Source organism: Schistocerca gregaria, chromosome 4 (assembly GCF_023897955.1).
Source record: "Schistocerca gregaria isolate iqSchGreg1 chromosome 4, iqSchGreg1.2, whole genome shotgun sequence".
Lineage (NCBI taxonomy): Eukaryota > Metazoa > Arthropoda > Insecta > Orthoptera > Acrididae > Schistocerca > Schistocerca gregaria.
Genome location: NC_064923.1, coordinates 567,953,976 through 568,026,064, shown reverse-complemented (window position 1 = coordinate 568,026,064; position 72,089 = coordinate 567,953,976). Strand labels below are relative to the sequence as shown.

The 72,089-nt window shown below is 43.0% G+C and overlaps 1 protein-coding gene and 2 non-coding genes across 4 annotated transcripts; 1 reads left to right on the top strand and 2 right to left on the bottom strand.

Annotated features, from left to right (window-relative positions):
* Positions 1-13,967: 13,967 nt before the first annotated feature.
* Positions 13,968-42,388, bottom strand: LOC126266902 (synaptic vesicle membrane protein VAT-1 homolog-like). 2 transcript variants are annotated; one of them, XM_049971573.1, is made up of 8 exons: positions 42,307-42,388; positions 40,422-40,474; positions 37,368-37,442; positions 35,476-35,667; positions 35,188-35,398; positions 17,358-17,607; positions 14,386-14,630; positions 13,968-14,317 (listed from the first exon to the last, which is right to left on the bottom strand). In XM_049971573.1, the coding sequence occupies exons 1-6, from the start codon at positions 42,320-42,322 to the stop codon at positions 17,384-17,386; spliced, it is 771 nt and encodes a 256-aa protein (XP_049827530.1). In that variant the 5' UTR covers positions 42,323-42,388; the 3' UTR covers positions 13,968-14,317; positions 14,386-14,630; positions 17,358-17,383. The 2 variants fall into 2 exon arrangements, with proteins under 2 accessions (XP_049827530.1, XP_049827531.1); XM_049971574.1 differs by lacking the exon at positions 37,368-37,442.
* A 1,835-nt stretch (positions 42,389-44,223) lies between these two features.
* Trnat-ugu (transfer RNA threonine (anticodon UGU)) lies at positions 44,224-44,298 on the bottom strand. Its single transcript has one exon. It is a non-coding gene; the product is annotated as a tRNA-Thr (tRNA).
* Positions 44,299-44,437: 139 nt separating this feature from the next.
* On the top strand, positions 44,438-44,511 carry Trnat-ugu (transfer RNA threonine (anticodon UGU)). Its single transcript has one exon. It is a non-coding gene; the product is annotated as a tRNA-Thr (tRNA).
* The last annotated feature ends 27,578 nt before the right edge of the window (positions 44,512-72,089 follow it).

The window sequence follows — 72,089 nt, the reverse complement described above, 5'->3', positions numbered from 1 at the left end:
TTGTTTTTAATTACGACAGTAAGTGAGGATTGTAGAACAGTAGAGAAGGTCACTTATTTTAAAGTTGATTTAAGGAGTTTCGTATTAGATTTTGTGAAGGTGAAACTTTATTTTGAATACAATTTTCAGACTAAAACATTCGGACTTAGCATATCCCCTTATCAGTACCTTATCCTCTTCCATGTCGTGTTTATTTAAATCCAATGAATATTTTGCTGTAAGAAAACTTTTTGAATCAGAATCAGAAAAATATGAATGTGCTGGAATCATAAGAGTATGAATGTTTGTAACAGTTTCAATGCGGGCAGCTTCGACCAGTGATGAGCCAATTACCAGTATTTTATCAGCCAATCTACTGATATTATTTGTATGAAGGTATTTTATGGGTGGCATTGCGCTTCGCTGTGCCGAGATTGAATATTTGCTATGCGTACTGTGGAGATAACTGAATGCCAAGATTACATCCGTTGCGACTCAAGAGCAAGGAAAATTTATTACATTGTTTATTTAGACAGCAAATTTTGTCAGTTTATTGCACAGGGCCATAGAGCTGGATGCTCACGAGGCTGAGTCAATTTCAGAGGGACTGATTTCATTATGGGCACTGAATATTGGTTTCCCAGATTAAGTTGTTTAATTTTTTTGGATTACAGTAGAACTGATAAGCACACAACACATCGCCCAGTGAGTTTGTGCAACACAAACATTATACATTTCATTTCATATTCATTGACAAACATTTTAAAGAAGTTACAGACGATTATGGACGATACGGGCACTGGCAATTGACTCTGAACACGAATAAATGGCTGAAGACATGTGGTAAGTTATTGACCATAAATCATGGGAATAGTAACAACTATAGAATACCTGGATGTAATGTTCTGAAGTGCCCTGAAGTGGAATTGTAACTTAGCAAGTTATTACGAAACAACATTCATTGCAGTAAGGCATGCAGCCATGTAGCACGTTGGCTTTAGGACGGCTACGTTTTTTTTTTCTTCATTCTGACACACAGCGGAGCTGACGCTGCTAGCCGTGAGAACGGTCTCAAGTAACATCTAATCGGTAGCCAAATTCGTACCAACTACGAATCTAAGTAAACGATAGTAATTATCATCCGATTTTGTTCAAACGCGGTAAGCAAACTTTTGTTATTAAGGAAGGGCTCCTGTCAAAATTTCAGATTTTCATCTATTATAGTTACAGAGATTGACAAAATTACTCAAATATCCTAAAGCCGACACTTGTGTTTCAAAAATCTGTTAGGAACAATAACCAGATGTCTTATTATCGTCTGAAGTCATAAGGAAGCTCGCAGTATTTAAAATCACTTAATTTGAATGTCTTTTTCAAAAATTTATTACTCTACATTATGTAGTACAAAAAATCATACAAAATTATTATTTGCTTATTATTTTCTTGTGTGAATACATGGGAATGAATGAGAGAGTGTATGCGGGACATACGTTGAAACTTAATGTCATTTTATGTAAAATTTTATAAAATTGAACCACGGGAAAACTGTATTCCAACCACGATGCTTGCTTTTGTAAGACAGCAGCCAAATAAAAGTCTGAAGCGGAAAAAGTTTCCATAGTAATTTAAAGAATATTTTGCATTTTGTCCTTTTTTATTTAACAATGTATTAGAAATTGAAATTGTAAGGGGTAAATGATTATCTGATTAGTGGATGGCTAAGGCAAGTTTTGCCGCGAGAATGATCTCGAAGGATGATTCTAATTGGTTGCTCAGATCAATAACCAATCAGGATTAAGCGGTTCCCACGCCAAGATAGATAGATAGATAGATAGATAGATAGATAGATAGATAGATAGAGAGATAGATAGAGAGGCATGGAGAGAGGAGCACGCTAACCTGCTTCTGAGTTACACCATGATAGATGTCTCCGCGAAATTGGTATGTAAAGTGATGAGCTAGTCAGATCATTTCAGATAGAACGTGTTGTGACTAAGGTGGTTTAAGTTACGAACATTTTCAGGAAAGTCTGGTGTTTCAAAATGAATTAGTTGAAGTTTTATGGGCGTGTGACCTTTTAGTCGTAGAGACACTTCCGCGTGACGAGCACTTCTGACATAAAGACCACTGAAACGACCGAATGTTCATCTCGCAAATAGTGGCCGGTCAGTGGCTGTTGGATCGAAAATTTCACTGGAGTGTATTACCATAGTAAATACGGACTTGGTAGCCATTTCGTGCGCTTTCTTATGATTAAAAAGACGTTAATAGAATTTTCAAATGCTTACTGCAATTAAACTGCATTCTCCTACCACGCGAAATGTGTGAAAAATGAACTTACAGGAACTGATTTGCAACATGAGTTACGCGGCCTCTGTGTGGTAGGTATTAGGTAGTGGTTTCATCCATGCTGATTTACACTGCCTAGCGTGTAAGTACTGCTTCAGAGTGAAAGGACGTCGGAAGGAAGAAATATAGAGGTAGTACGATGGAAGTGACACAGTGAGTACGGAGACTAAACCAAGGACGACCGACCCCGCCCCGCCACAGGATGACCAAGTGAAATAAATTACAGGGAAAGCAAATGCCAGGCAGATTCATAGGAAGAATCTTGAGGTAATGTAATACATCCACAACAAGAGGTGAATTACAAAGTCTTGTAAGCTCGATTCTTCGCTATTGCGTGTCATTATGGAACACTTACCAGGTGCATCGTGTAAAGGTACAGTACCCTCACATACAGGGAGGTCCATTGATTGTGAATGAGCCAAATATCTCACGAAATAAGCGTCAAACGAAGAAACTACAAAGAACGAAACTTGTCTAGCTTTAAAGGGGAAACCAAATGGTGCTATGGTTGGCCCGCTAGATGGCGCTGCCATAGGTCAAACGCATATCAACTGCGTTTTTTTTAAAAATAGGAACCCCCCTTTTTTTATTACATATTCGTGTAGTACGTAAAGAAATGAATGTTTTAGTTGGACCACTTTTTCCGCTTTGTGACAGATGTTGCTGTAATAGTCACAAACATTTGGCTCAATTTTAGAAGAACAGTTGGTAACAGGTTTTTTAAATTAAAATACAGAACGTAGGTGCGTTAGAACATTTGATTTCGGTTGTTCCAATGTAATACATGTACCTTTGTGAACATATTTCTGAGAACGCATGCTGTTACAGCGTGATTACCTGTAAATACCACATTCATGCAATAAATGCTCACAATGATGTCCGACAATCTCAATGAATTTGGCAATACGTGTAACAGCATTCCTCTCAACAGCGAGTAGTTCGCCTTGTGTAATGTTCGCACATGCATTGACAATGCGCTGACGCATGTTGTCAGGCGTTGTCGGTGGATCACAATAGCAAATATCCTTCAACTTTCCCCACAGAAAGAAATTCGGGGGAGCGTCAGATCCGGTGAACGTGCGAGCCATGGTGTGGTGCTTCGACGACCAATCCACCTGTCATGAAATATGCTATTCAATACCGCTTCAACCCCACGCGAGCTATGTGCCGGACATCCATCATGCTGGAAGTACATCGCCATTCTGTCATGCAGTGAAACATCTTTTAGTAACATCGGTAGAACATTACGTAGGAAATCAGTACACATTGCACCATTTAGACTGCCCTCGATAAAATGGGGGCCAATTATCCTTCCTCCCATAATGCCGCACCATACATTAACCCGCCAAGTTCGCTGATGTTCCACTTGTCGCAGCTATCATCGATTTTCCGTAGCCCAATAGTGCATACTATGCCGGTTTACGTTACCGCTGTTGGAGAATGACGCTTCGTCGCTAAATAGAACGCGTGCAAAAAAAATCTGTCATCGTCCCGTAATTTCTCTCGTGCCCAGTGGAAGAACTGTACACGACGTTCAAAGTCGTTGCCATGCAATTCCTGGTGCATAGAAATATGGTATGGGTGCAATCTATATTTATGTGACTTTTCAACCCCGACGTTTTTTTTAGATTCCCGATCCTCGCGCTATTTGTCTGCTACTGATGTGAGGATTAGCCGCGACAGCAGCTGAAATACCTACTTCGGCATCATTTGTTGCAGGTCGTGGTTGACGTTTCACATGTGGCTGAATACTTCCTGTTTCCTTAAATACCGGAACTATCCGGCGAACGGTCCGGACACTTGGATGATGTCGTCCAGGATACCGAGCAGCATACATTGCAAACGCCCATTTGGTATTTTGATCACAATAGCCATACATCAACACGATGTCGACCTTTTCCGCAATTGGTAATCGGTCCATTTTAACACGGGTAATGTATGACGAAGCAAATACCGTCCGCACTGGATGAATGTTACGTGATACCACGTACTTAAACGTTTGTGACTATTACAGCGCCATCTATCACAAAGCGAGAAAAGTGGTCCAACTAAAACATTCGTGTTTCTTTACGTACTACACTACTATGTAGTAAAAAAATGGGGGTTCCTATTTTAAAAAAGCAGTTGATATCCGTTTGATTTATGGCAGCGCCATCTAGCGGGCCAACCATAGCACCATCTGGTTAACCCCTTCAAGCTAGACGAGTTTTGTTCTTTGTACTTTTATCGTTTGATGCTAATTTCGTGAGATATTTGGCCCGGTCACTATCAATGGACCACCCTGTATAATAACTGGTGTACAGGATATGAATGCAAGTCATCGTTTAGTATGAAGTTTGGCACTGATGCAAAGAATAGCTTTCAGAATAAAAGAAAAAACCAAATGCGCCACTTCGTGTGAGGCACGGCCTGATTACGATGTAAATGTGGATTCTCTTCACTTTCATAATTTCAGTGCAATTGTCAGGACGTTTTTTAGATACATAACAACGGAAGTTGCGTTCTCCATTAATGAATACTGTAAGTTAAAATCGTATTTTGTCAACTTTACCTAATCATTTTCCGATCCAAAAGGAGATCAACTCACAGAGTCACTGCAGGAAATCCAATTGTAATATTGAGTCTAGGTAGCCTGCACGTTTGTAACCTGCCTCTCATTTGTCCTCTGCAGAAAATGTTTCAAAGACTCTAGAAGTTATTCACGGTTTTTCAATATTCTCAAGATTCTAGCTCATCGTCCAGCTTGGTCGTTGGCCCTCTCACAGCTTATGCTTCTGAAAATTCCCATGCTTTTGTTGGATTCCCTTACGGTGCTTATTAAGTCCTTGGCTAAAGCTACTGTCCTTCATAGACGTAAGATAGCGGGGACTGTCTACTACTGCCAAGTGCTATCCATTGACAAATTAAGACGAGCAAGAACGTCTTTTGAAATACTAAACAGAGTTCGTGATTCAGTGTTGGAGTCTTATAAGCCAATAAAGCCTTTGTTGATTAAGGAATCGTCGACAGTACTAATACAAAATAACACTTGTTTGTGAATAGAAGAACCACTTGTTTTGTTCACCATAACAGAAAAATGTTCCGTCATCTTGATTGAAGCCGATACCTTTCTTAACACAGACTTTCCTAGTACATCAGTGACCTCGTTTTGAATATCGTGGTACGTCCACTTACACCCCGAACGCCCTAGCCAATCCTTAAACCCTGGTATGTCATTCTTTCGGAGTTCCAAAAACTAAAAAAATTGGAATTTATATGTCTGTGCCCTCTAAGTGCTAGACCTTGTCGGTATAGAAATTGTACGGCAGTAAAATTGTCTCAAGAGTTGAATGGCCTTTCTTCTTATCACAAACTGTTGATTCAATTAGGATGCCAAACTTCGGTTAGTGATAGAATTTAGTTTCAGAACACCTTTGTGCGTAAACCTATTTTCATGAAAACAATTTTTCCCAAGCCTTTTTCCAGATAAAAAACCGACAGAAGTAAATGCATTCTTTTGAAGAAAATTGTAATGGATATCTACTATCTGCCTCTTTGCAGGTTTTGAAATAAATTTGTTTTGGTAGATGCTTCATACTCTAGCTATGCATAGTTGATCAACCAATACTTCTGAAATGATCTTTCCTTACCGGATTGACCAGGTTTTTGCTGTAAATGATTCTCGCCTGAAGACGAAGAAATTTATATTTGTTGGTGGTTGACTTGCAGTATCAACTTCGAAGCGTGACATTTTGGTGACGAATTTATGTATTGCGAACTTAATTCACAATACACTAAGCGACTAAAATGAACGAGTAAACTGTAGTCATATAAAATGGTCCACTAGACACTGAAGTCGGAATACTAAACACGTCTGCACCATGCACTGAACGAAACTATCCACACTGAAAGACAGCAGTCGGGCTTTATATAGATGCACCGTTGTAATGTCTAAGCGTCAAGGCGACGGGAGGCAGAGGGTTCCAGGCGCTTTTGCTCCAATCCTTTTGATGCCCCCGCGACCGAAGCAGTGGCCCGCCGGTACCAGATTTTACCCAAAGGTTCGTGCACCGAGACAAATTCTAAATGTGCCAGTAGCACCGTAACATTGTCATTTACACCACTCTCTTCCAGTGAACTTACTACCGTAAAAATGATTTGTTTTAACTCACTACTGAATGCGTTTTAAAAGGTAACTATTCGAACAAGGAAAATAAAAAAATTCAATTCTGTAATTTTCCAAAGCATAATATAACTAATAATTTTCTTAAATTATTGGGGGATGGGCTCAGCCCCCCCCCCCCCCCAACGTAATTGTGAGGGGGCTGGGGCCCTCTAAGACCCCATGGACTTAGTGCCTTTGCTTATACATATGACTTGCGAACTGACCACGAGAAAATGAGAAACTGCAGTTTTTCCCTAGCACCATTTGCGAATGGAAGACAAGCAGCAGCGTGGAAGAAGGGACGGGAGGAGAGGGGGGGGGGGGGTTGTCTAGGGGATGTCACTGGTACCTGAAGTACCCTCCACCACACATGGCAATGTGGCTGCAGAGAATATACGTGGATATCTATTAACTAGAGGCTGTTACATATAGTTTTCTACAGATAGCTACACCAATGAAGCTGACACTTATTACCTCCCTAACATATGGTACAAACTTTCGTTTGGTCACTTGCTAGCCTCCTTCGTGGCACAAGACACATTGAGTACGTACTTAACATGTGGTAGAAAGTTCCGTTCGGTAGTTTGTAGCTTTCTTCATAGTATAAGTTGTATAATCATTAGTGCAGAAAGGCTTAATCGACTACCTACGAAGGACCGTAAAAACGTTGAACCTAAAAGAATGATCAGTTTCTCATTAAACTTGTTCCCACTAAGTAGAAAGCAGTCGTGAGCACATTGCTTTGTGTATCGTCTGTGTAATTAACGACTGCACAGAAAGTCACTGCACGTCGTTTATGAATACGCTTGCATATATCCTGTTAATTGACAAAGCGTAACTGCGAACGAATAACGTTTTCATTCGAATTAGCAGCGCGCCCGCGGCTGTATTCATTCGACCTCAACGTCACGTGTGGACAGAAACAAACGCAGTATGCCCGCCCGCCACGTTGCCACCCATATAGCTGGTGGCCGATTACAAAGCGAGCCCCGCCTCTGGCGCCCCGCAAATAAAACGTATCAGCTGGGAAGCTTTGTCTCGCTATTGTAATCACCCAGGTGATGCTTCCGCTATTGTTTTGTCCCCGTCTGTGTGGGCGGCGTGCAACTTACTGTCTTCATCAGATGGTTCAGCTGATGTCCAGCGTCGAGGAGCTGTACGGTGCAAGCAAACGTGCGGTATGCGGCTGAAGTGTAGGTTACATCGTGTACAACAGTTTCTCATTCCATTGACGGTATTTCAACGTCTTGGAATTTATGACAGACTGTCATCAAGGGCTCTCGAAATTTAGTGAATGAGGCTCTTCGCTCAATGTTATGTCACCCAATGCAGTCTATTGATAATCTCTGCGACAATAGGCAATCTAATGGCGGAACGTGTTGGTCTTCAAGATTTTCTATCTATTCCTCTAAACTAGCTCAGTAAGGATACCTAAACAACTAGAAACTCTTGCCAAACAAATGTTTGCAACATTTTCTTAGGATTTCCCTAACAAAAGTGAGTGAAACTTCCTGGCAGATTAAAACTGTGTGCTGGACCGAGACTCGAACGCGGGACCCTTGCCTTTGCCGGGCAAGTGCTCTACCAACTGAGCTACCTAAGCACGACTCACGCCCCGTCCTCAGATTTACTTCTGCCAGAACCTCGTGTCCTACCTCCCAAACTTTACAGAAGCTCTCCTGCGAACCAGGGCGGGGCGTGAGTCGTGCTAGGGTAGCTCAGTTTGTAGAGTACTTGCCCGCGAAAGGCAAAGGTCCCGAGTTCGAATCTCGGTCGAGCACAGTTTTAATCTGCCAGGAAGTTTCATATCAGCGCACACTCCGCTGCAGAGTGAAACTCTCATTCTGAAATGAGAGTGACCATCTCCCATCCACAACACTAGGTCTGTGAGATCTCACCTTAAATTACCCCGCAGAGAAATTTTGAGATGCTTGACGGTTGTGACTGATTCAAGTGGATGACGGCCTGCACGAAGTCCTATGTGCATTAAATTTCATTCATCTGCGTTTACAATTTTCTAAATCTTTATCAGATGCCGACCATCTGTATTTCGAATCTGATGTATAAAGCTGTTTCATCCCTGTATATAATAATTGCGTTGTCTGTAAGCAGGCTCAAAGTGATCAGTACATTATTCGCAGGATTGTATACACTGATGAGACGAATCATTATGACCGCCTGGTTAATAGCTTCTTGGTCTTTGGAGCGAAACACAGTAGCAACTCTGCGTGCCATGGATCCAAAAGTCCTAGGAACGCTTACTTGTCAAAAGTTGGTACATTGAGAAACATAGCTTGAGTACAATGATGTTTGTATCTTTAGACTATGCCAGCCACAAGTATGGTTTAAATATAGTTACTTAAACCATTACCAGTTTTTAAATCATTACAAATCCAGCTTCAGATGCCTCAAAGCTTTCTTTCCAGTTGGCGTCTCATACTGTGTTCATTACGCTGTGAAGCATTAACAAATGAAGGGTCATTCATGAAATTATTTTTAAGTCATTAAAACATGGAATGTGGCAGAAACTTGTGCGAGACGTTCTCGTGCAACGAAGTCTTTCTGCATCTGTGTTTTGCATTATAAAGTTAACGTTTTTGCACATGGACTATGTAAATGCTGTTTAATTCTCTGTAAACACCTACAGCCTAACAACATTCTGTATTCCATAGGAGCAAAACACAAGCAAAATGTGCCCAGCTTCCTACGAGCAACGAAAACAGTTTAAATGATGTTAATCTAGCGAAGATGTTAAGTTGGAGATTCTATGTACGTTTTATAGTGACGCGTTGCACCTCTACTTCACCCATATAACTTCACAGGACGACGACACGTCGTTGTGGGATGGTGGACCATCGAATTATTAAACAGGGGCCTACGTCTGACGTAGGCAAAAACCGACTGCATCATCTGTTCGGAAACGAATGCTTGAGTCATTCGCACGTCTCTTGCACGAAAAATGCCCTAAAATGACCGGTCTTTAATCCCAGAGTCTAAAATACAAATTAGTCACTGAACGCAATATGCCTTTGGTCAATGTGTGTCTTCACAATGTCTCCCTACTCCGGTGGATCCTGTCTGTAACAAATAATTTAACAGCAAAAAAAGTTAATTCGGACTGGGATTAGGTAGATTTACAGTAACTGCAATAGTTCTAAACAGATATCACATTACTCGAAGCCAGGAAAAGTGTAGAATTTCAACTTACACTACTAAACTGTTCGCCATGACAAACTATCAGAGAAAGACAAAGTAAAATTTTCGCTACTCTGTTCAATATCCCTGATCATTGATAAATTTTCGCAACGGTGTAACAGAATACAATAGTTATTTTTAGTACATTTCATGAAACACATGTGGCATTTTTCTTCTTCTTTATACAGAAACTATTAAAGAAAAAACTAATGCACAGGAGACTGGCTCTTTGCAAATATTAACGGAAATATATTTCTCTATGAAAAAGTAACAAAAATGTCAGTTTGGTAGAGTGATCACATTAATTTAAAGGACTGAATAAGAGTTAAAAATTGTGTACAGGAAATTATAATATGGCACGCTGTTGAGTGGCTGACATTACATAAACAATCGTATTTATTAAACAGACTGTAAATTTATATTTGATGTTCGAACTTACTGCTGTAGCGAAAAATATCTTTTTGTACTTTTGCACTATACAGTGTGGATCATCTAATACCTATGTCCAATGTTGATTCTGTTCAGTGTACTGAAGTTACAGCAATTCTGTTATTACATAACTGGCTAATCAGTAAAAAGAATCACAATATTATGTATATTATTGAATGGAACTATATATTTATGTTCTCAGTTTCGTAAGTGTAAAAACAAAAGGAAAAATATGTATCGCTTTGCTCTTTTCTTCTACGCAGTATTTATCATCGAATGCCCACGTACAATGCTGATTCTATATAATGCAAAAATACGGTATCTGATCGTAGCGCAATACACATCAGAGCTAATCAGGTAGTTCACGCTTATGAACCTGTCTATTTAAACGTAATATTGATTTATGTAATCACAACCATTAACAAGAATACCGTGTCAGAATTTATTGCATATAATTTTACTTCTCATTTCGAGTTTCAAATTAATTTCACCGTTCTACCGATGACGTATTTCACTGTACCCATACTGTCTATAAACCATCTGTAACTTAACATATCTACTTGTACAGTAAATATTGATACTGATATTTTTATTACTCATGGGATGCTGCCACTAGTTTAGTTTCGAATAGAAATTACCAGAAATGGCTGCCGATAACTTCCGGCATAAGAACTAACCCTCGTTCTGCCAAAGGACTTTGAAAAGAGAGCAGAAGAGCGCACAGAGGTTCAGGGCACTATCTAGCCCTTGGGCTGGGAAATTTCCACTGAAAGGTGGAAGAATCAGTAATGATCCACGGCATAGGGATGCAGAAGGCAACGGAAGCTACTGCTTTAAAGACAATGTGTGTCCATAGGACAAGTAGCCTGCAGCTGAAAAGTGTCACGATCATTTCTCCATTTGCAAGATTTTCGGACTAGTCCCCCATTCGGATCTCGGGGAAGGGATTGCTAAGGGGGGAGGTCACCATGAGAGAAAGATTGAATAACCAACGAAACAGCAACGTTCTACGTGTTGGAGGCATGGAGTGTCAGGAGTTGGAACATAGTAGGGAAGCTAGAAAACATCAAGGGAAAATGCACTGGTTCAGTCTAGGTACAGTGGGGGGTCAGTGATGTGAAACAAAAAGACAAGGATTTATGGTCGGACAGATATAGTGTAATTTGAACAGCAGAAGAAAATGGTATACGGGAGTAGGTTCGTTACGAACAGGAGGGCACGGCAGGGCAGAGAGTGAGGTACCGTAACCAGTTCAGGTACACATGCTGACGTAGCAGGATGAAGAGAGAGACTAAGTATAAGAGGATATTGAAGAGGTAATATAGTACGTGGAGGGAGATAAAAATCTGATACCGTGCGACTGCTACGGTCGCAGGTTCGAATCCTGCCTCGGGCATGGATGTGTGTGTTGTCCTTAGGTTAGTTAGGTTTAAGTAGTTCTAAGTTCTAGGGGACTAATGACCACAGCAATTGAGTCCCATAGTGCTCAGAGCCATTTTTTGAAAATCTGATAGTCGTTGCAGTGGAGGAAAGAAAGTTGAGGCGTACTGGTTTGCAAATGAGATTTTCCATTACGAGTAAGATGCGCGGATGGAATGCGGCTGTAGGGGAAGGAGTAGAAGAAAGGGTTACGGGAGAATATGGAATCAGTAATACGAACGACAGAAGAAAACTGATTTCAAGAATGAGTATCAGTTATAGCGAATAATCTGTTCAAGAATCACAAGGTTTTCGTAAATAAAACCTTGTGTGTATTCTGAGAAGTTAAGCGTTTATGGAATTATTTTGAAAGAAAGAATCCAGTTTATTCATTTACAGATGCGTGAAAATCACTAGCAGCATTGATTTTATGAATGAATTTTAAAACTTACAAACTGAATACTGAAGTGAAACTTCCTGGCAGATTAAGACTGTGTGCTGGACCGAGAATAACTCGCTTGGGTAGCTCAGTTGGTAGAGCACTTGCCCGCGGAAGGCAAAGGTCCCGAGTTAGACTCTCGGTCCAGCACACAGTCTTAATCTGCCAGGAAGTTTCATATCAGCGCACACTCCGCTGCAGAGTGAAAATCTCATTCTGAATACTGAACTATTTGGAAAGCCTAGAAACTCGGGATTTATTTATTGTTCATTTCTAAAGTGATCACGAATTACAAAAAATAAGTTACTAGACTTCAGAATTTTTCAGCAAGACATCCAGAGGTACCGTTGGTAGACGTGATAACCTAAATCTTAGATTAAATTCACGTAATTACATTTTTGAAGTATGAATATTATTCATTCTCACATTTGGACTGTTGGAGCAGAAACGAACCTATTTCAATAGAATCTTGACTATCTTCGGAGACGACCACGGCGGACAGAGCCATCTCTCCGACGTCATCTCAGACGCCGTCGCAATCTGTTCCACCGCGGGACCGTGGCGCGGGGCGCGGACAGCGGAGGGAGCGCGCCGCGGGCGGAGGGTGTTTAAATCAGCCACCGCCGCGACCGAACCCAGTTCCCTCTGAGCAGCCATAGCATACGGATGTCCGTGCCGGCACGTTCACAGGAGCTCAGTCAGTTCACCTGATGGCGACCTGTATAATCGCCGAAATATTGTGCCCGTTGGACACTGAAGACCGGCAGTACACCCGTGAATATTTTGAATATCTGCGAGTATGATGGCCAGATCTCCATCGAGACTGAGGGCTGCCCTGGAATCAGTCTGAAGGATACACGTTGCCAAGAAGGGCTTAACTGAAAGTCGCCCATCACAAAATGGCCACGAAAAGCCCCGTCTTAGAGGCAGCAAGACAAACTAGCTCCTGAGAACTGCAACGTCTGTGGGTTTAAACAGAGAGAGCACTGCTACAGCAGTCCCCACTCACGAAAGGACTGAGGATAGAGCCATGTGAATTAAAACACTGTTGTAATAGGAGTGGCAGTGTCGTTTAGCTTTCAGCTGAGCGCTGTTGCTACCAAAGCTTAAGTTGTTTAACGCAAAGTCCAGGAGCATCCTTACCACCGAGTAGAAGAAAAGGAGAGGTCTCATCTTTGTCAGCCAGAGGCAACCTGGAGATGCAGAGGCAACTAGTCAGACTGGTCGAAACCTATTAAATGCCAGTAGATTGGTGAGTCGACTATATGAAGGGAGAATAGTACGCCCCCACTATTCCTTAAAAACCCATATTTTGTATTCAGAGGGTACCGATTCCCTGTCATTCGTGGGCAGCTTTGGTAAGCGCCTAAATCTCTTCATTTCTCACTTCCAGCGTTGCGGGGGCAGCGTCCTGGCACAGCTGAGGACAGTTTCCTTAAAAATAGGTCATACAGCGAAGTATTATGCTGCAACGAACTCTTGAAAGTTAGACGCACAATTAGATGCTCTTTCTTTGAGGTTAAAATGGTTTCAATTGTATTTTTCACGTATTTCCAAGTTTCGTTCAGTGGCTGGAAAGTATCACTGGTACCGCTGGTGTGTATTTCTGCCCCCGCCTCCCCTGTTTTACTTGTCCATGCCTGCTTCTGGACACACTGTGTAACCACCCTAGCCACTTCGAGCGTGGCCATTTCGTTGCTCTGCCGTATCCAATCAATCCTGTAAATGGAGAATGTGATAAGCTAACATTTGTCATAATCAATAGTTCAAAGTGGAACTCAGATTCTTGAGCAGTTTCAATTAATTTCATTCTGATTGGAGCAGAAACGAACCTATTTCAATAGAATCTTGACTATCTTCGGAGACGACCACGGTGGACAGAGCCATCTCTCCGACGTCATCTCAGACGCCGTCGCAATCTGTTCCACCGCGGGACCGTTATCCGATTTAAGAATATTCCAAAAATAGTGTTCCTATTTTCAGACGAAGGAATAAGTAATAAACAAGACGAAGGATTGCGTAAAATTTATTGCATGCTTTAGAACATCGTTTCGTAAGCAATAAAATCCTTTGAATGGTATGTCACAGTGTACAATAAAATTTTAGCGAAGTCGCTATGAAGATTTTCAAACTCAACGACGTAATTAAAACAAACTTCAGTGTATCTGTAGAGCACAGTCAGTTTCGTTGTTTTCTGCGCTGCTTCCTCTTGTCTAGGATTTCCTAGTTGTGTCCCTCTAGGATCTGAAGAACTGATCTTGAGCCATTCCTCCGCTGCACGTAACTGATCACACTTAAATTTTATGTAAAATTACCTTCCCGAAGTTCTCTCTCTTGCACAGTAGTTTCAAGCCTTCTGCAGCCTGTAACGATAGAAGTTTATTGGAATATTCAGCACATATATTTTCACGGGTAAAAAACTGAAGCTCACCTTTTCCATAGGTAAAATGGTGTGAATAATGGGCTTTATTTCCTGACGGCCTACTAGATCAAATACGTGACTCAATATAGCTTGCACTTTGGGCCGATTATTTTCTAGGTGGTATCCAATATCCAGCCCACTCATTAGGCGATTCCTACCAACGATACTCGCAGACCTTATGTCTTTGCTATCCCATTTAGGTTTCTGCAGCGGCAATGGAATATTTATTGAACTTTTTACAGAGTTGTTTGAACCTGAAACAATTGCAATACTTCAATATTTTTAATAATTTTGAGATATGAACACATTCTGCTCAAATAATTTAACAAGTGTAGCTGTACTGGAGCTAAATTGTGCAGTATAGTGTGCAAAGCTTCATTAGATTTAACTTTACAATAGTTTATCTTATTTGTCTTTCTAAACAAGGTCATCCGTACAGTAGCAAGGGATGAGTAAGGAGTGAGAAGTAAGAATCCTTCAGATAACTATGACCAAACATTGTCATTCAGGGACATTCCACGACGGTAACTGCGTGGGAATATGTCAAAAAGGGTGTTCAGTACTTAGAAATATTCTTAGCATGTAGTTGTACAAGTGAATTATTGGTTTCTCCGGCCTAAGCTTTCTGCAATAATTTATTTTAACAGCCGCTGAGGAAAATAGCGCTGTAAACATATTGCGTAAGTGTTTCTCAGTTGGTTTTTGGCATGAACAAATACAACTCAATTTCTTGAGCCGATACAGTGCCGTTGCAGATCCTTCGACATGAAGCAGATACATTACTTCAAAGGCAACGTTAGACAAAGGATGATTGCTCCCTTTGCGCTCCCAACAGGAAAACACTCCTAAGTTGACTTAGCGAGTAAATGGGTACAAATTCAGTGTCTCTCCATCCGAAGAATGTCTAAGTGACTTTCTGTCCCTTATTGATTCTTCCACTCTTGATTTATCGTGAAAGATGAGTTGTACCGTCGTTCTTAGTCTATGCTGAACTGTCAATTGACAGGTCTGAGAAACGCAATACGACCATGTCTAGTGAATCAGAAGTGTTCAGTTTTTGAAGACAACAGTAGCAGTTGGAAACGTTGACATGACCACAATTAGCGTGGTTTTAACAACTTAATGAAAACAGAAGTTCCTGTTGATGTTTGGCACAACATAACAAAAGAGGTGGAAACATTTCCTTGATATTTAACAATTATCACCAATTGGAGAACATTAAGGACGTATTTTAGCTGATGCCAATAACTCAGCTTTTACTTCATTTTTCCTATTTAGGATTGTAGTACGACAGCTAGATTAGATAATAAAATTTGTATTAAAGGCTCACTGACATGACAGTTCTACTGAGGGGATTGTGTTCTAAACGTACTTCTGTTTTTGCAGAGTTTGATAAATATTCTGGAGGGGCTTGAGTAAGGTACAGGAACAATAAGCAGTACGCTATGACAAAAGTAGCTTTTTCTGAAGTATGGTGGCCTGTTTTGGAACATTTTTCAATCTATTACCACATTTAGAACATGACTTCCGCTACTGAAAAGAGGAAAATTAGGTTCTAACCGTTTTTACAGTGAGAAATAACTGTTTGGGTGGTTTGATGAGCGGTAAATTTCCATGAAGAAATGGAACATTTTTCTTGCGCTTTAATTATAGGTAGCTTGATTATTTGAAGTATGGTATTATACAGGATTTCAAGAATGTACTGAGTACGGTTCATCGACAGCTATCTGTATTGATCTGTGTGTCGACGGCGATTGAAAATGATGTTATATATTCTTATTTGAAGGGTTGCACTACCGCACAAATCAAAACAAATTTGGGTGGAGCTTACGCCGACTTGCATCATCATGGAAGAATATTTACTTTTGGATTAATGAATTGAAACGTGGTCGGACAAGCACCGAATATAATCCGTGCTTTGGCCCTTTAATTGAGGTCACCGTAAAGGTAACCACGGTCAGAATCCATGATATTGCAAGAGCGCCGAATGAAAATTCATGAGATTGCTGAGACTAAACATTTGAAATGAGCGAGTGCGTAAATCCTGCACGGAGGAATGGCTATGAAGAAGCTGTGGGCACCGCGATTGCTCACAGTCAACCAGAAACGCATCCGGTATAACATTTCAACAAAATGTCTGGCGATGTCCGAGATGGTTGCTGTAAGTGGACATCCATAGCGAAGTTCAGAGACGAAAGGCGGAAAATCATCCACGCCACCCTGGGATGCAGTGTCAGTGTAAGAGGAGGTAGTCTGGCGTTTAGCAGCAATCTACAAGACTTTTAGCGCCATTTTGTGACTTGATGAAATCTGGGTCAGTTACACACAACAGACGCAAAACAGCAGTCAAAACAACGGGTCCCAATACAATTAACAAAGTCCCGTGAAAGTCCACCGAAGGAGGCGAAGACCATTTTCTTGGTTGATAAGAGGATGTGCCACTGTTTTTCGGGAATCCGAAAGAATAATCCTCACCGATTACTTGGAAAAAGACAGAACCGTAACTGGAATATTGTGCTTCATTTCTGGATCGTCTGAAACGTGTGTTGGTTGAACGAGACCAAGGCTGGCATGTAAAAAAGTGCTCTTTCACTAGGATAATGCACCATCTCATGCATCGGTGATAGCAATGGCAGAAGCGCATGAATTGGGCTTTGAATTGATTCCTTACCCACCCTATTTACTAGACTGAAGTGGCTGCTTTCTGTTCTCTAGCTTGATACTTTGGGATCTAATAAGGACGTGATAGTTTCAGTCAATGAGTATTTTGCAGTTTGACAGACTATTTTTCCGATGGGAAGAAAAAGTTGGAGGATCGCTGTAAGATGTGCATATACCTTTAAGGAGAATATATCGAGAAGTTAGTTTACGAAACAATTTCTTTTTGCCTTCTACCAGACGAACTACCTTTGTGCGTCTGACCTTCACCTTCTGTTATACGTTCATCATTTACCAAAGTAGAAATAATGTTGTCCACCCACCAATGTTTATCAGTCTTCCAAAAGGTTTAAGCAAATAGAGGCACTCTTCGATATCTGAGCCACCTTTGCTGTTTATGACAATATCGGCGCCTCTCGGGAAGAGCATCTTCATCATGAAACTCTGGCCGAAGCGGAAGACGTGGTTGATCCCCAGGGACAGCAGACTCATGCTTTGACTCTGAAGCGGTCCCCATAACAGTCACGTTTGGGACTGTACGAGCGAGCTGGACGACGGACGTGCCAACACCACCTGGAACGAGAAACAAGAGAACTGTTTGTACAAGGAAGTACGAGTCTTGATTTCTATCGTTTAGAAATTCCTTATTCTATCATGCACAGTAAGACAAGACAAAAAAATGACACCACGAAGGAAATATCCTAATAATTATACAAATGCGTCGGAAATAGTTCGATGTGATGTTCATGTACAAACAAATTATGTTTCTGAAGAACTCTATGATTTATTCAAGACAATTTTACAAATTGAACAAGGCAGTAACGCGTTGGCTCACATTTGGCCCTTATGCAAGTAGTTATTCGGCTTGGCTTTGATTGATACACTTGTTAGACATCTTTCTACAGATTATCTTGCCCAGTTCTGTCCAAATGGTGGGTTAGATCTTCCCAATTCCCGAACTGATTGGAGGGCGCTGCCCACAACGCTCCGAAGGTTCTCAATTTGGGAGAGGCCCGGCGACGTTGCAATCAAGTCAGGGTATGGCAAGCACGAATGTAAGCACTAGAGACTCGTGTGCGGGCGGCCATTATCCTGCTGAAATGTAAGGTCAGGGTGACTGGCCATGGAGGACAACTAAATGGGACGAGGAATACATCTGACTACCACTGTGCTGTAAGGGTGCCACGACTAACAACCAAAACGGTCCTACTATGAAAAGAAGAGCCATCCCAGACCATCATTCTTAGTTGTCGGGCACTATGGCGAACAGCAATTCGCTTGATGTTCCATTGACGCTCAAAGCGTCTTAAGGCACTTCTTCGGCCTGGAATCTTAACTCTGGAGCAGAATTTTCCTCAGTGATGAGTCTCGCTTCGAACTGAGCCCCGATGACCAGAGAATGTAAGGAAATATCTGATGAGAGGAAATTAAAATTTAGTGTTTATAGTGATCCTTTGTTGTCGATAAGAAATTTTGATTCAACGAACTTAAACATTGTCGAAGGTTACTTTATGATGAAGACAGCACAAGACGCTCGACAAATATGGTTACCAAAGAAATCGGTAAAGATGTTCACAGTATAATTAGTTTTCTGCAGATCGAAAGAGCGTGCAATAGGAGAGGCCGCCAAACGCGTCGAAGCGATCCGTAACTAGTATTTTGTTATCAGTTGGCGACAGAAAATGCCAGTCCCATTGGCGTCCCGTTGACTGACGACGTACAGAAAGCAGTTCTGGCTTTCAACTTTAAATGTTTGTTCACTGCAATTTTAGTAAGATCAAGGACTGGGGACCTACGTTCTAATTACGGCCAGATAACCGAGCAAAAATCTAAACCATGAGCTGCTTCCTGTGAATCTGGTAAATATAAAGCTGCCTGCCATCTGCCAGTGAAGTTTATGGATACTTTTTGGACAGACAGGACTTCCTATTTAAAATCCTCAGAGAAAGGACAAACGATCAATGAACTATAATCCAGTGGGGTACCGGACAGTTCCGACAAGAAATCTGAGGGGACACGGCTCCATTTGGAGGGGAAAATGCTATTTCAGCCACGACAACGTGCCAGCACATTCATGTGACGCAGTCACCAAGAAACTGCATCATCTACTTTACGAACTGCTTCCCACGCCAACCAGCGCCTGATCTGGCTTGCTTGTTCAAAAAATAAGAAATTGCTCGCAGAAAGAACTAGTCAGGAAACACTTCGAGACACAGGCTTATTTTGGAATGCTAAAGAATTCTCTATTTTAGAGGGGGGTTAAAAATAGGCGGGACGATGGTGAAGGAGGCCCGTATCACCAAAAGATGACATGTTGCAAAAGTTCGTGGCTGCTTTCTTTGTAGAAATGGTACATATTTAACTGCTGATCTATTGTGCTGTTAAAATGAATAGTGCTTTCTGAAGGTAATGAGAATTACATGTCTGTTCAGTCTCTCTTTAGTGTAAACGTTGTAAACTAAGGAGCATCTATTCCCGTGATACGAAGTCTCAAGAGTATGGAAAACTTAACACTTTTCGAGCAGATTGTTGCTTGACAGAAATTTTGCCCTAGCGAGTATTATTTGCAACTATTTAATAATCCAGCTACGACAGTTACACTTGGTTGCGCGTTACAGTAACGGCACTTACGGTTGTGACATCTGGAAACTACACGAGAAAATACATATGCGACTTTCCAGCGTAGGCTCCACCCAGGTTTCTTGCTTGAAAAGTTCAATTTTTGCGTCGTAGCAGGTCTGAAATACCAATTCATACTAGGAAGGCAAATACTACTGTCAACACACTTCTTCAAAACAACTTTATTGTATTCTTGAACTTGTTTTGCTCCGACTAAGTCCTCTTTACTGTATTAAAACTGTGATAATGTGGTTCCCTCCAGTCTTTCAGGGCTTGCAAACAATTTTTTACGAAAACAAAAGTTACCAATAGCTGCCGACGGAATTAAGTAATTACACTTGCTGGTACTAAGTGAATGCCGGCCGGTGTGGCCGTGCGGTTCTAGGCGCTTCAGTCTGGAAGCGCGTGACCGCTACGTTCGCAGGTTCGAATCCTGCCTCGGTTAGTTAGGTTTAAGTAGTTTTAAGTTCTAGGGGACTGATGACCACAGATGTTAAGTCCCATAGTAATCAGAGCCATTTGAACCATTTACAAGAACGCCCACCAAAACTATATTAAAGCGTACAGCTGAAATTCTTCGTACTGCTGTAGGACAAACGGTGACTGAGGTTATAGAAAGACAAAATATAATTGATTGTGTACTCTTAAGAGTTATGATTCCGCCAACTTTAAAAATGTTTTGAAAGAAGCTTTTGAAGTTTAAACTTTTAACAAAAAGTAGTGAAATTGAACGAACTTTTAATCGGCACTGCCAGCACCGAGTAGTTGGCCTTTTCCCAGATGTCTAAACATTCATTTGACGAAATTATATCGATTAAGTCGTTTCCACTTACCAGACTAAGCGTTTATTGCACCAATGTGATTACGTTCCGTACCTTTTCTATCCGTATAACACTTGTCATTTTCAAGCACGTTTTACTTCGTATAGAAGACTATCAAAATGACCAAGAGCCGAGACAAGCACTTTATTTCAGACTGTTCAGCGTAAACGAATCACTTTCCGAAGAGAAGTCTTGTTGAGAATAGTATTTTAGTTGGTAATAATGCCTTCTGATGCTATCAGAAACTTACAGCATGCCTGTGTTCCGTCGGTAACTTACTACTTCGGTTGTATTCGAGAGCACAGATGCGCCAGACCTCCATGCAGAAAATCGCGCATTTGACTATTTCAATATTTATGTCACACTTTATGTGGGTGAATCTTGAAGATAGCTTCTCTAAGGAACTCACTAGGTCAATAAAAAAATTATGCTCAAATTTCTACCCTGGACCACTTCCCGTATGAATGGGGGCTTATTTATTTATCAGATTACATGTTCATACCAAATCTATTGAGAGGCCAGACAAACTGTTCTTGAACAGGGGCAGCAGCCTTTTCAGTAGTTGCAAGGGCAACAGTCTGGATGATTAACTGATCTGGCTTTGTGGCGTGAGGTCGGTCGCTCGACGGCGCGTTCGGCGCGGGCTCGCCCGTAGCCGGCGCGCCGTAAGGCACGGAGGCTCGTACTGGGGCGTATCGCTTCCAGACGGGCGTGCCGCGGCACTCCTCACAGGGGAAGTGATGTGTCTCTTATAGCCTCTCCTTCCCAAGTGGCTCTTTCCGCCTTCCCGTGGTGCCAGACGTTAAGCTCGGCCTTTTGCCTTGCGACAAAAGGGAGAGCTGCGACCCAACCCGATGCGAAAGCGAAGGGTGCGTGGCACAGGGGGAGCTGTGTCGAGGGACGAACATCTGTCCCTTTCTGTTCGCAGGGCCCAGACCAGCAGGAGCTCTGCATGCCGGCGACTTCGTTTGTCGGCGTGGGATCGCGGCGCGAGTCGGCAATGGTGCTTCGCCGCGCCCCTGGGTAACCGGGGCGTGTTCTGCCAAACCCAGGAGGTGGTGACATCGCCTGGGCCAGGTTAACTGGGTCCAGACCGCCGAACATCTGGGGGGACCGGCCCGCCACCTGAGTAGGAGTGGGTCCTTGGCCGTAAGGTGGAAACTCGGGCTAGTAGGCGGCGAAGGGCGAGAGGTGCATCCGCCTCTCCGGAGTGCGGGGTGCAATTGCCGAGGAGCGTCGCGTGAAATCGCCGATGACGGAGCCATCGATGGGGACCAGTGCGCTGGCAACGGCGTGCTGAACCCGGCAGTTCGACAGGGCCCTTGACCTTGGGGCGAGGTCGGTGGGCGAGCTGCAAGAAGTCCCCCCCCCCCCCATGCCAGAGGAGCCGGTCCGGGGCAAGAGACGGGCTCCCACTTCTTTATCACTCGTTAATCATGGCGACAACTATAACGAGTGATTCGAGTGCGCCTTCGAGGGCTTCCACTGTGCCTGATCCCTCTCCACAAGACGAGGTGGGGCAGGCAGATGTTGGTATTGAAACCGTCGCACAGAGGCATAACAGAATCGCCCTGTTGATTGATCAGAATGTGAAAAATGGTAAGATCAGTCAGGCTGCCTTGACCATTATTAAGAATGAACTCTCGGCCTGGGCTATTGCCCATGCAAAATTAGAAGGCCGTTTAGAAGAATTAGAAAAAGAAAACAGCAGGCTGCGAAAACAACCAGCCAAATCCTGGGCGGCAGTGGCTGCGCAAGCGCCCATCAAGCCAACTACCACAAAAGATACAATCGACAGGGTAGCAAAGAGACAAGACACGGCAGTTTTTCTTCGGACGCTGCCAGGACAGGACACAAGTGTAAAAAGCTACAAGAACTTTTAACTACCACAATAGATCCTGTAAAGGACAAAATAAGAATCAAGAAAGTTAAACCCAGCAAGAACTCTGTAATAGTAGAAGTAGCCTCAGAAGAAGATAAAGAAAAACTACTAAAAAACCAAAAACTGAATGCAGTAATGAAATGTGAACCTCCACGGAAAAGGAATCCTTTGGTGATATTGTATGATGTGCCAACTATAATGACTAACGACGAGTTAAGCGAGACAATAAGGGGACAAAATTTTGAAAGCATGAATGCTGAAGAATTCAATAATAAATTTAAACTCAAATTCAAAACAGGACCCCGTGATCGGGACGTTGTCCATCACGTGGCCGAGGTAAATCCACAAATGTGGAAGCAAATCACTGGAATGGGCAGACTATATGTCGGGTTTCATGCAATTAATGTAAGAGATTACATCGTGGTACCTCGTTGCCACAATTGTGGGGACTTGGACCACATTCTCAGGCACTGCACCAGGGGGTCGGCGTGCTCCAAGTGCGGTGACAACGGACACGTACGAAAGGACTGTAAGGCTGCCAGTGTTTGTATTCCCTGTAAGAGCAGAGGGAAAAAACCATGTGGAGCTACAGGACGGAGTTGCCCTACATACAGGATGTTATAACAACGCCTAATATCTAGAATTTATTATGGCTGAGTCTGACACAACCTACAGGATGCCAAAGCGAAAATCCCCGAGCAAGAGAAGGAGGGATGCTATGAGGGCTCACAAGTTCAGGGAATTTTTGAGATCGCTTTCGAGCTCAGAAGTCGAAACAGCAGACACTGCTGTCCAGACAGAGGCATATATGGTAGACAAAGGTCAGCAAACTGAATTTCCCTCGCCACTCATGGCTCCCTCCCCTCGAAGCCGGGGATCTGAGCCGAAAACAGACCATCCACGGCAAGGGCATCCTGTGGTAGTGGCAACCCCCAAGGAGAAAATTGAAAAACCACCCATACAGGAAGATGAAGTTACAAGTTCGAGTGTAAGTTGCACCACTGATACATCAATTGTCAGGCTTCCGCCTGTTGATCCGGTGAGGGTGTACCCAAACCTCGAATTTACGATGCAACTGACAAGACTGGAGCAGCCGGCAACCCTGACCACTGCCTTGAGACATGTGGTCCGAATTGGACATGAGAACGGTAGAAAGGTAACCTTCTCGGTGATGGAGGCTGTAGATAGAATACAGCTAAAGTCTGTGAATCTCCCCACGGACTTCGGAGCCCTGCGTGACCTGCTAAAGAAACTGTTTGAAAGACGAGGAGAGAAATTTGACTTAGAGGATATATACGTCCAATCAGTGTTGGCAAATGGAAGAATAACTTTCGATCCGAACAAGACCTGGCCATATGACCGAGTACACACATATTATCCATGACGACTAGGACATCTGTCGGCCAACTAAATACGCACAACAGTCGACTTGTGATGCAGGAACTCCGTAGGGAAGTGGAGGAGAGGAGACTGGATGTACTCTGTTTGCAGGAGCCTTACTCCCTGGCTGGCAAAATTCCTTTTGTGGCCACCACATGGCAAGTCATCAGCTGTGGGGATGCCCCCAAAGCAGCTGTGGTAATCACCAACAAAAAACTACAGGCAACCTTACTTTCGCAGTACTCAAACAGTCACTGCAACGTCATAGAACTGCAATCTCCAGCAGGCACTATAATACTCATCAACATGTATTTCCAATATGGAGATGATATTGACATACATTTAGACCATCTAACAAGAGTAGCTATGGCGTTGCAGGGACGGAGAGTTGTCATAACTGCGGACATAAATGCGAAGTCCCCCCTATGGTACAGTGGCACAAGGGACGAAAATGGTGGAAAGGTGGAAGAAGTGATTATGTCGTTGCAGCTTGTGGTGGCAAACAAACCGGGAAACTCTCCCACCTATGCGGCGGGAGGGGGGCAAGGCACGAACATCGATGTGACCTTGGCCACGCCAAATGCGGCAAACCTAATACAGAACTGGAAGGTGATAGACAGTGCCACCACAAGCGATCACAACCTTATCACTTTTACCTTAGGGAGCAGGGAGTGCCACTGGGCCATGGGGTGGGAGGTGCAGTTTAACTTCAGGAAAGCCAACTGGGAACGCTTAGCCAGAGAGTGTGACATTCCTCCGTTACCGGACGGTGACAGACAAATTGACATTGACAACAGAGCTGAGGAACTGGTGTGTGCAGTGACTAGAGCGATGAAGGCGGCCGTGCCAACTAGGAGGAGGGCCATGGCGGCCTCGCCGACACCATGGTCTCCTGAGCTGCAGGAGCTGCGTCAGTCTGTCAGAAGGCTGCGGAGGCACTACCAGCGCAGTGTCGTCTGGTGGGAGAAGCAGAGATGGTTACTGCTATACCGGGAGGCAAAGGAAAGATTTCAGAAAGAATTAAAAGCGGTCCGAGTTAGAAGCTGGGAGACATTCGTGACCAATCAGCTGGCCTTGGATCCATGGGGGATTCCGTACAAACTAGTAAGAGAAAAGATCCGCTCCCCTATGATGCTGTCCACAGTCAGGCATGGGGATGGGATGACAGACTCATGGCAGGAGACTGCTGAGGTCCTACTCCGATCCCTGTTGCCTGACGACGACAGAACAGAGGATACTGAGGAACAGCGACGGTTGCGGGATTTGGATCTGGACGACTATACAAATGATGAGGCAGTCCTCCCTTTCTCGGAGGAGGAGGTCGCTGCCCTCATAAAGACAATAAAGAGGGAAAGCCCCCGGGCCAGACGGCATTGTGGCGGAGGTGGTGCAGTTCTTGGCCCCACAACTGGTCGCTCCTTTAACCCAGCTGTACAACGAGTGCCTTCGGCAAGGCAAATTCCCGAGGATCTGGAAGGCAGCAAACGACGTAATCATTAAGAAAGGCCCCGATAAAGATCCAGCTGAGGCAAAGTCTTACAGACCCATCTGCCTTCTGGATGTGTTCGGGAAAATCCTTGAAAAGCTGCTTGCTGATAGGCTGACTGCCCACCGAGTGCTGCACGGGATGAGCGACAGACAGTTTGGCTTCAGGCCTGGGCGTTCCGCATCTGATGCGATCGCCCTGGCGGCCGAGGTCTGTGGTTCGGCCCCGTGCAAGTACATCGTCGGCATCATGGTGGACATTAGTGGCGCCTTTGACAACCTGTGGTGGCCTTCGCTCTTCTCCTGCTTGCGGGAGAAAGAGTGCCCAGGGCCGCTATACGGTTGCCTTAGGAGCTATTGTGTAGATCGGGAGGTCTGGCTATCATCCCCTAGCGGGAGGATTGGAAAACCCATAACAAAGGGATGTCCCCAGGGTTCCGTCTTAGGTCCCCTATTTTGGGATATCCACATGGAGCCACTTCTAAATGCATTGCAACAGAATGAAGATGTGCTAGAGGTGATAGCCTACGCTGATGACCTCCTCCTACTGGTTGGCGGCCGAAGTCGCGAGGATATTGAACCTAAAATAGACAGAGCCATGACGCAACTACTATCATGGTGCCGTAATACCAAGATGACCATCTCACCGACCAAATCAACCTATCTATTACTAAAGGGACAGCTAATAAGAAACCCGACTGTAAGAATTGAGGGCACACCAGTACTCCGACGACGAGAGGGACGTTACTTAGGGATCATCATCGATGAAAGGTGGAACTTCGGAAGGCACATTGAAACCGTGACACAAAGAGCTCTGCAAATTCTCAATAACATCATCACCATAGGTCATAAAAGATTTCATCTCCCCCCTCACCTTATCAAATTGTATCATAACAGCATATTAACATCAATAGTGGGTTACGGCGCAGGAGTCTGGGCACACAGGCTCACGAGGGTTGTGCCCGCCATGTCGGTGAGAAGGGTTCAAAGGAACATGATATTAAGATCTGTGGGGGCATACAGAACATCTCCGGGAGGGGCCCTATTAGTAATAATGGGGCTTTGTCCTCTGGACATCAAAATCAGGGAACAGGGTGCTTGGTATTGGGCAAAGAAAGGGGACATAGAGAAAGTAGAAGAAATCTTGGGAGTTAGGGTTAGGGATAAGGGCGAGATACGGAAGAGGGGTGAAGAGCTATGGCAAGAAGTTTGGGAGGCAGAGGAATCCGGCAGAAGAACTTTCAGCTTCCTGCCGAATGTGAGGGAAAGAATGAGCATGGGTTATTTTGAACCAACTAGGGGTTTGTTCCACTTTCTCACTGGACATGGGCCTTACCCGACGTATCTATGTCGGTTTGGGAAGAGGGCAACGCCTACGTGTGACTGTGGTGCATCGGAGGGAACTCCTGACCATGTGGTCTACGAGTGCCCCCTTTTCGATGATGTAGCAGCTACACTTAGACAACAACTACCCAACCATGACACACATGTTATTAAGACAAGACGAGACCTTTCGACTGATAAATCAGTTGGCAAATGAGGTATCACGAAAGGTCCTAACACAATATCTGAGAGAGCTTTAAGACTTAAAGAAATCACATACTAGGTCAATACCCCAATCCCGTACCACCTGTGCGTGGACTGGTCGACTGGTAAAGTTGGAATCCGCCACGTGCAGGATAGGGGGAGAGGGGCGACCATACCGGATTTGACAACGCACCGATTCTGACTTAGAATAGTTCATTAGGTTAGGAAATTAGAATAGGAATTAAGATAGAAACCTGCAGCGAATAAAAGTATTGGCCTGCCCTGTACCAGGGCGCGTTCACCGGGGTTAGCTCGGTGAGCAAGGCACACAAGTAGGTTTGTATATTTACTGGCATGTTTGTAACGCTGCAGGCAGTAGAGACTAGTGTAAGTAGTAATATTAGGAGTAGCAGATTTGTTAATTAGTAGGTCTGCCCATTCAACTAACAATACTGTCTGTAGATTAGAATTAGAAATGTATAAGCTGTACCTAATTAACGTATTATATCATGACCCACTAATTCATAAGGTGGTGGGTTTTTTATTGTATAAAAAACATTTTGTTAACACTAACCAAACCGGCCTTGCTGTGGTGGTACTGCGAACGGTTGGAAGGGGAAACTACAGCCGTAATTTTTCCCGCTGGCATGCAGCATTAATGTATGGTTAAATGATGGCGTCCTCTTGGGTAAAATATTCCGGAGGTCAATAGTCCCCCATTCAGATCTCCGGGCGGGGACTACGCAAGAGGACGCTGTTATCAAGAGAGAGAACTGGCGTTCTACGGATCGGAGCGTGGAATGTCAGATCACTTAATCGGGCAGGTAGGTTAGAAAATTTAAAAAAGGGAAATGGATAGGTTAAATTTAGATATAGTGGGAATTAGTGAAGTTCGGTGGCAGGAGGTAGAAGACTTGGTCAGGTGACTACAGGGTTATAAACACAAAATCAAATAGGGGTAATGCAGGAGTAGGTTTAATAATGAATAGGAAAATAGGAATACGGGTAAGCTACTACAAACAGCATAGTGAACGCATTATTGTGGCCAAGATAGATACGAAGCCCACACCTACTACAGAAGTACAAGTTTATATGCCAACTAGGTCTGAAGACGACGAAGAAATTGATGAAATAAAAGAAATTGATGAAATAAAAGAAATTATTCAGATAGTGAAGGTTGACGAAAATTTAATAGTAATGGGTGACTGGAATTCGGTAGTACGAAAAGGGAGAGAAGGAAACGTGGCGAATACGGATTGGGGCTAGGAAATGAAAGAGGAAGCTGCCTGGTAGAATTTTGCGCTGAGCACAACTTAATCATAGCTAACACTTGGTTGAAGAATCATAAAAGAAGATTGCAGACATGGAAGAAGCCTGGAGATACTGAAAGGTTTCAAATAGATTATATAATGATAAGACAGAAATTTAGGAACCAGGTTTTAAATTGTAAGACATTTCCAGGGGTCAGATGTGGACTGACCACAATCTATTGGTTATGAACTGTTGATTAAAACTGAAGAAACTGCAGAAAGGTGGGAATTTAAGGAGATGGAACCTGGATAAACTGACTAAACCAGAAGTTTTACAGATTTAGGGAGAGCATAAGGGAACAATTGACAGGAATGGGGGAAAGAAATACAGTAGAAGAAGAATGGGTAGCTTTGAGGGACGAAGTAGTGAAGGAAGCAGAGGAGCAACAAGGTAAAACGACGAGGGCTAGTAGAAATCCTTGGATAACAAAAGAAATATTGAATTTAATTGATGAAAGGAGAAAATATAAGAATGCAGTAAATGAAGCAGGCAAAAAGGAATACAAACGTCTCAAAAATGATATCGACAGGAAGAGCAAAATGGCTAAGCAGAGATGGCTAGAGGACAAATGTAAGGATATAGAGGTACATCTCACTAGGGGTAAGATACATAATGCCTACAGGAAAATTAGTGAGACCTTTGGAGGAAAGAGAACTACTTGTATGAATACAAGAGCTCAGATGGAAACCCAGTTCTAAGCAAAGAAGGGAAAGCAGAAAGGTGGAAGGAGTATATAGAGGGTCTATACAAGGGCGACGTACTTGACAATATCATGGAAATGGTAGAGGATGAAGACGAAATGGGAGATATGATACTGCTTGAAGAGTTTGACAGTACTGAAAGACCTGAGCCGAAACAAGGCCCCAGGAGTAGACAACATTCCATTAGAACTGACAGCCTTGGGAGAGCCAGTCCTGACGAAACTACCGTCTGGTGAGCAAAATGTGAGAGAGACGAAATATCCTCAGACTTCAAGAAGAATACGATAATTCCAATCCCGAAGAAAGCAGGTGTTGACAGATGTGAAGATTACCGAACTATAGTAAGTCACGGCTGCAAAATACTAACTAACTCTTTACAGACGAAAAGAAAAACTGGTAGGAGTCGACCTCGGGGATGATCAGTTTTGATTCCGTATAAATCTCTTAACACGTGAGGCAATACTGACCCTACGACGTATATTAAAGATAGATTAAGGAAAGGCAAACCTACGTTTCTAGCATTTGTAGACTTAGAGAAAGCTGTTGACAATGTTGACTGGATTACACTCAAATTCTGAAGGTCGCAGGGGTGAAATACAGGGAGCGAAATGCTATTTACATTGATGAAATCTTCTCGGGTTATCAGCCGAGTGGTGGCGTCGTCTTGTCGCAACGTTTCGATGAGTTTCGTACCCATCATCTTCTGGCGAAGTGTCGGGATGCTGTGTTCCACCTATCTATATAGTTGCTAGACCGTTGTCCGTCTCTGTAGGCCGGCCAATCACGCTTCTCCGGAAGGGAGTGCCGCGTCAGTGGTGGGGGAACCCGTCGCGGCCGGTGGTGGGGGGCCGCGGTGCGGCCCTGGCGTCGAGGCCCGGTGGCTATCCATTCTGTCTGCGGGCGCCGCTGCCTTCCGATCGGAGCGTTCCTGACGTATCATGTCAAGTGTGGGGTTCCACGCTGCGCTAACCTGAAATCCGCTGTCTCTGTTTACTAAATTGTTGTGCAGACGAATCTCCACTGCCTCTTTGAAGATGGAGTCCCAGAAACCGTTGGCGCTACACAGCTTCTTCGTGTTTTCGAATTCGAAGGTGTGTCCCTCGGTAATGCTGTGTTCTGCTACCGCGGACTTGTTAGTCTGTCCCAGTCGTACGTTTCTGATGTGTTCAGCACAGCGCTGGGAGATACATCGTTGTCTGCCCGATGTATTCCATCCCACATTCGCACCCAATACTGTAGATTCCTGGCGTCTGTAAGCCCAGGTGGTTCTTGGTTGAGCCAAGAATATCTTTAACTTTCCGCGGTGCGTGAAAGATGGTCGTTATTTAGTGCTTCTTTAATATTCTCGCGATCTTGGCTGTCGCCGGTCCGGCAAACGGCAGGAAAGCTACACGTTTTTCTTCGTCTTCTACTGGTGTCTCCTCCCGCCTCTTGTCCGCACGCAAGGCCCGTCCTATTTGTGTCTCGGTGTAGCCGTTCTTACGGAAAGTTTCCCGTAGATGTGCTAGCTCACGCGGCAAACTATCACTGTCACAGATGGACCTGGCTCTTTGTACTAAGGTGGTTAGTACCGAGTTACGTTGTGCCGGATGGTGGCAGCTCCGAGCATTCAGATATAAATCCGTGTGCGTCTTCTTCCTGTAAACCGAGTGTCCCAACGTACCGTCCGGATTTTTCTTGATCAAAATATCCAAGAAGGGGAGGCAAATGCGGACGGTACGTTGGGACACTCGGTTTACAGGAAGAAGACGCACACGGATTTATATCTGAATGCTCGGAGCTGCCACCATCCGGCACAACGTAACTCGGTACTAACCACCTTAGTACAAAGAGCTAGGTCCATCTGTGACAGTGAGAGTTTGCCGCGTGAGCTAGCACATCTACGGGAAACTTTCCGTAAGAACGGCTACACCGAGACACAAATAGGACGGGCCTTGCGTGCGGACAAGAGGCGGGAGGAGACACCAGTAGAAGACGAAGAAAAACGTGTAGCTTTCCTGCCGTTTGCCGGACCGGCGACAGCCAAGATCGCGAGAATATTAAAGAAGCACTAAATAACGACCATCTTTCACGCACCGCGGAAAGTTAAAGATATTCTTGGCTCAACCAAGGACCACCTGGGCTTACAGACGCCAGGAATCTACAGTATTGGGTGCGAATGTGGGATGGAATACATCGGGCAGACAACGATGTATCTCCCAGCGCTGTGCTGAACACATCAGAAACGTACGACTGGGACAGACTAACAAGTCCGCGGTAGCAGAACACAGCATTACCGAGGGACACACCTTCGAATTCGAAAACACGAAGAAGCTGTGTAGCGCCAACGGTTTCTGGGACTCCATCTTCAAAGAGGCAGTGGAGATTCGTCTGCACAACAATTTAGTAAACAGAGACAGCGGATTTCAGGTTAGCGCAGCGTGGAACCCCACACTTGACATGATACGTCAGGAACGCTCCGATCGGAAGGCAGCGGCGCCCGCAGACAGAATGGATAGCCACCGGGCCTCGACGCCAGGGCCGCACCGCGGCCCCCCACCACCGGCCGCGACGGGTTCCCCCACCACTGACGCGGCACTCCCTTCCGGAGAAGCGTGATTGGCCGGCCTACAGAGACGGACAACGGTCTAGCAACTATATAGATAGGTGGAACACAGCATCCCGACACTTCGCCAGAAGATGATGGGTACGAAACTCATCGAAACGTTGCGACAAGACGACGCCACCACTCGGCTGATAACCCGAGAAGATTTCATCAATGGAATACGCCGAGAAAGACTGCAATCGCATATGCTATTTACAATTTGTACAGAAACTAGATGGCTGGGGCACGAAAGGGAAGTAGTGATTGGGAAGGGAGTGAGAGGGTTGTAGCCTCTCCCTGATGTTATTCAATCTGTATATTGAGCAAGCGGTAAAGGAAACAAAAGAAAAATTCGGAGTAGGTATTAAAATTCATGGAGAAGTAAAAACTTTGAGGTTCGCCGATGACATTGTAATTCTGTCAGAGACAGCGAAGTACTTGGAAGAGTAGTTGAACGGAATGGACAGTGTGTTGACAGGATTTAAGATGATCATCAACAAAAGCAAAACGAGGATAATGGAATGTAGTTTAAGTCGGGTGATGCTGATAGAATTAGATTAGGAAATGGGACACTTAAAGTAGTAAAAGAGTTTTGCTATTTGGGGGGCAAAATAACTGATGGTCGAAGTATAGAGGACATAAAATGTAGACTGGCAATGGTAAGGAAAGCGTTTCTGAAGAAGAGAAATTTGTTAACATCGAGTATAGATTTAAGTGTCAGGAAGTCATATCTGAAAGGATTTGTATGGAGTGTAGCCATGTATGGAAGTGAAACATGGACGATAAATAGTTTGGACAAGAAGAGAATAGAAGCTTTCGAAATGTGGTGCTACAGAAGAATGCTCAAGATTAGGTGGGTAGATCACATAAATAATGAGGTATGAATAGGATTGGGAAGAAAAGTTTGTGGCACAACTTGACTAGAAGAATGACATGTTCTGAGGCATCGAGGGATCTCCAATTTGGTAATGGAGGGCAGCGTGGAGGTTAAAAATCGTGGAGAGAGACCAAGAGATAAATACACTAAGTAGATTCAGAGGGATGTATGTTGCAGTAGGTACTGGGAGACGAAGCTTGTACAAGATATAGCTGCATGGAGAGCTGCATTAAACCTGTTTCAAGACTGAAGACCACAACAACCAGATTTTAATTGTGAGCCAATTACCAACTAGCTATAAAGATACTCGGAAACTTCAAAAATTTTAACTTCATTTTACTGTAATTTTGACGAATGTAATTTCCGTCCATCACAGCTCAACTAAACAAAATATCAATTTCTAATGATTTCAGTCACAACCGTCTACGCTGCCGGCCTGGGTGGCGAAGCGGTTCTAGGCGCTTCAGTCTGGAACCGCGCGACCGCTACGGTCGGTGGTTCGAATCTTGCCTCGGGCATGGATGTGTGATGTCCTTAGGTTAGTTAGGTTTAATTAGTTTTAAGTTCTAGGGGACTGATGACCTCAGATGTTAAGTCCCATAGTGCTCAGTCATTTTTTGGACCGACTATGCTGACCTTATGAGGTGACACCATCTCTCGTAAACGGAACTGTTAGGTGGCGTGGACCAAATATAGAGCGTCTTCGCACCTGAAGGTCGCTTCGCTATTGCATGACCTCAACGCGATACAGTGTGTTCAGAATATTGCGGATTAAAATTGTGTTGTAAAATAGACTACATAGGTCTTAATACCGTCTATTAGATTAAAATCGGATACATCAACGTTACAGGGCCCTGCATATATCGCCTAACTGACCAACCGATAACAACTTGAATGTATAAACGCTTTGACAGAGAGAAACATTCCTTGTCGGCATGTCAGGCGAGTAGGATCACCCGACAGCTGACTCCATCACCACTATGCCCAATGACTTATGTCCTGCTTAGCGCTGTCACACTAACCTCCTGACGAAAGTTGAAGGGATTAAATGCTGTTCTAATATACATGGAAGAGTGTGAAGCGGACGAAACTTTAAAGACCGCAGTCATTTTTATACGACATATCATGCGAGGAGTATAGCAAAGAGCGAAGCACTTTTTTTTTATTGAATCCATAGTGGTTTCGTGTGGCACTTTGAGGATAAAAGCACGACGTCCTACTTCTGCTTTTGTATTTTATTTCGTGTACTTATCTCAAATGAAATGTAAAAATCGAAATATCGACATTCAATGAACGTTAATTCGTAAACTATACATGCTTCATTCTTATTAGTGTTAACGTCCAGCGTATGTCCAAGCCTCATGCTATGAAGACCAATGTTTTTTATTTACAGCCATGGCAATTGCTAAAGTCGTAATTTTTTACATGTCAGTTGTACTTATTAGATGATTTTCGCCACCACCACGTGTAGCCGTTGTTCGAATTTGGATCGAGTGTCTAGAACTTACATTAATAACGTTTACATGAAAATTTTTTGTTTTATATATGTTGCTTTAGCGTGAGGCATTTGAGTGAACTATAAATCATGCTGCAGGTTTCAGGAATCGATTAACAGAGGGGTTATGGGACCAAACGGCGAGGTTATCAGTCCCACGATACTGAAGTGAGTCACAGAAATAAGATGGTCTGCTAAAAGTGAACGGATCCATTCAGTGGAGTGAAATTACAAAATAATGATCAGTAAACACACACAGTGAAGTCATGAAAGGTGAGACCAAAGCTAGAAACTGGAAAAAGGAGGGGCAGTCTTGGGGTCACAGACTGAAGACTAAGGGAAGTTCGAAACGTAACCACCCTGCCCTGCTTCAAGACTGAAGTAGAACCTTATATCTCGGAATGAAAACCACTTTCACCGAGGAAACTGAGGACCAGGTCAACCATCCATGGATCGTCTGCTAATGTTAAGTTTAAGGAATTGGGAAGACCATACTTGACACGAAGAACCGAAAGGACATTCCATCAGTATGTGAGATACCGTCAGTCTGGCTCCACAATCACATTGTGGCGGTGGGTCGTTACGTAGGAGGAAACAATGGGCGATCCGGGTACGATTAATGCGTAAAGCGTAAACGGCATGAAACAGAGGAGTAGAAGGGCTTGATTGTGTGCAGTTTATTACTATGAGCAGTAGCGCTCGAGGTGGCATTCCACTTTCAGGCAAAAAGAGATTTGACGTAGATCTGCATATCCGCAGCTGGCTTCATGAAAGGAAATGGGAGGCAATTATCTGCTTCTTTAGCCAAACGGTTAGCCAGATCATTCCCTGGGATGCCCACACGACTTGGGACCCAGAGAAAGAAGTCTGAACAGACGGCACGCTCAAGGGCAGAGAGAAGGTAGCAGAGCCCGAAGGGTGACGACATAGCACGGTCGATAGCCTGCAGGCCGCTCGTGGAGTCTGAACACAGGTTTCAGGAATCATTCTAGCTGACAATTGTGGGGATACTACTGCAATGAATTTCAGGTCCTCTTAACATCTGCCAGTCGCTAGTGATCTAAGTAGCTAGCAGTCTTTTCTCGCAGCTTACAGATTCTTATGACTATTTTTTTCGTTATGAATGGTTTGATGATTTTCAGCAGTTCGACAATGCATGATTCACACTTTCTTCAAGAAGTACGAAATCGGATCCCAGCTGCTTGAGTAACAAAAGTGGGTTAATTTTTGTGCTTACTTTAGCCACTTCTTTGCTCATAGCTTTTACTCCGCATTTTTGGCCTTATTGCCTCTAAAACAGCAAGGACAAGCTCTCTTTACTGCTGTGTAAAACCAAGCGGAACAAACAACATAATTAACTTAAGATTAATCACAACAATAGGGCGGCGCTGTACTGGATTAGTAGATTACCACGAGACTGGTCGGTCGGCCTATAAATTTGTGCATTTGTAGGGGTCTCAGGTGAACTTACCTCCGACGGAAGTCATGAAGACTACCTGGCCCGGCTTCAGCCGGCCCAGTTCGAACAGACAAGTGTGAGCTACCACGAAGTTGAGGCCTAAGGCGAGGCCGTTGCGTAGGCTCACGTGGTCGTCCAGCCTGTAACAGTATTTCCGCGGTACGTGGAGGCTGCGCCGGAATAGGCCAGCATGCATTCGCAAGCAAAGAACCCTGTCTCCCTCCTGGAACGAAAGAACATCACTCTTCACTTGTGTCAATGCTTTTATTTTCCAAACACAGGGACCACTTCGTTTCCTACCTGCAGATCATGGACGTTGGCTCCTATACGCGCAATTATACCAGTACATTCGCTTCCCATAATAACGGGAAAGTCTTGGTTTCTAATTATGCCCAAACGTAAATAATTATCCGTGAAATTGAGTCCATGGTAAAAAGCTGCTAATTCGATGTGGTCGTCCTGAAGCTTTGTAGGCACTGGAGTGTCCTCAACCTGGAAGCACATTAAGACAATGATCTGTCAGTGATAAGTTATTTGCACATATCAACCTGGTTATTAATGTTGAAGCTAGGATCTAAAACTACAGTAGTCAAAATGTACGCAATGTCTACAGCCTAAATGGACGAGACGTCAGAATGGCATACTTTTCATGTCCGACACAATCCATGGGAACTAGCAGTCAAAATGTTTACAGTTTATGAATTGGCCCCATGGAAGTAGTTTTCTAAGGCTTCAGATGGGAAAGTGCAACCTAAAAACACGGCCAGTTCCTGAATTACCTCCAATATGCGGCAACACGGGAATTGAGGGTCCACCCTAATAGGAAACTCTTGTTATTTTTTCCCAGACTAGTTTCCGCAACAAATGCCGCCATCATCAGTGGGTTCTTTTAATTCTTATTTGCTGTACGTCACAACAGTTTTGAGATTTTTATCACTGTTTGCGGTAAACAGTGACAAAGATCTTAAAACCTTGCTGCAACATAGTAAAGAAACCATTGATGGCGATATTTGTTGCTGAACCTAGTTTGAGAAATAAATATAAGTGTTCTGCACCAAGGTGGGTCCACATTTCCAAAATTATTGTTTTGTATAAAAACACGGACTAATGGAAGGGTTCCAAAATAAAATTGTTCCAATTCGCGATTTGTTTGAAGACGAATATGGAAATAATTGGAATGAGTTCTGACACGCAACCAGCTGAAATTGTCCATGCGGTTATTTCATTCGGATCGTATTACGTCTAAAACGGACAATATTCAAGCTTGGGGAAAGTTAACACAATGACATATCCTAAGATCAACACATGATGGAAAAAGATATCATTGCGACCACCACCCGGTGTGCAGAGAAGGACAATTCCTCAAAACCTGAAGAATGGTGACATTGCTCTAAAAAGAAAGCTATAGGGACACAATCTATGGGGCTCTTAGGTTTGTCTAAGAAGTGCAACGTGGTAACAATTTATTAAGAACCGTATAGAAAAATATTTCGTCAATCAGGTGTAAGAAGCTGGATTTGTGAGTGGATAGAGCGGCATCGGCCAGTGAAAATTAGTTAGTCGTAAGAAAATCTGTACTGACAGCGGTGGAGTAACACGGCAGTAATTCAAACTGCATGCAAGTCAAATTTACAACAGTGAGAAACTGAAGAGCTCTGCATAAAGATACCATACCACGTAGTTTGTATTGAGCAATTTTAATAACCAACAGCCTCAGTTGCGCTGTCCACTATGGACAAACTGCAGTTACTTTTATTCTGAAGAAGGTTGGTTATCCAGCCTGAAACCTAGGTAAATTTAGGTAAACAGTGCAACTGAGGCTGTTGGTTATTAAAATTAATATTTATACAGTTGCTGACAGGGACGCGAAATGTTGAAAATATTTATGTTTAGCAAGCGTAGATGTCTGTTTTAGATGTACAAGCTAAAAACTAAATAAGGATATGTGCGACTGCGAGTAAATCATTCCCACTTTCGAAAACGATGAATGGAAGTAAGGAGTGCAGTAACAAAAAATGTGCAGCCTGTCCGACAGTAACCTGTATCATGTACGTCGAGGAATTGCTGTTTTACCTCGGGTGTTCCTCAACGCGTAGCTATTAGAACTAAACTAGGTTATAATGTACCCTTACATGCGAGTCATCAGAATCATCGAAGATGTGAAGAAAGTAAGATCTGTCAAAAGTACTCACTGCGACTTTATCGAAGTCACCATGCCCGTACAGAAGAACCGTTGTCGATGAAAACGCGGTGCTGGGTCCAGGCGTCTGAAAGTAAAAGAAATCTTTCTACTTCGGCAAAAAAAAATTGTCTTCATGGCCGTAAGCCGTACTTATATCAAAGAAAGATTTTTATTTTTGTACAATGTAGATATTCATCACACAAGGACTACACATATTTTGCAAACCACTTCCTGGCAATTACAGCTGTATATCTAAATGTGTGACAACAGTACAACCTAATACTTTCAAACTTTAGTTGATGCTTCATATAAAAAGGTTTATGGATTCTAACTAATTCTATCCTTCCCGTTTAGCATTATCTTTATTGTGTTTACGGATTTTAAACTGCCGGGTTTTCCGGGATGGAAATTTTGTTACTGGTATTTCTAACTGGTCATTCCAGTTACGTTCAGTACATTAATTTTCGTTATTGACACGATTAAATTCGTGAAGTTAGAAGAGATGCATAACTATAAAACTTTATTTACAGATGGTTGTAAAAAAGCAAGATTAGAGTTTAACGGCCAGTCTACGACTAGTCGGAACCCAATTCATTCTGGGGGAACCGAACCTCGTTATGTCCCTTTCAAAGAAACCGCCACGGCATTTTCATTCAGAGATAGAGGAAAACAGAAAACCAAGTATATGGCCAGGCGAGAGTTTGAGCGGCCGTTCTTCCGAATTGAGAATCCAATGCCTGCTATCCCATTATGTTTCCTCGATCCACTGCATGCGTTGTTGGGATCTGGAATCACAGCATTCACTACGCTGTCATTCCCTTCCAGGGGGTTATTTTGGGAAGCTACCTAAGGATCACAATAACACTCCCTTAAAATTTCTACTATTTACCTTTTACTACAGTACCGGGAAAGATATACCCGATGTCTTGACACCGTGTCTTGTCTGTCAACATTGGATGGTGTTTCTCAAATATTCGTTTCTACGTTTTTTCCATTATCCTAAGATCATATCAGGATTCCAGCTGCAACACTTTTAGTGATTTGCAGAGGTTATCTCAACTTCAAGTTAGAGGTTTAAAGATCTCACTGGATGCAACTTTTTTTAAGGAATGTGCTAATTGCAAAGAGGATTGCTGGAGAGTAAGTACTTCTGCTCTTTTGCTCTCAGAAGTGGAAATTTTTTTACATCGATTTTCATACATACTAAGAACGCTGAACCTGGCTGCGCAGTGCTGCGCCATGAAATATTCAGTTTATAAACCTGACTATCTTAATATAGTGCGCTATTTCATAAACGCTTTGAAATACTCAACATGTTGGCGCACGATCTATGTCTTCAAATTCTACAAGAAATACTGCTGAAAAACAGCAAATACTTTCTGAGGATTAATGGATAACAGCGAAATGGTACTTCTTGGCTACTGAAGTCACAATAGCTATGTTATGTAATAGCCCACTGGTTGCATTTCTGACAGTTATACAATGGATGATCACAACATGCACTCAAATGCGTTGCTGCTGCGCTGCGGGCTGTTACGAAGGCCTACGCTGCAGAACGTACAGAAGAAAATCAGTCATGTCAATATTCTGTTTCCTCTTAGCTTGCTTACGTATTACTTCAGGCCACATTATGTCACAGATGAGAGTCTACGTCCAGTATCTCTAGGTTTAACTCTACGAATTTTGCACAGAGATTCAATTTTAGCTGTTTACCACGCAACCGACAACTGTTACACTTGTTTCAGATTGTTAGATGAGTTTTGCTATTTGGGCACCAAAATAACTGAGGGCCGAGGTAGAGGAGATAAAAAATTGGCTGGCTATAGTACTACAAGCATTTCTGAAAAATTAGTTGTTAACATCGAACATAAATTTAAGTGTTGGGAATGTGGCTCTGTACGGGGGAGAATAGAAGCTTCTGGAAAGCTGTTCTGCAGAAGAACGCTTAAGATTATAGTGGGAGAGAACCAAATTGATGAACAGGTACTGTGACGAAATGAGAAATTTTGTAACAACTTGGGATCGGTTGGTAGGACACATTGAGATATCAAAGCACTGGTAATTTGGTACTGTGGGAAATGGGAGAGGTAGAAGTTGTAGGGAGACCAAGAGATGAATACGGTAAGAAGGTTAAAATTTACGTACATGGTGACAATTTTTGAACTGTAAGAAATAAAATCGTAACTTCTGAACGGTTTACGTTAGGACTTTCAAACTGCACGGTTTGCCGCGGGCATGAGGGGAATTAGTATGGTTTGGCTTAGCAACGAAGCCCACTTTTATTTGGATGGGTTCCTCACAAAGCGAAATTGGCACATTTGGGGGACAGAATCCACATTTCGCGATAGAGACGTGTCTTAACCCTTAACGGGTGACTGTGTGGCGTGCAATGTTCAGTCACGGAATAATCGCTGCAATATTACTTGATGGTACGGTGACTACCGAACGGTACGTGAAGGTTTTGGAAGATTTCATCCCCGTTATCCAAAGTGACCCTGAAATTGACAATATGTGGTTCATGCAAGAAGGAGCTCGAAGAAATCTAAGCAGGAGAGTGATTTCCTGAAGGAACACCTTGGGAACCGCATTCTGGCTCTGGGGACCTAGAGGCTTCTAGCATGGGCCTCTGTTGGCCAACACTGTCTCCTGGTTGTGGGGCTATGTTAAAGACAAGGTGTACATCAATAACCCCAAAACCGCTGCTGAGCTGAAAACCTCCGTTCAAGAGGTCAACAGCATCTATGTTTTGACACTTCAGGGATCATGCAGAATTTCGCTCCTCGTCTGCCCCACAACATCGCCAATGATAAAAGCCATATCAAACATATCAATCTATATTCGAATACCTGTAGTGACGTTTACATGTTGAATAAAGTGTGTGCACACCATCGTTTCTAACTAATTTACTTTTTTTTGATACAGTTCAATAATTGTCACCTCTTTTGTTTCTACAGTTATTTCATGATAATTCTTGTACAGATTGAAGTATTGTGGAGAGCTATATTTAACAATTCTTAGTGCTGGAGACTACATCTGATGATCACAGGGACCACACTTATCTTACCACGGTCGGTGCTGTGTACTGCATGGGAGTGGAATCCATTGCGTATGATGCACCTGTTGGAAAAAAACTTCGTTAATGAGTGTTGCAAAAAACAGATCTTAAGCCCCGAAAACTATTTTAGATTCATTAGGCACGTAGAGATCCGGTTAACTAATAAAATTATCACGAGAATTAAGATTAAATAGATAAAGTTTCACTATTTAGTAAGTTTATATGCCGAGAGTGTTGCGTGTCAGTTAAGTAACTGTTTCATCTTTACAATTAAAAACTGATCCGTTACTGCAGCACTGGTTTAATTTTTTCACTATTTTTTTATGCGTGAACTTTTGCAACAAATTCAGTGAATTGTTCGATTTTAATGACCACGGACACGCCTAAAAGTAAGAAGCAGCCAATATGCATCAGTTGCTAGAATATTAAGTACTGGTAAACTGCGAAGGAGAAAGTTCCGAAACAAGACAAAATGTAACTAAAGCTGGCAGATATAACGGAACACTCCTGGTGATTTACTAATCCAGTTCTTCGTTCACTACATAAACGACATGTCTTCGCTGATTAAGTATACACTTACTAAGAGCATAGCTATGTCTGCTGCTATTACCCTCCTACACTTTGATCAATAGTTGCATTACATTTCCCGCAAAAGTAATTTTTTTCTGAGCGTGGCAGTGATATTTGAAACCAACCGTTTTATATGCAATTAACCCAATTTCATTTCGCTGTGCGCTAACAACAGCAACATTGAAAAAGAAGTCTTGGCAGCTTCATACAACTAAATGCTCGCCCCAGCAACACTACACGGAAATGGCTTTATATTACAATTTGTCAGCGTATCACGACCCTACACTCAACGCGAAAATTTCTACATCTTATGGTGTTATCTCTTAGAATATCCTCTCCCCATAGTCACGCCTCTATGTAAGAGGTTTTTGTTGTGTGAATTCTACACCCTGCATCATAGTAAAAAGCTCAAATTATCGATACAAAAACAGAAGGTATGGGCTCAATGTGTATGCGTTCCGGCATTCGACCGAGCCCGCGATAGAGAACAGAAAATACAAATATACTGTATTCCACTCAAAGGGTAAACTACCGTACAATCATAGATAAGGTTTAACCACAACCCACTGTAGGTTTAGTCCTCGTACCAGCACACTAGTACGTTAAAGCGTAACGAAATAGGAATGTCTAAAAACATGAGCATCACTCGTCACGAGATCTATGTATAAGTGACATGAACGCTTACGAGCTAAGGAATGGAGGAATGTTTTAGAAGAAAAAGCTGTAAACATGCCTAATCGACTACTGATACCCAAAATGGCTGTAAAGACACGCAAGAAAATTACTTCAAAATACCCCTTTTTCTGCTGGTGGTCTTTATTAGCACCTGGAAGTCAGGGTGCTTTGGTCGGATTATCGTCAATCTGTGTGTAATGGGGGTTGATAGTATGGACCTGACCTTAAATCAGTAACAGTGGGGTGCGTTTTCCTTAGTCACCACTGTACTTTACTATGACGTCATTGCACATTACCGGTAATGGCCGAGTGCAGTAACATCATGAGTGATTAGTAATTTTTTTTAGTTTAGTAATGCTTTGCAGTCCAAGTAACGTTGTCAGCCTTGTACGCAGGATTCGTTACTTAGGTTTTTCGTTTAACTCCTCAAACATATGCACTACCTAGTGTCTGCCTGTTTATACAGCCGCAGTAATTATTCGTAAGACGACATTAACGTAACGCCGTTTTTACGGGAAAAATGTGCGTATGTACAATGACGACCTCCTCATGAAATAGCGTTTCTGTCATCAGGACACAATGATATTGTCTACAATAAAAGCATCAAGAACATAAGTATTACTACGCAATCCACACATTATTGTATCACCTTCCATGACAGCCATCCGTATAGTCGCAGCGAACGCTCGGTCGTAACAGCGGAGAATAACCTCAGCACTGGGTGGAATAAGGCAAGGCGGAACAGCGTAGCATGGAGGCCCTCTTTCTATTGGCAGGCGCTACGTCACGTGACCAAAGACCACAACTCGTTGTTCGCCTGAAGGAAAAACAGCTAGCCAGAATTAAGAAAATGTTCGTCCAACGTAGAAGCGTTCTAGCATTGAAGCCTTTCCGTAAACCGCCTACAATAGCATGACATGCTTTCCGCGTGTAGACAAATTGCAGTTTCCTGTATTCGGCGAGTTAAAATCTCCAAGCTTCTTCGAAAGAGACAATTTAATAAGCTCACCTTCTTAGTAAGCAAATAGCATTTAATTAATTAATTGCACTCACCCATACAGGAAGAAGTGCGCGGTGATACCTTCACCTTTTTTCGCCCACATTTCAATGTCGAATTATTAATTCACTCGATTTAATATTTGCAAAAAACTCATATTCGTTTTCGACAAGGGGCCAGAACCCACGACCTTCGTTTTATAAACAATCAGTTATGGAAGATCAATCTCATTTTCTAACAGTAGTTTTTTCTAAATTCAATTTATTCAAGCCGGCCGCGGTGGTCTAGCGGTTCTAGACGCGCAGTCCGGAACCGCGCGACTGCTATGGTCGCAGGTTCGAATCCTGCCTCGGGCATGGATGTCCTTAGGTTAGTTAGGTTTAAGTAGTTCTAAGTTCTAGGGGACTGATGACCACAGTAGTTAAGTCCCATAGTGCTCAGAGCCATTTGAACCATTTAGCCAATTTATTCAATTTGTTGGATGTGAGGTCCGCCAGTTATGCAAAACACCGTTTTTTCTCAGCACCCAAATATGTTTCGGCACCACTGTGGCATCATCAGTGGGTTTACGTTTTTATTTATTTTATAATGTGAACATTTTTGTTAAATTATTATAAAATTATGTGCATCTTTAGTTCAAACAATAGACCGTTTCTTTTTGTAAATACCTCTACATTTGGTGTGCATGAATTTTCTGGATCACTTGTGAGTTAATTACTATAGATAGCTTGTCATCTTACGTTTTCTAAGACGTAAGTAAGAACGAATATAGGCGCGAAAACATCGCGACAAACTGGATTACATTATAGAAGATAGGTTAACTCCCAGCAAAAATCTTTCTCATCGACATCGTTTGGTTGCGGATGACAAGCTGCCGCAATGAAAAACGCTCACTCACACTAATAAGCCAGAAGAGGGTGGAAAAGCGTCGTGTAAACAATCTCTTAGTAGACCTGCTGCATTTTTAAGTGCTCTGCCAAAAATCGCAGTCTTTGATTAGCTTTTCCCCAGAACATTATCTATGTGATCGCTCCAATTTAAGTTACTCGTAATTGTGATCCTTAGATTCTGCCTACTATTTTCTACGAAACTAGTGAAGAATACGATGCGATTCGGCTGCTATAACCATTCCCTCAACAAGGCTACTATTCGTCAGCACAAAATAACCGCTATTGCAGCTATGGCGTCGTAAAATAACGCGTATTTTAACTATCAGTGTGTTAGACGGAAACCCTCTTGTTATAAATTCCTTCAGACATATTGGAATATCAGGCAACAGTGGATAAACAAGGGGAACGTAAATGTAAGAACAGAATGCGCAGCACATAAAACATTACGTGTTTGTCGTGTCACTTTCGTCGACTTCGCCAGCTATCAGTCAAACGATGAGTTTCCAACGTAACCTAGACTTCGTGTTACCATGAACGTTGGCGTCACTGCTCAAAGTAGAATGGTAGTATTACAGATGGGACGAGCGGAGACTCTTTTGCATGAAATTAGAACTGTATATTAATACCTTTAGCTGCTGATGGACGTTGACATATATCAACGAGGACAGGTGAAAATGTGTGCCCTGACCGGGACTCGAACCCAGGATCTCCTGCTTACATGGCAGACGCTCTATCCAGCTGAGCCACCGAGGGCACAGAGGATAGCGCGACTGCAGGGACTATCTCGCGCACGCCTCCCGCGTGACCCACATTCTCACCCTGTATGTCCACACACTACATTCGTAGTGTCCCTACCCAACACACTCATTACTGGTGGAAGACATTCTTACCAAGTCCCGGTGGCTCAGATGGATAGAGCGTCTGCTATGTAAGCAGGGGATTCCGGGTTCGAATCCCGGTCGGGGCACACATTTTCTCCTGTTCCTGTTGATACATATCAACGCCCGTCAGCAGCTGAAGGTATTAATACATAATTCTAATTTCGTTCTAGGCGGCTGCCGGTCATCAATGGTGTCTGTTCTTTCAGACATGTCTGAAGGAACAGACACCGCATCCATATAAGTATATCCTTTGCATTAAGTCAGAATAGCAGTTGGGTACCTTGAAGGGTCTCTAAAAAATATTCAGGTGTGTGTGAAATCTTATGGGACTTAACTGCTAAGGTCCTCAGTCCCTAAGCTTACATACTACTTAACCTAAATTATCCTAAGGACAGACACACACACACACACGCATGCCCGAGGGAGGACTCGAACCTCCGCCGGAACCAGTCGCACAGTCCATGACTGCAGCGCCGTAGACCGCTCGGCTAATCCCGCGAAGTGTCTCTGATTCTAGTAAAACGTTGTCAAAGTTCTATTACTTCAAGAGAACGTTTGCAGTCCTCTTGTTTCACAAAAGCCTTGTAGCTGCATTATTCAGCTGCGTGCTGGATTCCCGCTGTCGGCTGCTGAGTCAGCTCCTCGTTTGCAGGCCCAGGCGAAGAGTGAGTGACCTCCAGCTCTGACGCGCTGCCGGCTCGGCTATGGTATAGTAAGAATGGTCTCGTACTAGCTGCTGGATTGTGCTCCATCCCATTCCGAATTCTACGTTGACCCTTGGTGACCCATCGGAGAGGTGGCGTTGTCGGGAGTCGCGTGGCCGGTGGATTTCCTTCCTTCCTATCCGCCATGTATGTTTCAGCACCCGGAGGTGCTTAAGTGTTGAACTGGAACGTGGACCTCATACGACCCTGCTGCCAGTTTTCGTGCTGAAGTTCGATGTTGTTGGAAGACAGACAGCTTCTCCGTCGGTAACTGTAGGTGGCGAACAGTATGAAGTTCATCAAGCGAAGACCGTCATCTCAGGTACATCTTCGGTTGGTTCTGGAGTATCTAGGACGTAGATTCTCTACAGTATTGTATTCATGGAATCAAGTGCTGTTACTGTGAACACCATTGATCGCAATGATTAAAGTCTTGAGAGCTAGAGATTTCGAGTATTTAAAAAGAGCTAACGTGAGGCTATGACGCGATGCTCGTTCTGGAATGTCTGCATATGTCCTCCTTATTCTGCTATAATCGCTTAACATGCTCTTAACTGCTGTGCAGGTTCTCTGATAATGCGTGTCACGTGTCCGCTGGTTTTTGGTTTCCCGTCCCGTGCTGTTTTCTGCTGATCCCGTCCTCTCTCTCGTCGCGGTGTTGTGACACATTTACGACATACACTTATTCCCTGGTTCTGTCTCTGCCTCTACTGTGGCCACACTTTGCTTGTTGCAAGGTGTGTGTGACGAGGGCCTCCCGCCGGTTAGACCGCTCGCCTGGTGCAAGTCTGTCGATTTGACGCCACTACGGCGACTTGCGCGTCGATGGGGATGAAATGATGATGATTACGACAACACAGCACCCAGTCCATGAGCGGAAAGAATCTCCGACCCAGACGGGAATGGAACCCGGGCCCTTGCGATTGACATTCTGTCGCGCTGACCACTCAGCTACCGGGGGCGGACGTTGCAAGGTGAATTAGTTTTAATAAAATTTCTAGTTTTCAAGCCCTTACTATTCTGCGCCGTAACACATCCCTCCTATTTCACAAAATTTGTCCCGAATTTTCCCTGGTTTACTTATTACTACTTAGTTGGTATCTGCCTTATGTTTTAAGAATTAGTTTACAACTGTTTCCTATGCTGCTTCGCAACCAAAGTCTTGAATCGAAATTAGCTTAATTAGTCTATTTTGTCACATTGCCCTGGTTAAATACGTTATTTACATTTTCTTCTTCTATTACTTATTACTGGCATGCAGCCACTCTGCATGTATCTGGTGACTAGTTGACTCATTTGAATGAGATATCTTAAGCTGTATACAAAAGTAAGATGCACAGATAAATACTCGAACCAAGATTATGCTTGTCGTTGATAAACTGTAAATGACTGTGTTTTGTCTACATTTCTCGTCACATTGTTTCACATGTTGCAATATCTGACTGACAGAAATGTGTCTTTTTCTGAAGTTATTGATTATAGCAAACCTGAATCTAAGGTATCGTTAATAAAAGTTAGGTTTGGATTAGGTAAGATATGTGGTGGTTCCTCCAGCCAATAAAACGGTGGTCAGGACACGTTAATCTTGTTGTACTCGGGATGGTGGCTGGAAGGTGAAATTGTCTTGCTGCTATCTCACACCCAGTTCCATTAATTAGCGCTTCGCCGGCCGAAGTGGCCGAGCGGTTCTAGGCGCTACACTCTGAAACCGCGCGACCGCTACGGTCGCAGGTTCGAATCCTGCCTCGGGCATGGATGTTTGTGATGTCCTTAGGTTAGTTAGGTTTAACTACTTCTAAGTCTAGGAGACTGATGACCTCAGATGTTAAGTCCCACATGCTTAGGGCCATTTAAAACCATAAATTAATAATCCATTGCGTTGCAATTCTAGTTTCATTATCCAAGTTGGTTTACCGTTTCTATAGCAAGTCATAATTACTGTTTTTGTTGCAAATGGAGTAAAGTCAGTGAACTCCAATTTTCTGAAATTTTGTCTGAGGCGCTAAGACTTTTTCTCCCACTCTCCGGCTTCCATTTTCCCAATGCACAACTGTATTTCACATGATTTTTTATTTGTCTGTATCACGTTTATTGGACAAATAATAACATTTTTCCAATGCAGTGTTTGAAATCTGCTGCAGGCATGGCAACATGAGCATCTCTCGAAATTAGAATTAATTTAATATCTTCAGCTGCTCACGGGCGTTGATAAACATCAACGGGGACAGGTGAAAATGTGTGCCCCGACCGGGACTGGAACCCGGGATCTTTTGCTTACATGGTTACAGCGGATAGTGTGACTGCATGGACTACCTCCCACATGACCCTCCTCTTCACCTCCCCCCCCCCCCCCCCCCGAGACCCACATTCTCACCTTGTATGTCCACACACTACATTCGTAGTGTCCCACCCCAACACACACATTACTCGTGGAAGACACTCTTACCAAGTCCCGTAAGAGTTCGGAGAATGTGTGTGCATCCGCGCAGAAGAAGAAGGTCATGGCCTGTATTGTTAGAACTATATACTTATATGGATAAGGTGTCTGTTCTTTCGGGCATGTCCGAAAGAACAGACACCATATCCATATAAGTATCAGCATCTCTCCGTCTAGAAACTAAAAATTCTTCATGAGTTAGTACCTGTAACCATTTCCCAGCTGTACTCCATTGAACTGGGTTTGGGTGTACCCTGTTACACTGGCAGTGCGTAGTTATTCCTACTCCTGGAAATAAAATCTTAATGTGCAGTCTAGCCTGATCCGTGTCTGCTCTTACATCAGATATACGATAAAATAAATCTATATTCTTGTTTGTTATAGACACGACGTGTCGTTGGCCATCTGGAAAGTCTGTTTGTGCTTTCTGTAATGTCGTCAGCATTTAATGTGGATTTAATGGCGTTGAACGCAATTGCCCAAGAGTAGCATGATCTATTGTTTCATACAAAGTTTCGACCTGGATTCTTGCGTCGTCTAATCTGTCTGCTAAAGTTCGTAAAGATGTAGCTATTAACACTTTTTCATCTAGACTGCTTAACCGAGTTTCTATTTTTTCTAGCTCACTATTTAAGACAATCCTGGTGTTACGCGTATTTGCTCCAATTCTATCGTTAAGTTTCATACTGTTTTACTAACTCTGACTATTCCTTGCTCCATGTTCTGCATATATGCCAATATATGCCAATCTAATTTGCCTTTTGTATCTTCTGCCAACTCTTGTACATTTCCAATTCCACTGTTTCAATTCTTGATGTCGTCGTTATCCACGGTCAGAAACAGAGTTTTTAACAGTTTTCGTTCGGCGTCTAACGAACAACGTTTGTGGTACAATTTCTGTTATCTGCTGCAGCTGAGTCCTCAGTTTCTTATACGAGAGTTTTAATTTCTGATACTCGTTCTACATATCTTCCAATAAACCTCCTTTCTCCACTTCCATTTGTAAAGCTGTAAACGTATCTTCCAATTTTCGTACGTGATTCCTTATTTTCCAAATGTTAAATGTAAACGCGACTGTCCACCTGGGACTCGTTAGTAGAACATCTAATTGCCTAGCAAATAAAATTCCATTGCATAGCGGTGGATTTCGTATCACTGCAACGGTATAGTAGCGCTATGTTCAGAAAAAAATTCCTGGTCAGCACCTGAGAGAAAAGGACGCCCCGTCAATCCTCTCCCTCCGTTATCCACGCGAATAAACACAGAACATAACAAGTAAAGCAAATTACGACTAATTTTAGTAATATGTGCATTGTATCCCAGAACTTACGCTATTTGCTTCTAGATTTAAGTGCATAAGGCGCGTTTTTCTGATGTACATGCTTTCTTTGTATTTATGCTTTTCCCGTAACGGTTAAAGGAATTTATGTTAATGCATCAATCTCACCTTCAAGTGGTTTGACCCTGCTTACATGTGCTTTAGACGACGTACGTGGCAACTGCAATTTCCCTAGCGAAGTCATTTCGATAACTTGGTAAGACCCACGCTACTGCTTTAAAATTTTGTTCGTTTTCCCTTTGGGGGTATGTGGATTAGTTAGTAATACCCACTGTCCTATCCTTTATTGTGACAGTTTTCTCGCCCATTGCCCAGTGTGTTCTTGCTACTCTACAGCTTTTGTGTTGGCACGGTTTACTCTTTGCCAAACTTCTTTCAACGTCTTTGTAAAATTCTTCACTGGTTCATTCTGGGGACTCAGTTAAAGTTGAACTACATCAAAAGGTGAGGACATTTTCCACGTGGATACCAAAATTTAAATATATATCCCAATCTGATTGCTGTCAATTCACATAATGGCTTAACATTTTTGATAACATACAGTGTGTAAGGTGTCAGGCAAATCAAACACCTTCCATGAAAACCCTGACATGATAGGAAATCCGGCAGTATGTCACATAGCTCCGAATAAATCCTGACATTAAAGTAACCAAAGTAATACGATCAACGAGTGAGCAAATGGAATACCACAGACTAACACAAGAACGCCTAAATGCATGTCATACCTTCCCACCATGAAACAGACGCAGTTCCGAGGGGAGAAACGAGAACAGAAGCCGAGGGCAGAGTCGTGTAGGCTGGGAGGTCCCATGATAAGGGACGGATACCCACATCGCCAAGACCAGCCCCCAGCCCATGTTAAAAGATAGAGCCCTCCAGAAGAACAGTATAGATCTTACGATAACACTAAAAGGGCCACACCAGCTGCAAGTTTTAGCGTGAGACTACACGCGTCTCTGTTACGTAGCAAACATTAAAAACATTGCCCCACCACGAAAAGTATAACATTTCTCGTTGGATAGACAGAATTTTTATAGGCGGGGCTTAAGGTTAACATTGAGATCTTGATTGGTCACTTGAAAACACAGTCAGATACCTTTCACTTAAACCCACCGCAGTAAATTGTAGTAAAGAGAAGTTAGAGAGAGTGGCTACCGAGACGGCGAGGTGTGTAGAGCTGCGCCGACCCTGACGCTGATTAACCACCGACAAGGTAATGAACGCATGCGATGCCGCATAAGAGCGCATAAGGCTTCACTCAGAACTGCACAAGTCTCATCTGTTACCTCCCCTTTTTGCGTAATACTAGTGTCGATCGTCAATTAAAGCTCATGGTATTCACATTGCTACGTAAGTTAAAATCTGAAAAGCGATGATTTTCTGTTATATAATTATTGAGAAGCCACATCAGCCATTGTAATTTACTACAAGTTAAATAAGTAAGTAAAGATAATTGAAGGTCACTGTAGACCATTTTTGATAGTTTTCTCTTTTATGAAACTTAATTTAAACTAGATAATACACTCCTGGAAATGGAAAAAAGAACACATTGACACCGGTGTGTCAGACCCACCATACTTGCTCCGGACACTGCGAGAGGGCTGTACAAGCAATGATCACACGCACGGCACAGCGGACACACCAGGAACCGCGGTGTTGGCCGTCGAATGGCGCTAGCTGCGTAGCATTTGTGCACCGCCGTCGGGCAGTGTCAACCAGTTTGCCGTGGCATACGGAGCTCCATCGCAGTCTTTAACACTGGTAGCATGCCGCGAGAGCGTGGACGTGAACCGTATGTGCAGTTGACGGACTTTGAGCGAGGGCGTATAGTGGGCATGCGGGAGGCCGGGTGGACGTACGCCGAATTGCTCAACACGTGGGGCGTGAGGTCTCCACAGTACATCGATGTTGTCGCCAGTGGTCGGCGGAAGGTGCACGTGCCCGTCGACCTGGAACCGGACCGCAGCGACGCACGGATGCACGCCAAGACCGTAGGATCCTACGCAGTGCCGTAGGGGACCGCACCGCCACTTCCCAGCAAATTAGGGACACTGTTGCTCCTGGGGTATCGGCGGGGACCATTCGCAACCGTCTCCATGAAGCTGGGCTACGGTCCCGCACACCGTTAGGCCGTCTTCCGCTCACGCCCCAACATCGTGCAGCCCGCCTCCAGTGGTGTCGCAACAGGCGTGAATGGAGGGACGAATGGAGACGTGTCGTCTTGAGCGATGAGAGTCGCTTCTGCCTTGGTGCCAATGATGGTCGTATGCGTGTTTGGCGCCGTGCAGGTGAGCGCCACAATCAGGACTGCATACGACCGAGGCACACAGGGCCAACACCCGGCATCATGGTGTGGGGAGCGATCTCCTACATTGGCCGTACACCTCTGGTGATCGTCGAGGGGACACTGAGTAGTGCACGGTACATCCAAACCGTCATCGAACCCATCGTTCTACCATTCCTAGACCGGCAAGGGAACTTGCTGTTCCAACAGGACAATGTACGTCCGCATGTATCCCGTGCCACCCAACGTGCTCTAGAAGGTGTACGTCAACTACCCTGGGCAGCAAGATCTCCGGATCTGTCCCCCATTGAGCATGTTTGGGACTGGATGAAGCGTCGTCTCACGCGGTCTGCACGTCCAGCACGAACGCTGGTCCAACTGAGGCGCCAGGTGGAAATGGCATGGCAAGCTGTTCCACAGGACTACATCCAGCATCTCTACGATCGTCTCCAAGGGAGAACAGCAGCCTGCATTGCTGCGAAAGGTGGATATACACTGTACTAGTGCCGACATTGTGCATTCTCTGTTTCCTGTGTCTATGTGCCTGTGGTTCTGTCAGTGTGATCATGTGATGTATCTGACCCCAGGAATGTGTCAATAAAGTTTCTCCTTCCTGGGACAATGAATTCACGGTGTTCTTATTTCAATTTCCAGGAGTGTAGATGTGGTATGGCATAGGTCATCCTTCAATTCATTATAGAACTTGGAAACCCATTCAGGCAATAATCGTTCATATTTTTGTTGAACGTAGTTGGATTTTATTATCCTGTGTTAAAATATTTCCTTTCATCAATTTATGAACAATGTTTTGTGAGTAGAATAAAAATTCCAGTGCTAAACTTAACTGCTTTTTTGACGTTATTTTACCATCTAACTAAAAATAGGAAAGCCTTGAACGCCTTCCGCTAAATTTAGTTAGTATTAAGATTCTTTTACAGGGAGTGCAGTGGAGCTGACGCTGAAATCATTAAGTATTTGACTATATCATCGCTAGTCTCACTGAACTCTTCTGAACTCTACATGTCATGTGTGGTCTGGCAGCTCCTTACCAGTAACTGGTGCCAGGTTCAAACTAGTCAATTCCATAAAAAACACGCTCAGAGCGTCGTTGCGCGAAAGAGATAGGGAGACACGACTTAGAACAAACAGACACCACACAGAATGTTAGAAGTGTACGCGTTCTGTCCATCCATTCATTTGAGGATAGAATGGGTTGTTATCAAACTCCTTAATTTTTAATAACCGACATAGCTGTTTCATGAGGTATAATACAAAATTACTGCTATTGTCCATAATAATGGTTTTCGGCAAACCATTTTTTTTTTTGTTTACTTATTGCCTGTGCTACTGTTCTCGCCTTCTGATCTGGATCGGATACCATAATTAAATATCGTAGGAAATGATTTAACATCGTAAGAACATGTTTATTACCTGATTGTGTTCTATTAAACTGTCGCAGGACGTCAAATCCTAACAATGAGAATGGTTTGTCAGCTTCTGGTGGTTGCTGTAGCTGAGATTTCTGGTGACTCAAACCTACTGGTTGTGTATATGGGGTGCTTTTCCTTACATATTATTCTACATCACCGAAACATGTTTTCCACCAAAATCTTTCATCTGCTCATCTACCAGTTGTCCATTTTCCTACGTCTGCCAAGCTTGTCCCATATATCCACGATGGGGTTAGGTCGGTACTCACAGCCTGTCATTTCATTACTTCAATGTACAGGCTTCACAGCTTACCCCTGCTGACACTCGCTACAGAGGCCCTGGGATTAGAAGTATTCAGGACTCCCGCCGTATGCAGCATCCACCACGTGGTCCAAAAGGATCTGTTCGATGTACTGCCTGGCGGTAAGGCCAACCTGGGCAACAAGATCCGTATGGCTGTCAGCACTGAAGCCGCCCCACAGTATCACATAACCTTGGAAATCTGTCGATCTCCTGGACAACGTTTGGTAGGTACCACTCACCACGGGTCTCCGTACACACACACGGCCATCACCTTGCGTCAGTGGATATCTGAACTTGTCCGTGAATAACATGTTTCACCAGTGACGAAGTTGCCCGTTGACATGCGAACGGCAGAACTGAAGGCGAGCTGCAGGATGCTGCCATGTCAAGAGTGGTACTCGAACAGATGTTCTGGGTCGTAAGATCCTACCTCGTAACCTGTTCGTTATAATCTGGTAGGGCACAGCGCTTCCAATGCCCCTTCAGAGATCGTCTTGCGGTGTTCCGGCGGTATCTGTGCGACGCGCAACGCAGAGATGGCTAGATATCGGTCTATCGGTCTTCACATGGGGTTATAATGCTTCGGCGACCTGGTCCAACTCGCCTTGTGTACTGATCTGTCTACCTTCAGCGTGTCCACAACCTGTGGATGACACATGGAGTGGTATTGGCATCTGCAGTAAGACGACCGATAGTCTGTCCTTCGTAGATCAAACAGACCGCCCCTGCAACTTGCACTGCATGAAGATATCATATTGCATGTGACTGGTTGAACACGGGGCCCACAAATGACAACTGCCATACGTGTACTTCACTAAACACCGGTACCCCTTTCCCCTGAGAGATCTATTCACACTGTAATCCATAAAACAGCCAATATATGGCGAATGATTTTAATTGTTGCTTGCATTGAGAGCGAAGATCTCAAATCACGCAAGAAGACCACCTGTATCAAAATAGTTAGACGTGTTCCCATAATTCTTTTGAAAAGTGAAAGTGTAACTAAGCAAGTGTGGCCGGATAACAAAAGCAAGGCTGTAGAGACATACTTGACTAGGGGAAAGATAGATGCTCCCTATAGGAAAATTTAAAGATAATTTTGAAGAGAACAGAAGTAGCTATATGGCTATTAAGCTTTCAAATGACAAGCAAATACCAAAACAGAAAGGAAAGCTGAGAATGGAGGGCACGTATAGGCAGGCTATACGAGGTAAATGAACTTGAAGGAAATGTTATAGAAATAGAAGAAGAAAGAAATGAAGATGTGGTAGGAGATGTGATACGGCTATAAGAATTTGACAGAGCACTGAAAGATCTGAGTCGAAACATGGCCCCCTGAAGTAGATGACATTCTCTCGGAATAATGAGACCCATGGGAGAGAGCAAGCTATGATTAAATTACTCAACGTGGAGTTCAAGAAATATGAAAGGGAGACACACCCTCAGACTTAGAGCAGACTGTAGTTATTCCAATTCCACAAAGGCAGGTGTTGACAAATGTGGAGATTAGCGAATTATCAGTTTAATAAATGAAAATTGTGAAATACTGACACGATCTATATACAGAAGAAAGGAGAAACTGATAGAGACTGACCTTGCTGAAAATTAGTTTGGGTCCCGAAGAAATATAGGAACACGTGAGGCGACACTATGAGAGAAGCAGGTTGAAGAAAGGCAAACCTACTTTAGTAGCATTTGCAAACAATGTAGACTGGACTGCGCTCTTTGGAATTCTCAAGGCAGGGAGAATAAATAAAGGGAGTGAAAGATTATTTTTTAATCGTATGATGATTTTATACAATATACAGTTGGTGTAAGGCAAATGATTTTATACAATATACATATGATATTAGACATGATTAAACCTCAAAGTCCGTGTTTTTCGACCAGTTAATTAAGCTGAGTGTGAGAGGGAACAAGTCATCGGGAATTCCAGGGTATGAATGAAGTGGACAGCTTTGGACTAAATGTTCAATTGTCTGCTCTTCTTGATTACATTCACACGTTGGCGAACTGATCCAGCCTCATTTGTACCTGAAGTACCTACAACAACCATGTCCAGTCCTTTACCTGTTGAGACGGCACCAAAGGTTCCTCGGTAGGTCAAAACCTTTTGGCTTCTCTGTGGGATCAACGTGATGGGCTCTTGTTCAGAATGTTTTTGTTGACCATTCATGCTTCCAACTTTCATTTAGATCAAAACCATCCGCGATGAGTTGTCCTGCAGTAATATAATACTGCTTGTACAGAAACCCAACTGCAGTTATAGAAGTCGAAGGCCATGAAAGGGCAGCAGTCGTTGAGAAAGAAGTTAGACAAGTTTGTTGCCTCTCTCCGATGTTATTCAGTCTGGACAATAGGTTAGATATAAAGGAAACAAAGGAGAAATTTAGAGAGGGACCTATATGTTCAGGGAGAAGATGACTTTCTTATTCTGCCAGAGAGGACAAAGAACACTGTGGGAAACCCAGTGAATTTGTTGGTTTACGACGTGCGCAAGATGCACAATGAAATACAGCGCCAGAAAGAGTGGGATCCCGTTACCCCTCCTTTTCTATGTTGGACAAAGCCTGCGAACTACCTGACCTTGTGTGCAGCCAGATTATGCACAGTAACACTTTTAAAACATGCAATAAGTAATGTATGGCAATCTGTAGTTTAAATGATTAGAAATGTAACGAATTCACTAAATCCCGAGCTTAACAATGATTAATGCAATTAATTCGAGTATTTTAGAAGAAATCCCATTTTTACAAGCTGTACATGAATTTTTTGTATTATACTGGGTGATACTAAAAGAAAAAAGAGATTTCAGTAATTTATTATAGGCAAACTTTAAAAGATAGAAACAACTTGCGCATGTCACTGAGCAGTGAAAGGTCGAAAGCTCTGACACAGCTGCGCCGTTTTCTGTTTGTGACAATACGGCGACTACACCACAAGAGAAGTCATTTCTCTGTTGGAATTTGCGCGAAGACAATCCATTGTTCAAGAAAAACGTGAAGTGTGCCGTCGATTCAGCATGAAGCCGCCTCTGCACAAGCATATTATGACTGGCGTATAAAATTTTTGGATGTTGACTGTATATGCAAAAGGAAGAGCACTGGTCAATCACGCACGACTCACGAAAATGTCGATCGTATCCGAGATGAATTCACACGGAGCCCTCGGAAGTCCACAAGACGGGGTCAGGCCACGAACTTCAACTTCCTCAAACAACGGTGTGGCGTGTTCTTAAACGACCCCTGCATATGAAGCCTTACCAGTTGCAGTTGCTGCAGCATGAAAGAGGCTCACCGAAACTGAATGTATTGTGTGCCGTTTCTGTTCACAGAGTTTATGGACCTTTTCTTGGCGGAGGAAACTGTGACAGGAATGTCACGCCTGGACATGCTGTCAAATTGGTTGTTTCCTCAACTTCACGAACATTCCAATGATTTAATTTTTATGCATGACGGCACCCCGCCTCCTACCCTGAGCTGCGACGTTATCTTGACAACATTATTCCATGCCACAAATCGGAAGACGTGGACAATAAGATATTGTTCACTGTTTTTGAGCTCCCAGATCACCTTGCGCTTTTTTCTGTGTGTATGTGTGTGTGTGTGTGGGGGGGGGGGGGGGGGGGACATAAAATACAGAGAGTCTTTGTCACTTTTCAAGAGCTGAGAAATCGAATTGCTGAAGCTGTCGATTCAACAGAAAGCGACATGTTGTGTGTGCGGAATGAAATGGACTACCGTTTCGATGATTCTCGAGCAACTCATGGTGTACATAAAACTTTAAACCTTCCTGTATCCAGTGAGATGCGCAATGTGTTTCTATCTTTCATAGTTTGCCTGAAATCTGTTCTTTCTTTCAGAATCACCCTGTATTTGTACACACAAATGCAACTGACATTTCTAACAAGGCAGCTTCAGTGGGTGTACTGGAATATTATGTCTTGGCATAGTACATGACTACTTCGTTGTTACTACATATTGGTTTTAGACAAAAGTTCTTCTGTAAGAAAGTGGAGAGGGACTTGCAGAAAAACGTCTCACGACCCACAATCAATCTAAACCCTTCAAGCTGGTGCCAGGCAGTCCTTTCACTTTGAGTGTCATTAATTATTCATCGGCCACATGACAGACTTTTCCCTTACTTTTATCGAGTAATTGAAACTGGAGTATCAAAAATGATAGTGCAGATGAGTGCAAAGAGAAGAAATCTCTCTATACAGTAAATCTGATAGTTTGCATGTAGTACCGGACTGGATAATTTGGTTCATGTGTGAATAATAGTATTTTTGCTTGCACTACGTGACGTGTTTCAACTTGAAATGTTCATTAACTTGAATACAAAGTCTCCGAATTCATTCACATATCCTTGCTAGTGATAAACCTATGCCTGAAATATAATGATTCTACGTAATACCTCATGCGTTCATGGACTCACCTTTAGATGTTCTTGCTATTGTCATTGCCTTCAAGAGGTATATTTATTCTTATAAGCTATGCTCGCAGTCAACATTCTTTTGTTCACCAGTATGTTTAGTTCTAGCTTCTATGCTTAATTTTTCAGGTTTCTGAAGGTAAACGGAGTCGAGATCTTCCATGACTTCGGCGATATCTCATTATCCATTCAATATTTGCTATGATGTACTATTATTTCAGGATCTATTCGGACAAGTTAAAGGATGTGACTTCTGAAATTTTCCCGGCGTATTTGTTCTTCTAATAATTTCCGGGTATGCAGCCGGATCCCGTCGACATTCTGCCACTATATTTCGGCCCAGAGACGTCCGGCCATCGTCAGGTGAGTACACAACTACTGAAGAGCCCAGGTGCAGTCGCGGTATAAAGGAAACAAAGGAGAAATTTAGAGAGGGACCTATATGTTCAGGGAGAAGATGAGTTTCTTATTCTGCCAGAGAGGACAAAGAACACCGTGGGAAACCAAGTGAATTTGTTTGTTTACGACGTGCTCAAGATGCAAAATGAAATACAGCGCCAGAAAGAGTGGGATCCCGTTACCCCTCCTTTCCTATGCTGGACAAAGCCTGCGAACTACCTGACCGTGTGTGCAGCCAGATTATGCACAGTAACACTTTTAAAACATGCAATAAGTAATGTATGGCAATCTGTAGTTTAAATGATTAGAAATGTAGCGAATTCACTAAATCCCGAGCTTAACAATGATTAATGCAATTAATTCGAGTATTTTAGAAGAAATCCCATTTTTACAAGCTGTACATGAATTTTTTGTATTATACTGGGTGGTACTAAAAGAAAAAAAAAAGATTTCAGTAATTTATTATAGGCAAACTTTAAAAGATAGAAACAACTTGCGCATGTCACTGAGCAATGGAAGGTTGAAAGCTCTGACACAGCTGCGCCGTTTTCTGTTTGTGACAATATGGTGACTACACCACAAGAGAAGTCATTTCTCTGTTGGAATTTGCGCGAAGACAATCCATTGTTCAAGAACAACGTGAAGTGTGCCGTCGATTCAGCATGAAGCCGCCTCTGCACAAGCATATTATGACTGGCGTATAAAATTTTTGGATGTTGACTGTATATGCAAAAGGAAGAGCACTGGTCAATCACGCACGACTCACGAAAATGTCGATCGTATCCGAGATGAATTCACACGGAGCCCTCGGAAGTCCACAAGACGGGGTCAGGCCACGAACTTCAACTTCCTCAAACAACGGTGTGGCGTGTTCTTAAACGACCCCTGCATATGAAGCCTTACCAGTTGCAGTTGCTGCAGCATGAAAGAGGCTCACCGAAACTGAATGTATTGTGTGCCGTTTCTGTTCACAGAGTTTATGGACCTTTTCTTGGCGGAGGAAACTGTGACAGGAATGTCACGCCTGGACATGCTGTCAAATTGGTTGTTTCCTCAACTTCACGAACATTCCAATGATTTAATTTTTATGCATGACGGCACCCCGCCTCCCACCCTGAGCTGCGACGTTATCTTGACAACATCATTCCATGCCGTCAAATCGGAAGACGTGGACAATAAGATATTGTTCACTGTTTTTGAGCTCCCAGATCACCTTGCGCTTTTTTCTGTGTGTATGTGTGTGTGTGGGGGGGGGGGGGGGGGGGACATAAAATACAGAGAGTCTTTGTCACTTTTCAAGACCTGAGAAATCGAATTGCTGAAGCTGTCGATTCAACAGAAAGCGACATGTTGTGTGTGCGGAATGAAATGGACTACCGTTTCGATGATTCTCGAGCAACTCATGGTGTACATAAAACTTTAAACCTTCCTGTATCCAGTGAGATGCGCAATGTGTTTCTATCTTTCATAGTTTGCCTGAAATCTGTTCTTTCTTTCAGAATCACCCTGTATTTGTACACACAAATGCAACTGACATTTCTAACAAGGCAGCTTCAGTGGGTGTACTGGAATATTATGTCTTGGCATAGTACATGACTACTTCGTTGTTACTACATATTGGTTTTAGACAAAAGTTCTTCTGTAAGAAAGTGGAGAGGGACTTGCAGAAAAACGTCTCACGACCCACAATCAATCTAAACCCTTCAAGCTGGTGCCAGGCAGTCCTTTCACTTTGAGTGTCATTAATTATTCATCGGCCACATGACAGACTTTTCCCTTACTTTTATCGAGTAATTCAAACTGGAGTATCAAAAATGATAGTGCAGATGAGTGCAAAGAGAAGAAATCTCTCTATACAGTAAATCTGATAGTTTGCATGTAGTACCGGACTGGATAATTTGGTTCATGTGTGAATAATAGTATTTTTGCTTGCACTACGTGACGTGTTTCAACTTGAAATGTTCATTAACTTGAATACAAAGTCTCCGAATTTATTCACATATCCTTGCTAGTGATAAACCTATGCCTGAAATATAATGATTCTACGTAATACCTCATGCGTTCATGGACTCACCTTTAGATGTTCTTGCTATTGTCATTGCCTTCAAGAGGTATATTTATTCTTATAAGCTATGCTCGCAGTCAACATTCTTTTGTTCACCAGTATGTTTAGTTCTAGCTTCTATGCTTAATTTTTCAGGTTTCTGAAGGTAAACGGAGTCGAGATCTTCCATGACTTCGGCGATATCTCATTATCCATTCAATATTTGCTATGATGTACTATTATTTCAGGATCTATTCGGACAAGTTAAAGGATGTGACTTCTGAAATTTTCCCGGCGTATTTGTTCTTCTAATAATTTCCGGGTATGCAGCCGGATCCCGTCGACATTCTGCCACTATATATCGGCCCAGAGACGTCCGGCCATCGTCAGGTGAGTACACAACTACTGAAGAGCCCAAGTGCAGTCGCGGTATAAAGGAAACAAAGGAGAAATTTAGAGAGGGACCTATATGTTCAGGGAGAAGATGACTTTCTTATTCTGCCAGAGAGGACAAAGAACACCGTGGGAAACCAAGTGAATTTGTTTGTTTACGACGTGCTCAAGATGCAAAATGAAATACAGCGCCAGAAAGAGTGGGATCCCGTTACCCCTCCTTTCCTATGCTGGACAAAGCCTGCGAACTACCTGACCGTGTGTGCAGCCAGATTATGCACAGTAACACTTTTAAAACATGCAATAAGTAATGTATGGCAATCTGTAGTTTAAATGATTAGAAATGTAACGAATTCACTAAATCCCGAGCTTAACAATGATTAATGCAATTAATTCGAGTATTTTAGAAGAAATCCCATTTTTACAAGCTGTACATGAATTTTTTGTATTATACTGGGTGGTACTAAAAGAAAAAAAAGAGATTTCAGTAATTTATTATAGGCAAACTTTAAAAGATAGAAACAACTTGCGCATGTCACTGAGCAATGGAAGGTTGAAAGCTCTGACACAGCTGCGCCGTTTTCTGTTTGTGACAATATGGTGACTACACCACAAGAGAAGTCATTTCTCTGTTGGAATTTGCGCGAAGACAATCCATTGTTCAAGAACAACGTGAAGTGTGCCGTCGATTCAGCATGAAGCCGCCTCTGCACAAGCATATTATGACTGGCGTATAAAATTTTTGGATGTTGACTGTATATGCAAAAGGAAGAGCACTGGTCAATCACGCACGACTCACGAAAATGTCGATCGTATCCGAGATGAATTCACACGGAGCCCTCGGAAGTCCACAAGACGGGGTCAGGCCACGAACTTCAACTTCCTCAAACAACGGTGTGGCGTGTTCTTAAACGACCCCTGCATATGAAGCCTTACCAGTTGCAGTTGCTGCAGCATGAAAGAGGCTCACCGAAACTGAATGTATTGTGTGCCGTTTCTGTTCACAGAGTTTATGGACCTTTTCTTGGCGGAGGAAACTGTGACAGGAATGTCACGCCTGGACATGCTGTCAAATTGGTTGTTTCCTCAACTTCACGAACATTCCAATGATTTAATTTTTATGCATGACGGCACCCCGCCTCCCACCCTGAGCTGCGACGTTATCTTGACAACATCATTCCATGCCGTCAAATCGGAAGACGTGGACAATAAGATATTGTTCACTGTTTTTGAGCTCCCAGATCACCTTGCGCTTTTTTCTGTGTGTATGTGTGTGTGTGGGGGGGGGGGGGGGGACATAAAATACAGAGAGTCTTTGTCACTTTTCAAGACCTGAGAAATCGAATTGCTGAAGCTGTCGATTCAACAGAAAGCGACATGTTGTGTGTGCGGAATGAAATGGACTACCGTTTCGATGATTCTCGAGCAACTCATGGTGTACATAAAACTTTAAACCTTCCTGTATCCAGTGAGATGCGCAATGTGTTTCTATCTTTCATAGTTTGCCTGAAATCTGTTCTTTCTTTCAGAATCACCCTGTATTTGTACACACAAATGCAACTGACATTTCTAACAAGGCAGCTTCAGTGGGTGTACTGGAATATTATGTCTTGGCATAGTACATGACTACTTCGTTGTTACTACATATTGGTTTTAGACAAAAGTTCTTCTGTAAGAAAGTGGAGAGGGACTTGCAGAAAAACGTCTCACGACCCACAATCAATCTAAACCCTTCAAGCTGGTGCCAGGCAGTCCTTTCACTTTGAGTGTCATTAATTATTCATCGGCCACATGACAGACTTTTCCCTTACTTTTATCGAGTAATTCAAACTGGAGTATCAAAAATGATAGTGCAGATGAGTGCAAAGAGAAGAAATCTCTCTATACAGTAAATCTGATAGTTTTCATGTAGTACTGGGCTGGATAATTTGGTTCATGTGTGAATAATAGTATTTTTGCTTGCACTACGTGACGTGTTTAAACTAGAAATGTTCATTATCTTGAATACAAAGTCTCCGAATTTATTCACATGTTCTTGCTAGTGATAAACCTATGCCTGAAATATAATGATTCTACATAATACCTCATGCGTTCATGGACTCACCTTTAGATGTTCTTGCTATTGTCATTGCCTTCAAGAGGTATATTTATTCTTATAAGCTATGCTCGTAGTCAACATTCGTTTGTTCACCAGTATGTTTAGTTCTAGCTTCTATGCTTAATTTTTCAGGTTTCTGAAGGTAAACTGAGTCGAGATCTTCCATGATTCCGGCGATATCTCATTATCCATTCAATATTTCCTATGATGTACTATTATTTCAGGATCTATTCGGACAAGTTAAAGGATAACAATGTAAGCAACTTAGACACCTTACACTTGCCATTATCTGTAAGATGGGGCATTTACATTTCGTAAACGTGGACATGAACCTATTTATAAGTAATGTGATCACTAATGGTGAGTTTAAATGTTCATTTATGTCCATTGTTGGAAATGCTGCTTAATGTAAGACTTCGAATTATGAATTATTTCTTTAAACATAGTCAGATAGTCTTAAATAAACATTTATGGGTCTAAACTTCATGTTGTAAGAGTACATTTTAATCAGGGTACCTTCCTGTAGCCACTCCCAAATGTATTCAGAATTTAACTAGCAAAGGATACCTTAACAATATGTTACACACGACGGAAAAATTCGTAACAGCAAAAAAAGTTAATTTAGAGTGATGAAATGTCGGGAATACGTACTTCTAGGTAACATAATTAAGTGATTAACACTGCAAGATCATAGGTTAACGTAAGCTCGACATAAGCCATTACCTTAAGAAGCGGTGTAACTGCCATAATGCTGAATGCAGACGTGCATGTGCTGTAGAGGTGCCTGATGTCAGTTTATGGGATGGTGTTCCACACCTGTAGCTCCTGGTCGGTCTGTAAAGGGACGGTTAATGCTGTTTGTAGATGACGCTGGAGTAGTCCGATGATGCTCCATACGTGCTCGACTGGTGTTAGAGCTGGCGACTCAGCAAGCCAAGGCAACGCGTCGACACTCTGTAGAGCATGTCTGGTTACAACAGCGGCATGTGGGCGACTGTTGTTTTAACCGCGTTAGTGCTCCTGTTGTCATACCCCAGACCATAAATCCAGGTTTAGGCCCAATGCGATTAGCAGATTTGTTGTGTGCAGGTACTCAACGGCCTCCTTCTGACCCACACACAGCCATCACTAACACCGAGGCAGAACCAGCTATCATCAGAAAACACGTCTTCAGTCTGTCCTCCAATGAACTCTCGCTTGGCACTACCGAAGTCGCAAAACACGGTGGTTCGGGGTCAGTGGAGTGCATGCTACGGGGCATCTGGCTCTGGGCTAACTGCCGCTAACATTACTGCTGCAGATGCAGTACGACACGACAGAGCCAGACGCCGAACCGATGGTTTTCCCTCTTGGTTGTGCCACGTGACCTTCGGGATCCTGGTCTTCTCGCGAACATGCATTCTTGTAACCAACGCTGCCAGCAATCACATACAGTGGTTACAATCCAAGTCTTTCTGCAATGTCACAAAGGTAACATACAGCTCCTCATAGCCTTATTACACGAACTCGTTCAAACGAAGTAAGGTGTCATCAATGGCGTCTTTGTCATCTTAAAGGCTTTCTTGACCGACATCAACTCACCTCGTCAACTCTTAAAGGTAAAAAACGTTCACGACGGTTACAGCGCATATTTAAAGCAAACATGATATGCATTCTGGCACGAAATTAGCATAGACAGCATCTTTCACATGTGGAAACACGCCTACCAACTTTCGTCAATGTCGCTTAACGCCTTCCTGGTGCTAAGATTTTTTCCGTCTGTGTATTTAGTTGGCCCTTCTGGAATATGTGTGACCGAAAGGTGCACGAGTCAAGAGTAACGAACAACTCATAACTATGCAGCTGGCTGTAAGTCAATAAGAGTTTATTCAAAATGGTTCAAATGGCTCTGAGCACTATGGGACTCAACTGCTGTGGTCATCAGTCCCCTAGAACTTAGAACTACTTAAACCTAACTAGTCTAAGGACATCACACACATCCATGCCCGAGGCTGGATTCGAACCTGCGACCGTAGCAATAACATTTTGTGAACACCAATATCGACTTGTAGCATTACAAGCTTAGCAGGAACTGTTTTCTATTTGGAATATTTCACACACGTCAGTGATTTGTATCTGGGACGAGTTTTTGTATCTTTTGTGTGAATTCAAGAAAAAACTAACAGTAGGAAGACAATACTATGGAACAAAATTGCAACGTGACGTAACTTAAATTCTGTAGTGCATTCTGACATTTTGTTTACAATGTTACACCACTTCATAACGTTTTAGCTTTGTGGGGGTTCATTAATGTAGTTTTTGCCTTCATTGGCTTTCGGAGCGCTACTGCAGAAACTGTTGCTGCTGGAATTTTAGTAGCGGACAGTATTTGTGGCGCAAGTTCCTTTCAGGGGCATGCGACTTCACGTTTCGCTGTAATTATGAGCGTGCCTCCGCCTTTGCCTTTGTGACCAGCGAAGTGCAAAATGTAAATTCTGTACGCACATTTACTTGCCGGCGGCTCTCTCCCCTTCTTGTTTATCTGCGATAAAGGAAGGTCGAGAGGCACCGTGACATTTGCAGCGTAGGCTACTGCTGGTCTCACATATTTTTGAAACTTTTTTTAAGTCGCCTGCAGATACAGGGCTTTGTAGCAAGCGCCACCATACAGGATACTAGGGAAAGAACAGACAACTAGGACTCAGCCTCTTTATTCCACCGTTTTATGACTACCAGAGTCGGGTGTGCTGCCTCATAAGGCCGGAGGTTGTTTCTCCAGCGGAACACAAAGTTACTCTGGAGGGGAATTTTCCGTACTTGAACAGCTCTGCACGTAGCCTGTACAAACAAGCAGTAAAGCGATGACGGAGCAGCTTGGAGGTACTTGTGTAGCTACCAGAAACATTATAGGCTTTCATCACACCGACAACTGCAGCGATAATTTTTCGTATTTACACAATCGTCAAAAAATGTAAACAAATAAAATGTAAGAGTCACCGTGCAAGACGGCAGACACAGTGACAAGGGAAGTGCCACTGGCACAAGCACAGAGATAGAAAAATCTTCTTATCCACCAGACTCAGCAGATAATTTTTCTCTCTGCAGCTGCGCCAAGAAAAGGTGTTATACATTTGAAAATTTTCGGAAACACGGAAGCGTCCGATCCCGCCCGTCTCCTTTGACCCATGACGTCACAAATGTGGCGGAAACAACCATAAACCAGGATTCCAATATGGCGTATATAAAGTCGGGACATACATATTAGGAGGACGAAAGTACATCGAAAAAAAACACACACACTTTCCACGAAAAGCCTAATGACACTAACGGGACAAGCGCCGGTAATGGGGTGTTTTTGGGTGGGGGCAAACTAAATATAAACAAATTTAGACACCCACCCCCATACAAAACCACACAAAACGACGAAGAAAACCGACATCACAAAACTCCCCAAATACCACTAAACACAATATCATCTGGAATCGGACACTTGCCTTGACCTATACAACTCAACAGTAGCTTCCGATCTCATAAATTAGGATCAACGCTTCCCTTGGCGTATATAGCTCAAAAACATCTCCCGATACCAATATCAACATACGTCATATCCATTCCTGAACAAAAACAACAACCGATTAATTTTACTAAAATTACCACACGATGTACAGACAACAACACTAAATTAACCTTCACACAAAATCGTTAACTCACTGAAACGAATTCCACTACAAACACAGCCGACACTCGAACAATTCTGGATAATGAGCAAAAGCAAACTGAGCCCATTACACCACACAAACGAAAACCCTGAACATACCACCAGAGAGCACAACAAACCACAACACGACGACATCTACAAACACACTCACAGACACTCGCAAATCAAACTCCTCGCCGTTATGACGTCACGCACGAAAACACCTTTACGTCACGAGTCAAAGCCGCCACGTGGAATCCGACGCTTCTGTCGACCCAAATTTTCAGTTAAAAAAAAATCTTTGACCACAGTTTCTAATAGTAATACAGAGCGCATAGGTGTGCAGAGATACTGACAGATCCATTATCTATAATAGAACACTACACGACTTTAATACTGTACACATCAAGACCTTTTTCTTACGGAAGAAATCGGTTATACACTGCCTGACAAAAAAGTGAAACTCTCAGAAGAGGAGGAGGAAACAAAATGAAATTTCACGGATGGAGATCGTATGTGATGTTCCAGCGATTACAATATCGTGGAGTCAAATTTACAAAGAGCTCCATTTATCAGTATGAGGTTGCACCATGTCTGGACTGGATGCACGCACTGATTCGTTTGGAGAGAGAGTCATAATGTCATTGTTTCCTCACCTGAGAGAAACTGACTCACAACGGTCTTTGATACCCTGGCTATCTGCGACAGAGTTGACGTCCGAGCTGGTCCCATGCATGTTCCATCGGGGATAGATCTAAGGATCTTGCCGGCCATGGGAGTACCTCACCATCATGTAGATAATCCATGGAGACAGGTACCGTGTGTGCAGGAGCATTCTCATGATGAAAATTGGCAGGACGATACTCTCGCATGAGAGGTAAAACATGAGGGCGCAGTATGTCTGTGATGCGCCGTTGTGCCCTCACAGTTCCCTTAATCACTACTAGGCGCGACCTGAAATCATACCTGATGACTCCCCACACCACAGTGCCAGGAGTATAACACCACTGTCCCTGTCCAGAACTTTGGAAGGAAGGGACCTCTCCAGCCAGATTGCCGCCATACTCACCTTCGATGGACATTTGGGGTATCGCAGAACCGCGATTCAGTGCCTAACACAATTCGACGCCATTCGTCAACACTCCATGCTTCCCGATCACGGCAACACTCCAGATTCAGCCATTTGTCCTCTGGTACTAACGGCGATGGTAATTTCCGAGCTGCGGACCTGTTTAAAATAAGTGTCACTTTATGTTCTGCTTCTTGTGAAGTGAGGCTTTGGGACGCCAGTCTAGCAATTTTCTTAACTCCTTCATTATTGCCTCTTTCTGAGACCATGGCACAGAATACGCGACACGACAACAGCTCAGATGTTCGTACACTTGCACGTCGTACGTGTATCCTCCCATCAACACTGGTTTTTCCTTTTAATGGTGGAGAAACCTTACTAGCTTACCTTCCTCTGGGCCTTTGTTGTGTAAAAACATAACATTCGGTCGTACGCATTTCACCTTGGTACCACGGCAGTACTCATCAGGAACTTCAGTTGTTTTTACAAGATCAAATACAATCTTCTATCCATGCATGGTCTATTATGCAGTGTAACATATGTTTTGTGTGTGTGTGTGTGTGTGTGTGTGTGTGTGTGTGTGTGTGTGTGTGTGTGTTTGTGGCCGAGCGGTTCTAGGCGCTTCAGTCTGGACCCGCGCGACCGCTACGGTCTCAGGTTTGCCGAATCCTGCCTCGGGCATGGATGTGTGTGATGTCCTTAGGTTAGGTAGGTTTAAGAAGTTCTAAGTTCTAGCAGACTGATGACCTCAGATGTTAACTCCCATAGTGCTCATAGCCATTTGATGTGTGTGTGTGTGTGTGTGTGTGTGTGTGTGTGTGTGTGTGTGTGTGCGTAAATATGAATGAATGAACTGCGTGTAGTGTAATTGCAACGTTCTGCACAGTCGTAACTGTGCCGTGATGTTGATTACACCTATTTGTCTAGACTTTTCGTTTTGCGACAGTGCTTCTACACTTCAGAACCTGACCTGCTGCCCAAGGAAAAATCAATAAACATTAATAGCTTTCGTAATTTTGTTTCCAATGAACCCACAGCTCGATATAAGTCTTGTAAAGACATTATGAATTAAGTCTCAAAAGCTGCTTTTTTGTTGTTGAGATATTTAATTAATCACGACAGGCCTGTTTCAGCACTTTTGCCATCATCAGGCGATCTGAAACTAATGGTTTTATTATATACTATTTTCTAGGACTATTTGTAATACATGAGATTGATAACCATACATTTATGGAATTCTTAACTTACCTATAACATCGCTTGTTAGTCACTCAAGCGTTTTTCTTACGTCATGTAAGTTATTTTGTGACGTAGTTTTCATAGGCTATATTTGTTGGAACCAATGGCCTGAATTTTATTAGATCTAAAACATAAACACTATATAGAAAACTTTATTCAAATAATCGATCATAAAAACGGATAAACAACCAAGGACATAAGCTAAGCCAAACCAATTACACATTCACAGATAAAAATAAACAACATGGTAACTAAGAGAAATCGAGAATTAAATGATGTAAACTTATAACATCGTTGGTTAAACGTCAAACAAAAAATTGTCACACATAACAAATAAAATAGAGGTTATAACTTCCAACAAATATCGCCTATGAAAGCTACGTCATAAAAAAACTTTCATGACGTAAGAAAAACGCTTAAGGGACTAACCAGCGATGTCATAGGTAAGTTAAGCATTCCACAAATGTATGGTTATTAATCTCATATATAACAAGTAGGTTACCGTCTGCCCTAGAAAATAGTATATAATAAAACCATAACTTTAAGGTCGCCTGATGATGGCAATAGTGCTGAAACAGGCCTCCCGTGATTAAATAAACATCTCAAAGAAGAAGAAGATTTTTGGACTTAATTCATAATTAATAACTTCCTTGCGCCAGGTGTACGAGTACTTGGCAGTGCTACCCAATGCAGAAAGGTATTACTCATGATAAGTACAATTATTAGTCTGCAAAAAAGGCATACAATGATGTATCATTGTTTAGTGCTTGTCTTCAGCCATCAATAGAAATATCTGCATTTATACCTTCTAACTAACTAATTGTTATAAACGTTCACAGCGAAAAATAGATTTGCACTAAAAAGGCGACGGAAGTGCAACTAATTCAAATAAAAAAATATAAAATAGGAAATGTTTTATAAACATACGCAAAGGAAACAAGGAACAGTAATGGTGGCCTTATCGGTTGGAACCAAGATGACTTGAAAACCTTGGCCTGGTCAGGTGAGCGGTGGTCTCGCGGTTCTAGGCGCGCAGTCCGGAACCGTGCAACTGCTACGGTCGCAGGTTCGAATCCTGCCTCGGGCATGGATGTGTGTGATGTCCCTAGGTTAGTTAGGTTTAAGTAGTTCTAAGTTCTAGGGGACTAATGACCACAGCAGTTAAGTCCCATAGTGCTCAGAGCCATTTGAACCATTTTGGTCAGGTGAGTCAGATTTCAGTTGTTAAGAGCTGATGGTAGGGGTCGAGTGTGTTGCACACCCCGCTAAGCCACAGGCCCAAGATATCAACGAGTCACAGTCAAAGCTGGTGGGGGCTGCATAGTGGTGTGAGCTGTGTTTTCGTGGAGTGGATCAGTGGTTTTACATGGTTAAGTCCGGGCATTTGAATACTATTTAGAGCCAAACAACAATGGGATTTTTATGGATGACAATGCGCCACATCACGAGATCACAATTGTTTGCACCTCATTTGAAGCACATTCTGGATAATTAAAGCGAATGGTTTGGCCACCCAGATCGTCCGACATGGATCCCACAGAACATGAATGGGACATGAGTTCGTGCAAAAAATCCAGCACCGGTAACACTTTCGCACATAGGGACGACTATAGAGGCAACATCGCTCAATATTTCTGCAGGGGGTTTCCCACTACTTGTTGAGTCCCTACCACGTCCAGCTGCTGCACTACAACTGATAAAAGGAGGTTGACACGATGTTAGGTGGTACTATAGTACTTTTGTCACCACAGCATAGAACTGGTGTTTGGAGTGACACCTCATGCAACGATGGGAACACATCGTGATGTAAGGAATATGTGTACCACCATCGTAAATACTGTATGCGAATAGTGAGTGTACATGTGTGAGTGATTCATTGTGGCGGTAGTGGCATAAACAAAAGCAAAAATAAGAAAAGAAAGCACATAAGACATACATGTTTAGTTCTTGTTAGAGCACTCCTCGTATGAACTCACTACACACTGTGATGCGTTGTTGCGACTCATTGCCGCAATTCTTTGTAGTGGACTCCTTATGGCAGACTTATTCACCGGGCGACGGAAAAATAATATCCACAGATAGATTTGATTCAAGGAAAGCAGATTAAAATACAATGACGGAAAGCTGAATAATCCGCTGTTGTTGTTGTTGTGGTCTTCAGTCCTGAGGCTGGTTTGATGCAGATCTCCATGCTACTCTATCCTGTGCAAGATTCTTCATCTCCCAGTACCTACTGCAACCTACATCCTTCTGAATCTGCTTGGTCTATTCATCTCTTGGTCTCCCTCTATGATTTTTACCCTCCACGCTGCCCTCCAATACTAAATTGGTGATCCCTTGATGCCTCAGAACATGTTCTACCAACCGATCCCTTCTTCTGGTCAAGTTGTGCCACAAACTTCTCTTCTCCCCAATCCTATTCAATACTTCCTCATTAGTTATGCGATCTACCCATCTAATATTCAGCATTCTTCTGTAGCACCACATTTCGAAAGCTTCTATTCTCTTCTTGCCCAAACTATTTATCGTCCATGTTTCACTTCCATACATGGCTACACTCCATACAAATACTTTCAGAAAAGACTTCCTGACACTTAAATCTATACTCGAAGTTAACAAATTTCTCTTCTTCAAAAATGCTTTCCTTGCCATTGCCAGTCTACATTTTATATCCTCTCTACTTCGACCATCATCAGTTACTACTTTACGTGTCTCATTTCCTAATCTAATTCCCTCAGTATCATCCAATTTAATTCGACTACATTCCATTATCCTCGTTTTGCTTTTGTTGATGTTCATCTTACATACTCCTCTCAAGACACTGTCCATTCCATTCAACTGCTCTTCCAAGTTTTTTTCTGTCTCTGACAGAATTACAATGTCATCGGCGAACCTCAAAGTTTTTATTTCTTCTCCATGAATTTTGATACCCACTCCGAATTTTTCTTTTGTTTCCTTTACTGCTTGCTGCGCCGTTGCAAAACTTTCTTTATACAAACGAAGTAAAGCTGTATCCCATTTTGTGTTTTACTCTATGTGTAAATAACTGAAAACCACAGGTTTTGGATGCTCATGTTTTTCTATAAGCAGCTGTTATGAAACGATTGTAATGTGTTGGAAGTCACTTAGGCGACTTGCGTGTTTCTGCTCAGTTATCCACTTTCGGGAAAGGGGAAGCAGTGTAACGGGTAATACGAGCCACGTTTCGTTTCTGGCGAATCTACACAGTGTTGAGAGGAGCAATATTAGGTCAAACGGTAGGGTGAAAAAAAAGTAACACAGCCCAATAGCTCGTTTTCACATTCTAACTTTAATTCATCATAATTTAGACAGGGTGAACCAAATATTTATAAATTTCGTACAAGATCCTTCCTCTCGAATCAGTGCATCTGTAAGTGAAAACCGGATCAACATCCCTACAGTGGATTTCTGAGATTAGACTGCACGAACAGACGGGAGCCAGGAGGAGGCTTAAATTTGCACTACTACCCATTTAAATTGCTACACCAAGAAGAAATGCAGATGATAAAACGGCATTCATTGGACAAATATATTTTACTAGAACTGACATGTGATTACATTTTCACGCAATTTGGGTGCATAGATCCTGAGAAATCAATACCCAGAACAACCACCTCTGGCCGTAATAACGGCTTTGACACGCCTGGGCATAGAGTCAATCAGAGCTTGGATAGCGTGTACAAGTACAGCAGCCCATGCAGCTTCAACACGATACCACAGTTCATCAATAGTAGTGACTGGCGTATTGTGACGAGCCAGTTGCTCGGCCACCATTGACCAGACGTTTTCAGTT

Coding starts and splice junctions, on each gene's coding strand:
- LOC126266902 (XM_049971573.1), bottom strand. Junction 35,399..35,475: donor CCAACGTCCATGATCTGCAG/GTAGGAAACGAA, acceptor CTTTCGTTCCAG/GAGGGAGACAGGGTTCTTTG. Junction 17,608..35,187: donor CTTCATGACTTCCGTCGGAG/GTAAGTTCACCT, acceptor TTCTCGTTCCAG/GTGGTGTTGGCACGTCCGTC.